General features: G+C 32.4%; 3 protein-coding genes and 2 long non-coding RNA genes across 5 annotated transcripts in view; 4 read left to right on the top strand and 1 right to left on the bottom strand.

Moving 5' to 3' along the window:
• LOC139520574 (uncharacterized) overlaps nucleotides 1-8946 on the top strand; it is a 9352-nt gene extending 406 nt beyond the window's left edge. Inside the window, exons 2-4 of the long non-coding RNA XR_011663922.1 lie at nucleotides 864-923; nucleotides 1484-1543; nucleotides 8833-8946. This is a non-coding gene — a long non-coding RNA (uncharacterized lncRNA). The remainder of the gene's footprint in view (nucleotides 1-863; nucleotides 924-1483; nucleotides 1544-8832) is intronic.
• Nucleotides 8947-15285: 6339 nt separating this feature from the next.
• On the top strand, nucleotides 15286-41626 carry LOC139518528 (uncharacterized). The gene is made up of 4 exons (XM_071310028.1): nucleotides 15286-15343; nucleotides 32039-32125; nucleotides 37313-37487; nucleotides 41540-41626. The coding sequence occupies exons 2-4, from the start codon at nucleotides 32053-32055 to the stop codon at nucleotides 41595-41597; spliced, it is 306 nt and encodes a 101-aa protein (XP_071166129.1). The 5' UTR covers nucleotides 15286-15343; nucleotides 32039-32052; the 3' UTR covers nucleotides 41598-41626.
• LOC139521537 (uncharacterized) lies at nucleotides 27671-29254 on the bottom strand. Its single transcript, XM_071315013.1, has one exon. The coding sequence runs from the start codon at nucleotides 29252-29254 to the stop codon at nucleotides 27671-27673; it is 1584 nt and encodes a 527-aa protein (XP_071171114.1).
• A 10125-nt stretch (nucleotides 41627-51751) lies between the features above and the next one.
• LOC139518527 (uncharacterized) lies at nucleotides 51752-52796 on the top strand. The gene is made up of 2 exons (XR_011663395.1): nucleotides 51752-51914; nucleotides 52710-52796. It is a non-coding gene; the product is annotated as an uncharacterized lncRNA (long non-coding RNA).
• An 8920-nt stretch (nucleotides 52797-61716) lies between these two features.
• LOC139518526 (uncharacterized) lies at nucleotides 61717-64409 on the top strand. The gene is made up of 3 exons (XM_071310027.1): nucleotides 61717-61801; nucleotides 63215-63371; nucleotides 64308-64409. Exons 1-3 carry the CDS (start codon nucleotides 61729-61731, stop codon nucleotides 64369-64371), a joined length of 294 nt encoding a protein of 97 aa, XP_071166128.1. The 5' UTR covers nucleotides 61717-61728; the 3' UTR covers nucleotides 64372-64409.
• The last annotated feature ends 7680 nt before the right edge of the window (nucleotides 64410-72089 follow it).

The raw sequence follows: 72089 nt of genomic DNA, 5'->3' as shown, positions 1-72089 counted from the left end.
CTCAAAACACATCTAACATATGAAACTACTTTCATACTACTGACTTAATAAAGGCAAATTCAACGTATTTCAAACTCAATAGTAACGTATTCCTAAAGTGTATTTTAACTCAAATTTAAATTATGGTACCGTTAATAAGAAAACAGTTGACCATTACAATGTCTGTTCACAGCAAGTTATGTGTTTGTCAAGATAAATTACAGTTATTAAGCATAAAACATTACTCAAGCTTTATCATTATTTGCTATTATAATCTTGAAAACCGTAGATATGACACGGAAAGGCTTTTCTCAGTTATATAGTAAAGCCTCAAGTAAACCAAACTGGTGTCCTCCCACAGTATGGTATGTGTTTATTATAGATAAATTTTATAAACACACAGTTATACGTACCGTTTAACAGCAAGATAAATTAATTAAAACATTACGATCGACTAAAAAAAAAACAAGAGCGACTAATTGCAGTTATTTATATGCCATCTACAGATCTCCGGTAAACTCAAAGGTATATAATGTTTTAATCCTATAAAAAATTCCTCTCGATAGGGTTTCAGAAGACTTTCTCAGTTATACAGTAAAGTCTCAAGTAAACCAAATTAGTAATATGTTTTGCAACATTGATGAGAAATAAAGGAAACCTACTCATGTTTCTGGTATTGTTATTTCCGTCGACCTAAATATTAAATAATAAACCATTAAGTCTTTATTTCAACATTGCATACTGACTATGCGGTATGCTCAATGTTGAAGGCCGTACGGTGACCTATAGTTGTTATTGTTTGTGTAATTTTGGTATTTTGTTGATAGTTGTCTCATTGGCAATCATACCATATCTCCTTTTTTATATACTATTTTATAATTAAGGCACACCTGGAACTGTAGCTGAAGTAAACATAAAACAAATTGATGTCCTCACACAGCATGGTATGTGTTTAATATAGATAACGAATATTAATTAAAAACATGCATAAATGAGCTTTCTTGGCAAATTCTTAATATTAGATAACACTTAGTATATACCATTTTCGCATGATATTTGAGATCTGAACCTTCCCCTAAGACATGTAGCCACTTAACAATCACACAGTAATACGTACCGTTTATCTATTTAAGTGTAGGATGTGTTAACAGTTTAAAAAAGCAATAAGACAAATTAATTAAAACATAAAATCGACATAAAAAATCAGCGACTACTTGTAGGTGTTAACATTCCATCAACAGATCTCTGGGAAACCCAAAGGTATAAAATGTTTTAATCCTATAGAAAACGATACAAAATTCCTCTCGATAGGGTTTCAGAAGACTTTTCTCAGTTATACAGTAAAGCCTCAAGTAGACCAAATTGGAAATATGTTTTGCAACATTAATGAGAAATAAAGAAAAAACTACTCATATTTAAGGTACAACTTTTTACGTCGACCTAAATATTAAATAATAAACCGTTAAGTCTTTGTTTCAACAATGCATACTATTATATAATTTAGACACACCTGGTGCTGTAGATGTAGTTCACCAAAAACAAAATGATGTCCTCCAACAGCATGGTATGTGTTTATTATAGATAAACTATATAAATTAAAAACATTTGTATATGAGCTTTCTTGGCAAATTCTTAATATTAGATATAACTTAGTATATACCACTTCCACTTGATTTTTCAGATCTTAACCTTCCCTTAAGACATGAAGCCAATTAACAAACGGACAGTTATACGTACTATATTTCTAGTATTTAAGTGTAGGCTGCGTTCACAGTTGAAAAATAAGCAAGATAAATTAATTAAAACATTTCTATCGACATGAAAAAACACGAGCGACTTATTGCAGTTATTTACATGCCATCTTCAGACCTCTGGTAAACTCAAAGGAATTTATACAATCATACTTTTCTAGTATCAGTGACTTGAAAAACGACTAACCAAAGACAAATTACGACAACCCAAATGTTAAATCTATATGACTGTATATAAGCACACATGTTCTCTAAATGACAATCAGTAAAAGCTATTGTCTATAGTTATTCCGATCCCTTCTTAACCTCGCATTATATCTAAAGACGACAAAACAACAAACATCATAATATAGCATAGTGGTATATATATTTATTATCTAGACTAATAAAAACAAGCTATACTACTTCCATTATATAATTGCTAAAACTACATGACAACATGTAAAAAATGTAACAATATAATCAATAAATGTATCTATGTTTTGGCTTTCTCGGGGGCTACTCACTTTATAAAAAATCTACTTAATCTAAACAATAATTTGAAACATTATTCTAAAAATAAACTATTAACTATAGGATGCGGTGGATACCTGCAACATTGTTTCGGCTGCGGTGGATACCAGCAGCGGGTTTTTCGGCTGCGGTGGATACCAGCAGCGGGGTTTCGGCTGCGGTGGATACCAGCAGCGGGGTATCGGCTGCGGTGGATACCAGCAGCACGATATGCAAAATAATCCCATGCTTACTTATACAATAATAATTGGAACTGATAATTAAGAATATATACTATACTGATGTATAATTGACTTGGGGGTAAAAAATAATTTCCCCGAAATTAACATGGCCAATAGTAAGTAGCCCCAATATATAATACATATATATGTGAATACACTTTTAAAGAGGTAAAGGTGAGGGCGGGTGGGAAACAAAATTAAAATATGCTACGATGAACTGGCAGCTTAAAACGAGCTTATTAATACTTTACTTATATCTCCTATCTGATTGGCTAACCAATCTTCTAAAATTATCTCAGTTCTCTCAGTAATTTCTAAAAATATCTCGGTTCTCTCATTAATTTCTAAAAATATCTCTCTCTGGTTTCTCAATTTGTATTCTATTAATATCCCACCTGACATAGGCAGGAATTATTTATCGTATAAACTACAATTTAAATCTTTAAATTACCATTTATACAATCATACTTTTCTAGTATCAGTGACTTGAAAAACGACTAACCAAAGACAAATTACGACAACCCAAATGTTAAATCTATATGACTGTATATAAGCACACATGTTCTCTAAATGACAATCAGTAAAAGCTATTGTCTATAGTTATTCCGATCCCTTCTTAACCTCGCATTATATCTAAAGACGACAAAACAACAAACATCATAATATAGCATAGTGGTATATATATTTATTATCTAGACTAATAAAAACAAGCTATACTACTTCCATTATATAATTGCTAAAACTACATGACAACATGTAAAAAATGTAACAATATAATCAATAAATGTATCTATGTTTTGGCTTTCTCGGGGGCTACTCACTTTATAAAAAATCTACTTAATCTAAACAATAATTTGAAACATTATTCTAAAAATAAACTATTAACTATAGGATGCGGTGGATACCTGCAACATTGTTTCGGCTGCGGTGGATACCAGCAGCGGGTTTTTCGGCTGCGGTGGATACCAGCAGCGGGGTTTCGGCTGCGGTGGATACCAGCAGCGGGGTATCGGCTGCGGTGGATACCAGCAGCACGATATGCAAAATAATCCCATGCTTACTTATACAATAATAATTGGAACTGATAATTAAGAATATATACTATACTGATGTATAATTGACTTGGGGGTAAAAAATAATTTCCCCGAAATTAACATGGCCAAATTAAGCGAATTTAATACCATTAAATGAGTGAAAGCCCCCAAGATAGATACATCATTTATTGCGATTTAATATTATTTTTTTTTTATTTTTTTTATTTAGTTATGTAATCTAACCTAAATTTATTAAAATATGGAATTAAAATGGTCTCCATGTTTTTGGTTTTTTTGGGTTTTTTTTTTTTTACCACTCAAATGTCACATAATGTTACAAAAAACAAAAACAAAAATTACATGTGTGTAAAACTACAAAAAAAGAAACAATAATAATCTCTCTGAAGCTTTAAACTACAACAAATGAACTAGTTATGAAAACACATATCTTGCTGAGCTCTTTTCAATACTTTGGCATCAGTTCGTATGTATCGTATGTAACAGTCTGATGACCACCTGCCTAATGTTTGAATTATATGATCCTCGACACCACATGCTGCTGCGGATGTAGCTGCTCCTATACGAAAGGAGTGACCACAAAACTTAACAGTATTATAGCCAAGTATGTCTAATAGTTGTCTCAATGAAGAAATAAATGTTTCCCTGCTTAACGGCGATGATTGAAATTCATCCTCGACAAAAAGTGGAGATTTTGGTAAAGCGCCATTGTTATATCTTATAGACAGATACTTATTCATTGTATCCACTGGTTTAAATGTGTCATTTTCATAAATAGTAATATTCACGCCTTGACGAAAGGGATCACGCTTAGATGATCGCAGGCGAAAAATGAAAAACTGTTTCGTCGGATCCACAGTGATATCTTGCAAAAGTACTGTACATGAATTATCATTATAAGACCGACAGGTAAATTCTCCACACCTAAGAAAACCGAAAAATGCCATTTTAAAAGCACACTGAAACATGAGGTCTAGCACTGGTGAAAATATTCCTTTCGGTAATAAAGCACAAAGCTTATTCAAAATTGATGATGTAATTGGCAATCTTTCTTGAACAACATTGTTCTGAGATTTTTTAATACCCCGAAGAATAACTGGTAATCTGATAGCATTCGCCATAGGATCATATCCTAAAAATCTTATATAATAATGACGTACTCCGGCAAGATAGAGTTTAATAGTCTGGTGTTTCAGATTAAGTGCTTTTTGACAATAAGTTACGAAATAGACTAGAAGATCTTCTTTTACATAAGGAAGATTAACTTCGGAGCACGGTTGACCATTTATGACCAGGAAAGTTCTGAAACATTTAAAAGCGGATTTATATGTCAATCTAGTGCTTTCGCTCAAAGACGCATCCCATAATTCGTCTATCTTTAAATTCAAACCATCATCAGCTCTGAGGGATGCAGACAAGGAGTTGGTATCGCGTTTGCATGTGGTGCCAAGGCTCTGAACTTCATCATCTGGTAACGAGAAAGAGAATCAGCTATACAGTTTTTTATACCAGGAATGTGTTTGGCATGCACTACAAAATTATTAATTGCTGAATGATAAGTGAGCTTTCTCATTAACTTCATCAAGCTTTGAATCTTAGATCTACCCTTTTTAATAATATCAACAGTGGCTAAATTGTCACAATTGAATAATATACGTTTCCTTTTCCATCTATCTCCCCACAGTACGCATGCCATTACAATGGGATACAATTCAAAAAACGCCATAGATGTTTGCTCACAAGACAATAGTTCATAAGGAAAGTCACCTTGAAACCATTCATTTTGATAAAAACCTCCAAACGAGGAAGGTGTAGCATCAGTAAACAAGTGAATGTCCGCAGCATTCGTTATATTATCATTTAAAAAGAAGGAAACACCATTCCAATCTTTTAAAAATTTTGACCACATAACAAGATCAGGTTTACAACTTTTTAAGTGCACATGGTGATGCAACTTTTTAACAGTAGTAGACAGTTTAATTAAGTGTGAAACAAATGATCTACCTGGCACTATAACTCTGCACGCAAAATTTAAATGCCCTAGTAAACTTAATAACTCTCTTTTAGTGCACGAATTGCGCTTACTGAAATATTCTATAATTTCTTGAATTCGTAAAACCTTTTCTAAAGGGAGATAAGCCTCCATATTAATAGTATCTAAAAATATCCCTAAATATTCTAACTTATGACATGGTCCTTCAGTTTTCTTAAATGAAAGTGGCACACCTAATGACTTAAAAATATCTAAAAAAGTATTCATAGTTTGTTGAGCATTGTCTTGTTCTGGTACAATAACTAGAAAATCATCTAACAAGTGTAAAATGTGCTCTATATTGTAATTGTTCTGAGCAATCCAACAAATTGCTTGTGAAAGAGTGTCAAAGATTTTTGGGCTAGACCTGCACCCAAACACCAATTTATTAAAAAAGTAATATCTGTCATCCCATTTGATTCCATGAAACGGCCATAACATTGGCGACAGGGGCATAACCTTGAAGGCGTCGGCTATATCGGTTTTTAAAAGCCAAGATTTAAAACCTAGGCTTTTGATAGTTCTGATAGCATCATCAATTGAAACATATTGCAAAGAAAATTCATCTTTATCGATAAGTTCGTTTAAACTAGGATTTTTTGGATCCTCATGAGGCGCTGACAAGTCTACGATCAAACGCTTCTTTTTATTGTATTTACCTTCTGCCACACCGATAGGGTTAATGCGGTAATGTGTAAATGGAATGAAATCAAATGGTCCTTCTAAATAGCCCTTTTCTACCTCCGTTTCTATTAATTTTAAAACGTGTGTTGGTTGAGATAACGCTGATCTTAAGTTTTTGCACTCAATAGACTTAGATGGTAATGTTGTAATACCTGTGGAAAAACCTTGACTTAACCCAGAAACTAGGTAATTCTTAAATTCCTTATTTGGATGATTTTCTAATTCATGAACTAAATTACTAATCACAATGGGTGTTGATACTCCTAAACTTAGGGAAACTTGATCGTTTACATTCTTCTCTGCATATTGGACCCGATTTTGTTGGGTCCTAGTGCCTCGTTTTTTGAACTCGTACAGACTGTTTTAGGGTGCTCTCCATTACAACTTAGACAAATATGTAAATTTCTACAATGAGGTCTAAAACAACCTGTTTTCCCGTTGAAATTATTACAGATTTCCTTTCCTCCATGGTAAGAACGCTCCCTGCCGTGTATGTCTTGATCTGACCTGTATGACCCTGTCGTATTCCTGTTGCTATTGTTTGACTGATTACAATAACTACTTGAGTGAAAAGTGCTACCGCAAATGCTACATGTGTTAGGTTTAATGTTCGCAAAAATATTGCAAAATAAAGTGTTATTTCTTATAGACCAGTCAACAGGAATATTGTTATGTCTTAAATGAGCTGCCGCATCAGCAGAAAACCGTTTATGGTACTCGTAAAATCCCTTACCCGGATACCTGGTGGCCATATCAACCAAATCACGTTCATAAAGATCCAGCTCGCTCCTACGATGAGGAAATGTTGTACACATAATGTTCTTATAAATACCAAAAGCCTGAATAAATTCGCCCAGAGACAATGATCTTGAACTCCTAGGGTCAGATTTATTGTTTTTGTCTTCACTCAAGCTTAACTCGTGTGTTCCTGAACCAGAATAGTATGGAATCAGTAAAGATGTTAGATTAATGTCCATACCTGATATAATATTCTTTCGTAACTGGGGTGAAATTGTTTCCACAAACGGTAGAGTTTCTGCAGAATAGCCGTGTGCTGTTCTCACCATGTTGCCTGAATTTCCCATATTTAAAAGCTGTTCCTCGCTTCCTGCGGCTGCGTTCGGTGCAGTTCGTGTATTTTGTAATGCATTGTATGCGGACTGTAAATTGAAATTTGACCAAGATTGACCTGAATTTGTAGAAGTATGATTGATGATATTGGATGCACTATCCACCGGAGCGGAGACATTTGCATTTGGTGTTTCTGCGATTCTACTAATACTGGTAGTTTCATTTCTGGCTTGAAGTAATAAATTAACTTTTCCTGTTAAGCCGGAAACATTCTGTTGTAGGGATTGTACAGTCGATGATAATTTTGATACAATTCCAATCAAAACACGATTGTCGTTACTGGGCGTGTTTTCATTATTGTTAGTGTTTGGTGCATCCTGGGATCGCGGATCCCCATCTACACGTGCGTTTTGTTGTGGCAATGCATGATGGTATACCGCACTACCATTTAAGGGTTCCTCACCACGTGTGTGACTGTCTTCGCCTCGTGCTTCCTCTCCACGTGCGTTTGTTGTGTTTGATGTGATACTATCGGAATTTTCGTATCGTTTCAAAATTCGTACCAATGTCAAACGTTTTGCATTTATAGGAAAAGCGATATTCTTTCTTTCTAACTCTGCTTTTAGTCTAGCAATTGTCCAATTTTCAAGTAATGTAGGATTATAGACTGCGTTATTGTTTTTCTTTTTCCTAATCGGACCCATTGCGTCCGTGCATGTGTATATATAAATGTAATGTCAAATGCAATATAGGTGAATAAATAAATAAACAGACCTCAGATCTATGAATAATAAAACTCCAAAACAAATATAAAATTGAGCATATATCGTATGAATGAAGACTTCTCGCCGTACAAACACGTGGATTGTTCAAAGTTTATTCCATGCTCCTTTTCCTGATATATTTTATCACACGGGATAACTTATTTGAGTTCATATAAAGTCTGAATAATCCAACACTTAAAGTTTATGCACAGCAGTTTAAATACTGAAACAACTATTTTGTAATAATAACTTTTTGTAAAAACAAAATTAAAATATGCTACGATGAACTGGCAGCTTAAAACGAGCTTATTAATACTTTACTTATATCTCCTATCTGATTGGCTAACCAATCTTCTAAAATTATCTCAGTTCTCTCAGTAATTTCTAAAAATATCTCGGTTCTCTCATTAATTTCTAAAAATATCTCTCTCTGGTTTCTCAATTTGTATTCTATTAATATCCCACCTGACATAGGCAGGAATTATTTATCGTATAAACTACAATTTAAATCTTTAAATTACCATATAATGTTTTAATCCTATAGAAAATCATACAAAATTCCTCTCGATATGGTTTCAGAAGGCTTTTATCAGTTTACATAGTAAAGCCTAAAGTAAACGATGTTGGAAATATGTTTTGCAACATTAATGAGAAATAAAGGAAAACTACTTTATGTTTAAGGTACAGCTATTTCCGTCGACTTAAATATATAATTATTAACCGTTAAGTCTTTGTTTCAACAATGCTTACTATTATATAATTTAGACACACCTGGTTCTGTAGATGTAGTTCACCAAAAACAAAATGATGTCCTCCAACAGCATGGTATGTGTTTATTATAGATAAACTATATAAATTAAAAAAAAACCATTTGTATATGAGCTTTCTTGGCAAATTCTTAATATTAGATATAACTTAGTATATACCACTTCCACCTGATTTTTCAGATCTTAACCTTCCCTTAAGACATGTAGCCAATTAACAAACGGACAGTGCAGTGCTTATTTATGGCATCTGCAACTCCGCACTACCCATTCTATCTTATACAACAGACTTTCTTTTTTTTTTTACATCTAAACTGTTTGTGCACTATCACATTTGATCTGTAGGGTAGGTTGCAGGGTTATTAGATCACTTTTTTTTGTCATACACAGTATGGAACAATCTGATCAAATAAAAATAGTAATAGTTCAGAGCAAGTTCCAGATTTAGAGATTTGATATTCCGGGATTGACAAGACATTTCAAATTGCGCATTGTATAATCATTAAAACACCCTGGAGAATATACACACTTAATTCTTTCAGAACAATCCATTTCACTCCATCCAAAATATTCATTCAAATTAACACAATCAATCGGCAATAATACTGCACAATCACGGGTTTTTACTAGTATGTAACAAAGAAACATAAAAAGGCATATAAACAAAGCATATAGCCAAAAAAAAAAGACAAGAAAACGAGAATATCATCAACAATATTGTATAAGTACCACAACTATCTTAATTATACATCAATATACTAAATAAATAAATGATTGGGAATACGTTACAGTAATAAAAAGTCAAGAGAATTTCCAGACGCAATTTGGTTTCGAATAATATCTATCACGCTTTGTGCATGCAGACTCCACGCGGCCTTCACGTGATTTTACTAATTTTAGAATAATTGTATAGTAACCAAATGCACTTGATTCAACCTTTACTAATTATGCAACATTTTTTACCTGGCCGAGATAAATGTCCTATATTAGGAACCCATGCAGCTTTCACATGATTCTCTATTTATAGAAAAATGTCAGAGTAACCTGTCCATATGAACTTGATTGATTCTTATCATGTTATTTATATGGAGCGCCTAAATAAATATCTTATTAACAGAATTTGTAGTGTCAGATTTTATATCAATTTATTTATGGCATCTTAAACTGTAAATGCATACTATACGCTATTATACCCCAATATAAAAAATAGAGGCTAATAGGGTGGTAAAGTATAAAGAAATTTAAAGAAAATAATTAAACAAAAATAAAGAATACAGACCAATGACATGATAATGGGAAGAAAACAGGAAATCGGCGACTTCCATCAAAACACTCTTTAAGCAACATTTGCTATTTGCTCATTGGTGAAGGTCGAAAATGCTTCATTTTACAAATTTTGTAAAGCAACTTCTACATATAATGCATTTGGTTTTGCTCATTGTTGAAGGCCGTAAATGCTTTATTTTTCATATTTTTTTTAAAGAAATTCTAAAAAAATATAATGCATTTAGTTTTCCCATTGTTGAAGGCCGTAAATGCTTCACTTTTTGAATTCTGCTGTGTCCATATCAACGGCAGCCATTTTGAAATTTTTAATGTAAAAAGAGATGTCAATAAAAATTTTCTTAAGTCTAATATTCTGTCAGAATATGCTACTTTTACGTCCCCCCCCCAAAGGTTTCACTTTTTTGCTGCATGCAAACACCAAACAGCCTTCACATTTTTTTTTTTAGTATTTTGAGATTGAAGAATTTTGATTCATCCGAGTATTTAAGAACAATCCCGAAACAACCGAACAAACTTTCGTCAGGCTTTATTATATATCAATTATATATCAATATACTAAATAAATAAATGATTGGGAATACGTTACAGTAATAAAAAGTCAAGAGAATTTCCGAACGCAATTTGGTTCCGAATAATATCTATCACGCTTTGTGCATGCAGACTCCACGCGGCCTTCACGTGATTTTACTATTTTTAGAATAATTGCATAGAAACCAAATGCACTTGATTCAACCTTAAATAATTATGCAACATTTTTGACCTGGCCGTTATTAATGTCCTATAATAAGAACCCATGCAGCTTTCACCTGATTCTCTATTTATAGAAAAATGCCAGACTAACCTGTCCATAGAAACTTGATTGATTCTTATCATGTTATTTATATAGATCGAGCGTCTAAAAAATATCTTATTAACAGAATTTGTAGTGTCAGATGTTATATTAATTTATTTATGGCATCTTTAAACTGTAAATGCATACTATACGCTTTTATACTCCAATATAAAAATTAGAGGCTAATAGGGTGGTAAAGTATAATATAAAGAAATTTAAAGAGAATAATTAAACAAAAATAAAGAATACTGACCACTGACATGATAATAGGAAGAGTACGGAAATCGGCGACTTCCATCAAAACACTCTTTAAGCAACATTTGCTATTTGCTCATTGGTGAAGGTCGAAAATGCTTCATTTTACATATTTTTTAAAGCAACTTCTTAATATAATGCATTTGTTTTTTCTCATTGTTGAAGGCTGTAAATGCTTCACTTTTCAAATTTTGCTGTGTCCATATCAACGGCAGCCATTTTGACATTTTTCAAAAGAGATGTCAAAAACATTTCACTTAAGTCTAATATTCTGTCAGGACATGCTACTTTTACGTTGTTCCCCCAAAGGTTTCACTTTTTTTTATGCATGCAAACTCCAAGCAGCCTTCACTTGATTTTCAGTATTTTGAGATTGAAAAATCCCGATGTATCCGAGTATTAAAGAACAATCCCGTAACAACCGAATGAACTTTCGTCAGCGTTTATTATATATCAAATATATGTTCAAATAAAGGGACAGTCATTTCATGTCAAAACTGCTGGCTAGTGCTACAAAATTCAACACCCTTTAATTGCATATGATAAGGTACTGGTTCCCTGAAAGTTTATCATATTTCTTGAACAGGTATACTTCCGATCTGGTTCAAGATCCTTAATTGATTTTCCAAAGGCGGTAATGATAACATTTTCCCCTGTTGCTCAGTCCATATCATTTATTGAATATGTATGATGGCTCATATCGAAGCTGAAACATTTATACATGTCTGGATAAATTTTCGGGCTGGCAAGTAAAAATCTTTTTTCACAAATTGCGGGACCCCGAAAGATGTTGAAAAATGTCACTCTCCTCATGAAATGATTCCAGATAATGATCATGAAATTCAATGAAAAATGTGTCTTTTCTAATAATTTAGTCAAGGTCAAATTGATATAGTTCTCTCTCATCACATCAGCTTCATAAAACAGTTCTTATTGTTCAATTATGTCTATTTATAAAATCACAGCATCCACAATTGTATGGCGGACTAATTTTTTTTTAATTACGTCATCTGACTTCCTCATCTCAAGGCTCATTAGGGATATCTGGGGAGCAGGCAAAATATGCCCTCTTTTTTAAATTTCATAGATTTTTGTTATCAATAATAAACTTTCAACAAGGTCTCAAGTGATCCCATATTTCTTAAGCTTTCATTTGATACATGCGTTAACCAAATATTGTACCTATATATATATATAGATACAGCTATGCATAGGTACTATTTTTTCAAAATATGTACTACTTGCAGGTATGTTCCTTCTGACTGGGCCCTTATAAGTGCACAGTTTTATAGCATAACCCGAATAATCTAGTCACCGTACACTCCTTATCGCCGTAGTTGTCAATGTGTAGTTTAAAATATTATGACTGAATGCTGAGGGGGTATCAATAATAATACATATTCTGTTAACAATTTTTTAAGTTAGTGTTGAATTAACGTTAAATATCTACCCAGTGCATAAAGTTTGTTATAAGCGGAAGTACCTTATTTGGGGATTTATTTTTGGAATACGAGTTATCGCGAATGCGGGAATGGCCGATAACATTTGTAAAGATATCGGGATTCACTGTTTCTTTTATGTGGGAAATCGGGAGGACTCCCCTCACATTCATGTTACTGTAGTAGAAATAATTGTCTCTCAATAATACAGATATCCACCACAAAACAAAACAAAAGAAAATATTTAAAATAATTATCGTGGGCTACATACTGCTGACATAGCACATGCAGATGTATGCAGATAGGGAATCAATTCATGACAAGAAATCAGATCATGAACACGGGGCATATATTTCACATCAACGGAACAGCGGTACGCTTTTATTGTTGTTCTTCATTTCAAAATCACAACAAAGCCTTTAACATAGAGCAAAAAAAATCACACCACTGCAAGTTTAAGATGGTTTTTAGCAAAGGTTTGAGCCGATTTTTCTTTTGGAAAAATGACGTTTACTGATAATCAATCCGTGAAGATATGGCAATAAATGAAAACGGTATAGAAATTATACGTTACTATACCATTACATGTTAAAGAATGTGGGACACGGTTATTTAAAACACTGGTGACTGGGATTTACCATTATAAACCTTACCATTGGACAGCACTATGTGGAACTGGGGGAGACACATTATACATCAAACATCATGAAATTGAATATTTTGTCCAGAACTATACGAATGAAAATTATGATAGATCCGAATTTTATTCAGATTATACTATTAAGAAACCGAAGTTTTTTTCGATTTATTTACATAAACTTAATAAATCAGCTGCAGCATTAATATTATATGTAGACCTACATTGCATAAAACAATGGAAATAACATTGTATATTGATATAAACAATCAAACTTGTAACAATATAAACAAACAATAATATAACAATTAGCTAATAGTTATCAAAGGTACCAGGATTATAATTTAGTACGCTTGACGCGTGTTTCGTCTACATAAGACTCATTAGTAATGTTCATATCAAAATAGTTTTAAACCAAACAAATACAAAGTTGAAGAGCATTGAGGATCCAAAATTCCTAAATGTTGTGACAAATACGGCTAAGGTAATGCACTGGTTGAAATATGGTATCTCAGAAACTCATTATTAACATTATTAACAATATTTTTTTAGCTTCACAATTTATAATACACAAAACCCTAAATATCATTGCAAATATAAATATTGTTTAGCTTCTTGTTGCAAAATCATTGAATATAACTGATGTAAGATAATTTGAAGCAGTAAGGCATATTAGTTTTTGATGGTAACATGAATAGGAATGCAAATTACACCTATTCAAAATAAACTTAAAGATCTTTAATGTGACGAAACAAAACGAAGAAAGATTTACAAAAACAATAGGTAGTAGAAATGCCCTTTTCGCAAACAGTATAAAGGATTTTTTACGAATACAATCTTTATCTTAAGTGTTATATTGCCTATCATTACGGTTTTAAGAGATGCTAGCCAATCAATTAAGAACTGTATTGGCCTATATTTGATAGTACAGAAAGATACAAATGACAGATATTGTTGAGTTTTTTGTCAACTAAAATCGACTTGAGCTACGGGCAAAGCTGGTGTAACAGACATTGTAGGTTCTATGATGTAAAGTTGATGTTGGTACAATGTACCGCAAAGTGATATTCCTGTAGACTCTATAGTTCATCAATCTAAAATCCGTTTGGGCGAACAAACTATTTCTGTTATCAGGGCTTTGGGTTTGATACCAAGAAACCCTTATCAAACGTTAGATAATACAATCGATGCCATATTTCGTTATTTCTATTGTTCTGTTTCTGCATTTGATATTTGACACTGAACGTAAAGCAAACAACCGTCAATCAATCGTCATCTGATGTCAAACTTGCCTGAGGCAGTTGTAACCTTAGGTCCGAGATGTTTTATAAATAAGAATAAAAGCTGATAATTTAATTTAGTAAATTCCAAATTATTGAATACACCTGTTTGTCTAAATTCAGTGAATGTTTAAGCCCTGTTGTAATAGTATGTTGTAATTTTAAGCATTTGGTTATGTCAACGTTATCATGTCAACCACGCTCTTATTTTCAAAATTTTCTCTACTTATTTCCGTTGCAGGAATTGTTTTTTGCAAAATTAAGTCTTTTGTCATGATTAACAAATATTCAAGCTAACATTGAGGATAAAAACGATCGAGAGAAGACACGGGGAATGTATCAAAGAGACAACTATTCAAATAAAGAACAAACAAAAATCATAAAGCCACCAAAAAGGTCTTTAACACAGCGCCCTCAGAAGGGCTCCAACCGGCCATCTAAACACAAATGTGTACTAGTTCAGCGATAATGGACGTCACACTATACTCCGAAACATGTGAAAATAAATCAAGATAAATAAATATTTGAACCTTCGTGTCTGATGTGGTGTGTTGGATGTTTGAAAACAAGAGCATATTTTATGGTGGAACATGAACAAAGAAAAAAAATAATATAGTACATGCTTATAGCCAATGTCGCAATGTGGAACGTCTGTATAATAGTTATCACATTCTTAAGTACAAACGTGCTATAAAGGTTATATCGTTACTTAAAGGTTTGTCATACTATAAAAGGCAAAGCATACGTTCACACTGTCTCACATCACATTCTATTGGAATCAGGTAAGACGTTTTCATAAGTATTTGTCAATGTAGCTAGCCATTACTTCAAATGTATAAAAAAAAACCAGTCGGTCAAATATTCCAATATTTTCAATTTTGCAGAGATCTCTATTAACAAAACCCATTTTTACAGATGCCGTGCTGATATATCCTGACATTGTGCTGGTCGGTCCTGATACCGTGCTTTAGATTTTTCACAAGATGTTAATATTATCATGATTCAAAAGTTGCTAAGTCATATGTTTTTTGTACTGACTACTGTTAAAAATTATTCATGTCACCTTTTTGTTTGACCGTATACATGCCTTTCCATTGTAGTATTAACGTTTGCAAATAATGGCAACCACATAATATTATGCGGGAACTTGGTCCCGTCTTTGTAATTCGTTGTGTAGTCTTTCTTTCATGGTTTTATAAATTCTTTTTGCGGGGAACTGCTGACATTGATGTTACATTATTTTGGAACTGGCTTGGACTCTGCATGACAACAGGACCTTAAAAGAAAATCCTGTCTGCTAACTACATTTTATTCTGATTCACAGTCTAACCAGGTGCGGATCCAGCCATTATAAAAAGGGGAATAGGGTGCCCAACCCAGAGTAAAAGGGAGGGGGGGTTCCAACTATATGCTCCGATTCAAATGCATTGATCGGCCAAAAAAGGGGTTCCAACCCGCCACTGTAATCAATTTACAACAGATGCAATACAGATTACATTTAAACATGAAATAATTCACGATAAAAATCGAACAATAATACAAAACCCGACAATAGTATACGCGCCACCAATCATAAGCCATAAACAGTCGTGTTATCTGTTAATCAAGTATCAAAATAAGAACTAAATTTTCAAAGTTATTTATATGAATAAGTTAAATACCTTTTTCATAAGTTAAGAATCTTTTATTTAAATCATTTACCTTCATTCTATCTCAAACTTTGCCTGCTAATCTGGTATTACTTTGCTTCATAAAAAAGAATGGCCAACGTAGATACAAGTATCTTGTCTTAAGGAGTGATAAATACTGCTTTGTAAAGAATCACTCTGATTCAAACAAAAAAATTCTCTGAAACAGATATTATCAGAATGCTTGATTTCTTGATTGACAACATATTTGTTACGTTCGGAGGACGTGTTTTTCAACAGACTGTCGGCATTCCAATGGGAACAAACTGTGCCCCTCTACTTGCCGACTTGTTACTTTATTATTATGAGGCTGACTTCATGCAGGAACTTCTAAGAAGAAAGATATGAAGTTAGCAATCTACTTTAACTCTACTTTCCGCTATATAGATGATGTTCTTTCACTAAACAACTCAAAATTTAGTGACTATGTGGAACGCAACTATCCCATCGAACTAGATATAAAGGATACTACAGATACAGTTACGTCGGCTTTATATCTTGACTTACATGTAAAAACTGACAATGAGGGTCGGTTGAAAACAAAACTTTACGACAAAAGATATGATTTCAGCTTTCCAATTGTGAACTTTCCATTTCTAAGTAGCAAAATTCCAGCAGCACCTGCATACGGGGTATATATCTCCCAATTGATACGATATTCCCGTGCTTGCATTTCCTATCATGATTTTCTTGATAGAGGGTTGCTGCTTACTAGGAAGCTATTGAACCAAGAGTTCCAAATGGTGAAGTTGAAATCATCCCTTCGTAAATTTTACAGACACCATCAAAGGTTGGTTGACCATTACGGAATAACCGTTTCACAAATGATATCGGATATGTTTCTTAATTACGTCGTTACTACAATCCACTTCCCCTCATATATGTGATCTACCGAATAAGACTATTTACCGAATTTGTAATCACATAAGCAACACGACGGGTGCCACATGTGGAGCAGGATCTGCTTACCCTTCCGGAGCACCCGAGATCACCCCTAGTTTTTGGAGGGGTTCGTGTTGTTTATTTTTTAGTTTTCTATGTTGTGTCATGTGTACTATTATTTTTCTGTTTGTCTTTTTCATTTTTAGCCATGGCGTTGTCAGTTTGTTTTAATTTTATGAGTTTGACTGTCCCTTTGGTATCTTTTGTCCCTCTTCTGCTAACCGACCTTGCGAGGGCTGTATAGCCAGTCAAGGTCGTTAAAAACTTCCATTTGTTGACATCTTCTAAATCTTAAACTCGTTTCTTTCAGGCTGCTAACAACATTTTATTCTGCTTCACAGTTTAATGAACCAAATAGTTTGTTTTGCACGACTTTAAATACTGGCACGACTTTAAATACTGGCAGAACTGGGCTTAATTTGACACGTAAAATTTTGTTACTGAATACAATAGCGTTCTTTGTTCTCATTTTATAAACAATGGACTATATCGGATAAAGGCAGACTTACTTAATCTTTTTGTATTGTTCACGTCTATTAATTTTAAAAGTATATACAATTATCTTTATGTCTTCAAAGCTGACACATTTGTCAATAAGCTGGGGGACATTTTTGAGACAACGTGATCAAATATGATTAAATGACCCTAAACACTTTACATTTATATTTTTTAGGAAATTGTTCTAGAAAAAATGTAAACTTTCTTTAATGTTTTTTATTAACGTCTATTCTTCTGCCATTTTAGTTTACAAATTAAATGATAAATATTCCCTTTAACTTCAGTCTGTGCAATTCTTCCATTATTCACAATGTTTACCAAAGCTTTACTTGTAATTTATTAATAAATGTTATCTTTAAGTATCACACAGTTTTGCATCATTATAATACTACGAACTGTCAAAGAACGGATATAAATGATGATCAGGCTGCACCTAATTTGTAACCGTAAACTTTATGAGAAACCCTTGCTTATAATTTGTGTATCTTTGAAGTTATTTTTGATTAGATTATGTTCTGTACCCTTCTCCGTTTAAGATGAAATCAACTTCATTGCAAAAATTGGACTCTCTGTTGAGGTTTCATTGTCCCGATAGCGGATTTCCGATTTTTTGTTTTGATTGACAGGTATTCGTGTCACGTGGTTAATTATCCTTAGGTTCACCTAAAATATCTATAATACTAAATTTCGAGGTCCAATTTGTCAGCCGTCATCACGTTAAAACGACGAATAAAAAAATTCAACTTTATATATAACTAATATAGTACAAAGGTGTAGATTAAAAATTACACCACTCCAGGCCCTTTTGTTTTCCACGTAATTAATATTGCCAATAATAAGGAAGTTCAGGGTCGAGTCCGATACCGATACCAATAGTATATTCACCTGTTACCTATTACCTTATCTGTACGTTTCACATCTGACAGGTGCACCACCAAACGGTGTATTCATGATTAATATGCTAGAAACACGGGTCATAATCACAAGGTTGACACTACTTAATTGTCAAATTGTTACCTATTGTAGTATTTTAATCAGTGAAACTTTCTAAGATAACAACACAAATACTAAAAATCTGGACAAAAATAAGGCGTAAAGGCACAGTTTTCAATTTGTTAGCGGGCAAGACGTAAAACAGCGAATCAAAGAATTCAACTTTATTTATAACTAATACATATCTTTTGTCGTAAAGTTTTGTTTTCAACCGACCCTCATTGTCAGTTTTTACATGTAAGTCAAGATATAAAGCCGACTTAACTGTATCTGTAGTATCCTTTATATGCTGTTGAAAAATGCTCCATTCCAGGATCTTTTGTTTTCCAAATAATTAATATTACCAATAATTGATAAGTTCCAGTTCGACGGGTTCAAACATAAAATTTGAAATCAGAGAAAAGTGTGTATCTTATAATCGGCATGACTTTATCAGATGTCAATAATAATACTAAAATAAGGCTTGCGCATAGTTATATATTTTAATTCAGTCACAGACCCGCGATATCACGGGTGTGTTCTAGTATTGATGATAAAGCTATGTTAACAAATAAAATACTTTTGCATTTACCATGTGTACCTGAAATAAATGTTTTTACACGGCGATAAACTAATGCTGATTAAAACTAGGACTATCTTAACTAATTTCTTCTTTATTTTAACGTTATTGTCAAAGTGGATTTGAAAGATTAATAGTTTTCTTATTGTTTACACCAAATTATAAAACATACTGATAATTATAGTCAAAACATAACAGTTGAAAATAAAACAAATATAGTGAAAATGCCGGCTTTTTACTTCACAGCCAAGACAACAACGCGTCTAAGGTTAATAGATCATAATTAATCTAAATAAAACAAGAAATGTGCAATAAACCAATGTTGGCAATTTCTGTTTATAACTTATTTCTATCACATAAGTTATTCGGATGTCGGGTCTAATAAATATATAGCCTTAATGTTTTGAAGGTTTCTAAACTTCGTGCTTACATGTACATTTCGATCAGGCAGCAATAGTCGTGAAATGACGTACTTTCGTATTTCTCATTGTGGAACGTATTGTATATATTTTCACGAAGTCATATCACTGGTAATAAAGAGATAATCGTAACTGCAATTACGATTACCCCAATATGGCGACGGCAGATATAGGTGAAATCGTTACAGTCATTTTTCTCACATGTAGTATGTTTTTGTCACTAGTTACTCAACTGCAAAGTTTTTCTATACCATTACATCATATTTGAATCGTAACGGTGCACTGGAATTGTCTAAGCGCTTTGAAAATTGCCGTTGAAAAATTCAGGATGATAATCGTAACTCTATGGAAATTTTCTTGTTTGATAATCGTAATATCTTTATCGGATAATAGTAACTGAAAAATGTTAAATGTAACTTTCAGCATTTCAATGGTATTGTGTGTATTAAAATGCAAATGTACCGTTAATTGATGACATTAACGGAAAATAAAGATAAATGAAGAAACTTACAGGTTAATATCTAAGACAAATTTACTTGTATATCTCTCGATTTATTGGCGTTTTTCTACAAAACCGTGATTTCTTTTCCCAGCCACTTTTAAAAAAAAATGTGTTTGATCTTTACAAGTAATTTTTTGTGCAGTCAGTACATGGAATTATAATTAACATTTTTCAAGCAAAGAAACATACTATTTTTAGAGGGACTAAAAAGCTATAATTGATTCCTGAATGATTCAATAAAACCAAAATGGCATTTCCCTAAACCCCCTATCCAACATTCATGCTCAATGTTTGCAAGAGATATAAACATAAGACAAAAGAAATGATGTTTTAATAACAACAGTTTAATTGTTGACAAAAAAGAGCCCATCACATGGACCACAGTGATACCGTATTTTTGTTTATGTCCACTTCGAAACGATTCAAATCTCCTTCAGTATCTGGTTTTAAGATTATAAAATAAAATCAGTGTGCAGCTTAGTACGTGTTTTGCTGAATATAATCATTTTTGTTACTATTGCAATTTAGAGATTGTGGAGGAAAAAAAACATGTAAATATGTCCACTACAAAACGGTCACCTACGAAACAAGTATTGGAGATTTTTATTTTTTCAATTGTATTCATGCAAAACAAATAACAAGGGTTAGTTTCATGTAATTTTCAGTATGTTATCTATACTATTAAACGAGAAGACCTCATTTTGTGTGTCGCTTCTCCTCCTTCCACAATAAACTAATCATTATGCATCTGTGTTCTAAAGGTACCTTGCATAGTCGCATTTGTCATCTATTCTTATGACTATTCAGTTTGGGTTATTTTGTGTGAAAAACGAAAATAAAGGTGTCCGGATTTTGTTCCCGTCACCAGACTAAATTATAAGTCATATAAGACTTCCGGTTTTAAACTTGCACATAACTTTCAATTAATGGAAACACAAAACATTGATACAAAAAACTGGGTTTTAACAAAATATAGCCGAAGAAAGGGACTGACAATGTGAATTTGATTTTGTCTGGGTTTTTTTTAATAAACAAAATAGTGTTCATGTCTGTATCAACTATCGGTGTTGTTTATAAATAAAACAGAACGAATTTTTTTCACTAGCAATTATTACTCATATAACAATTTTAATGCTCAGTAGATACTACTTTTTTCACTTCCCTTATGATAGTCAACTAGATAGACTCCGATTGGGGAAGGTTGCACACATGCGCATATAAACACCGATCTTTTAACTCGAGTTAACCCGAGTCGGACGAATCGAAGTAGGCCGAGTACTCGGGGACACCAGGGGCGGATCCAGCCATTTTAAAAAGGGGGGGGGGTCCAAACTACATGTCCCCATTCAAATGCATTGATCGTCCAAAAAAGGGGGTTCGGACCTCCACCCCCTACCCCCTGGACACTCACAGGACAATAATTTTCGCGTTGATAGACTCTCTTTAAATATACTTTATTTATAGCATAAAAATAACGGACTTTGGTAAAAAGGGAGAGGGCTAAATAAAATTGTCCTGTCTCCAAATACCTATGAATTTTGATACCTTTTCTGAAATTTTCCAGACACAACAACTTTTGCAAAAATACTCCCTACAGCAACAGTCTGCATACTTTCAAACCAAGCTCTAAATGCCCTCGATTCCAATATATAATATTCCAGTGATCGCCTTGGAGAAGAAACTTGAAATTGATAGTTGATGACATACATTTTATTTATCGTATACGTATGTTCATAGTATACAGAAACGCGAAAATAATGGAATTTAACAGAAAACAAAAAAATAATGGACTTTGGAAAAAAAAGGGAGACTGGGGCATAATAAAATTGTCCTGTCACCAAGTACCTATGAATTTTGACACCTTTTACAATAATTCTCCCTGCAACAGTTTACATACTTTCAACCAATTAAGTTCTTAATGCCCGCGATTTCGCGGGTGTGTTCTAGTCAACATAGAATATGGTTGATGTCAACTACGAAACTTTTTGTCCACTACGATCGAAACGGTTTTGTCCACAACGACACTCATCAAAATGTCCACTATGTAACATAAGTTGTACGTTGAAATATGAAGTACTGTTTAATATTTATCGATAAAAAATGGTTCTCACATTCAGAAACAAATTAGATCTTTCTAGTTTATAAAGTAAAACAAACTGGAATGTCTATAGGAGACATTAAAATGCAATATGTGCGTTTAAAAGCAGTTTCGTGGCGGACAAATATCCCCTACGAAACAGTTCATACATTATGAAAATAATATCATTTCAAAGAGTATTTAAGATTGCACTTTTTATTTACAAACAGGTCTACAATAGAGGTATTCAAAATAACTCTAGAAATAAAAATTTCGACAAGTTGATTTTTCATTTTTTTAGTTCTGAAATTCACACTTTTATTGAAAAATGCCCTTATAACAGACAACAATATGCATAACCTTTTAATATATACATGTACCTGTTCAAAATATTGACAATGACGCAGCTGTCGAGTCAGGTATTGTGGTAAGTAGATTTCTAATTGTTTTCAAAGTTTCAATGTTATGTGCGCGTTTAAGATGTTTTTTTATTGGAGAAAATGGAGGAGGATTAGCAATATCCCATATCCCAAAAGTGCAAAACTTTTGTTCTAAATTTCTCGTCAAACTCTCTGGCGAATACTAAACGTCTTTCCTACTTAATTATGGCATAAAGGGTATGGGCTTGAATTGAACCAGCAGTCGCTTCCCGGGGGAAGAAATAGCACATATAGCCACCTGCATTAAATGATTTCAAACAATATTTACTATATTTACTTTGTTTTTATTCAGGATAAATCAATGTTTTTTAAAAGTCTCAGGGCCAGCTGAAGGACGCCTCCGGGTGCGGGAATTTCTCGCGACATTGAAGACCTGTTAGTGACCTTCTGCTGTTGTTTTTTCTATGGTCGAGTTGTTGTCTCTTTGATACATTCTCAATTTCTCAATTTTATTAATCACAAATCACAGAACGAAAAATGCCAATTTTCCTCAAACCACGAAAATTTATACCCACGAAAATAAATGAATCCACAGTATACGTTTTTAGTGTCAATATCAATAAAACACTATCCAGTTAAGATTATCTTCTAATTTTTTTATAACATAATTACGATTATATTTTTTCCGAGTTCCAATTATCATCCCGAATTTTTCAACGGCAATTTTCAAAGCGCTTACTAGAGGTTTCCAGATTTGCTACGTATCAGGTACGGTTGGTACGTAACACAACCGTTGGTGCTGTTTGGGAGGATAAATTTAATGCATGAGATTATTGTATGTATCATGATGAAAATAGAGAAACAAAATTGCATATCAGTGATAAAAACCTTAATATTTTATTTTATTACGATTTCACTGCTTCTAGAAAACCTTGCACGTGATTTTATACGATAAAATGTATTTGGTGCACAAGAGAATGAATCAAACAGTCCTTACTGGAACTGAGTTGCCTCGACCTTCATATTCTAAATATAGATTTGCGTTTCTGTATGGCTATGTTTTTGTTTTCTGTATATTAAGAAAAGGATTAGAATAAAGAATGTTTTCTAATACTTAAATATAAATTTGAATAATTAGAAATTACTCATTAATAATATCTTACTCGTACCTTACTGGTGTCGTTAATGACTACATAGACGGATCCAGGGGGAGGCAAAAATTTGGTTGATTATATAGGGAATCACTGAAGCATGAATGGAGCCCCTCCTTTTATGAAAAGTTCTGGATGCGTCACTGAACTAGTACACGTGCTAATGGCAAAAATTAGTTCAAAATTGTGTTGACTTCTTATTAAAATTAATTTTTATTAATTAAGCTATCTTTTCGATCAATGGAGCAACATTTTTTCATAAAACGCAACACACATTGTAAAACTATCGATCTTTCTTTTTCCTTATATTTTGTCACTTATTAATTACTCAAAGAATGGATAAATATGTTTAAACTAACTAACGAAAACCATTTTTTAAGACTAAAGTCGAAATATTTATCTTCACGATGTTACTTTGAACATCGTGTTCGCTTATTATTATTATGTCACTAGATATTGTTATTACATTAATATTTGTAAATATTGTCGCGAGTAAAATTGTGTATTTCACGTGCCTGCGAGTAGTATAATATAATCTACGAGGGGTAATGTTAAATCAATATCAATCCTTTAATCCTTTTGTCGTACAGCATTGCCAGAAAACTTCATACAACACAGCGTATTTTGTTGACCGAAAACGGCAATAATTTGACGCTATATTTTCGGATAGTATCTGAAGTGCAATAGACCTCCCGCGACCTGACGGATGAAAGATTTGATTTTATATTAAGTTTGTCATTTTTCTTTTGTTATTAAGGTCAATTTATTTTGTTCAAATTCATTTTATTTGATCATGTTTTCTAAAAACTTACCAAAATAAATACAAAACTTTTACATTTTATAATGATACATAAAGTTATTACAAAAACAAATTATAAAGTTTTAAATTTGTTTTGTAATTTAGCTTCTTTGTATCTATATAGTTTCACGGGGAAATAACTCTTAACTTTTAACCTTCCGTACCGACGGTTACTTGCAACGGTTGCTTGAAAGCATAATCGAGTGCACACACTATTGTTTCCTACGAAAACAAGAAGAAACCACATGAAATTAGTCCCAAATTACAGCTAAAAATTCTCAAAACAGTTCTGCATATGATTCCTAAAACATTTTTTGATATAACGTGTATACATCAATAATTTTCAAAAGTTAAATGACGGCTCCCACTTCTTCTTTAGTTACAGAATACCATTCTGGCGCATGCCTGATTGAGGTTGCTTTTTAAAATTAATTTCAATTTTTCTTTGTTTTCAAGATTTACAATTTTTATTGAACTTTTAATTTTTACATTTTTTTTGAATTTTTTTTTTAATTAATGCGGGGTTCACACATTGCCGATTATTGCTCCCGTTTGAGATCAGACAGCGATACGACACGAAAAGTGAAAAAGTCGGATTAGTATCCTCAATTATCTGGAATGTCCTATTATTGTCTGAACGCAGTCGTTTAAGTTCGTAACAGATTCCTACTGGTCGGGAAGGGTCCGAATAGTTCGGCAAACACCCCGACAGTTAGGTGCGTCCCGTAACATTCGGGGAAACTCAGCCGATTTTGTCTAGACGGATTACAATCGTGCCTATGTCGTGACAGATTCTGCTGTATCGGATCGAATTCCTAACAATGTTCTGTGTATTCGGGACGGTGTCCTGTGGAACGGGAATGATCTGGAGAAGTCCCGACAATAACAGAATACAATACGACTGAGACCAGACAAAGCCGTTTGCAATGCGATAGAGCGGACCGTGATAGGATTACGTTCCGACAGTACCTGATCATCCCGATTATGCCGACAGTTTTCGAACGGATAACTTCCGTCAGCGTCGGTTCACTGTCTTGTCACTATCTGATCTCTGTCGGATTACATTCGGTAGAATCGGGACGCAGTCGTGACAGACTCGGTCGAATTTTACCTGGCGAAAGATACAAATCGAATTTCCATCCACGATTCACAGGATCTTGATCAGACTTTTGACAAATTTTAATCGGGAATGGTCCTGTCAAGGACGGCAGTAAAAATCGTGAATGTGTGACCCCAGCTTCAGATAAAAACAATAGGTACATTTAGTTTAAGTGAGAAAAGGTTTTAAGGAGTACTTCATGGGTAAGTGCATCCTTAAAGTTGTCTGTAGAAGTTTTGTTTGAAATTTCAGGTGGTAGTTTATTCCAGTCTTTGATTGTTTGGCTGAAGAATGAGAATTTAAAACTGTCTTTATTGCATTGGAGCTGTCTGAATGTTAATTGATGAGTAGATCTTGTTTTGGACTGGCTTTTTATCAGAATATCTTGTGATGGTATAGCAATTTCGTTATTTATTACTTTGTGGAACATTTGTAATCTGGTTTTAAGCCTTCGTTCTTGTAGAGTTTGCCATTTCAGATTTTGAAGCATATCAGATACACTGCTGGTGTTGTGAAATCTGTTGCATGTATATCGTGCAGCTCTTCTTTGCACTTGTTCCAGTCTGTATATATTTTCTGATGTGTATGGGTCCCAAACGGTACAACAGTATTCGAGTTTTGGTCTTACTATAGTTTGATATGCTCTTTCCTTCACTAATTTTGAACTAATTTTTAGGTTGCGTCTGACGAAAGATAAAGATTGATTTGCTTTTGCTGCTGATTGTTGTATATGTTTGTTCCATTTGAGATCTGAAGAGATTGTAATGCCTAGATATTTAGCTGATTGTACTTGTTCTAGGATATGACCGTGCATGTTGTAATAGAAGTGTATTTGTTTTTTCTTTGTTGAGACTCTTAAGATGTTACATTTGTCAGGGTGGAATGACATGAGCCAGTCTTGTTCCCATTTAATAGCTGCTTCTATGTCTTCTTGAAGCTTAATACAATCGTTTTGGCAGGTAATAGGCCGGTAGATAATGCTGTCGTCTGCAAAGAGTCTTATTTGGCTGTGTTTAAGGTAGTCAGGTAAATCATTGATGTAGATTAGAAAGAGTATTGGTCCTAGTACAGTGCCCTGAGGAACGCCTGATGTTACTGGAATTTTTTCAGATGTCGTGTTTTCGAGAAGGACTGTTTGAGTTCTGTTAGATAAAAATGATTGGATCCAGTTTATTGCTTGATCAGAGATGCCATAGTGTTTTAATTTGAAAAGTAAGCGTTTGTGTGGCACTTTGTCAAATGCTTTGGCAAAATCCATGATAACTAAGTCAGTTTGTATATTTTTATCGTTGTTTTGAGCTAGTTGGTGTATAAGAGATATTACTTGAGATTCACAAGATCTGTTTGCTCTAAAACCGTGTTGTAGTTCATATAGGATGTTATTTGCTTCAAGATGTTTCATCATATTGCTAGCTAGTATATGTTCAAGTAATTTACATGAGATACAGGTAAGTGAGATTGGTCTATAATTACCAGGATGATGTTTGTCTCCTTTTTTAAATACTGGTGTAACGTTTGCATGGTTCCAGTCTGATGGTACTTTGCCTGTCTCAAGAGATTTGTCAAAAATGATTACAAGTATGTCCGAGGTTATTTCGATGTTTTCCTTCAGTATTTTGCCAGCGATAGTATCTGGTCCTGTAGCTTTATTGATGTTTATGTTTTTTATGAGTTTGTATACACCTTCCCGACTGATGTTAATTAGTTCCATTTTAGGGTGTGTACTAGCTTCTTTCGTTGGTATTTCTGTGTTAGTTTCTGATGTGAAAGCAGATTTAAATTGTTGGTTTAGTATGTTGGCTTTATCAGAGGGGTTTGTATGGAGGGTGCCTTCGCTTCTTAAGGATGCAATGCCGGTGTTTTCTTTTCTTTGGCTTTTTATATAAGAGTACAGCTTTTTTGGTTGTTTGTTGAAGCAATGCTGATCTGGTTCTTTTATGTCGATGTCAAAGATCATATTTTCGATGTATGCCCAGTATGCTATTCTCATCTCTTTTTGGAGTTAGGTCTTTATCTCTTTGTATTTATTTTTGTATTTTGAGTCATGACTTTTCTTTTTATAGAGTTTGTTTTTCTTTCTTATGAGTCTTTTCAGGTCTCTATTTACCCATGGTAATTTTGATTTTTTTCCAATTACTTTAGTTGGTATATTTTTGTTGATGGTCTCTGTTGTTTTTGTTTTAAAGGTGGTCCATAGATCATCGATAGTCATATTTGTCTTGTTTGCTTTTAAATGATCATATATAAGAATAAGGTCTTTCTTTATGTTCTCCCAGTTTGCTTTTTTGTATATTAGTGCTTTATGTGGATGTTGTTTTGGTGTTGGTATAGCAAAGTTGATTTCACAAAAGACAATATCATGGTCGCTTCCACCTATTGGTGGGAGGGTCTCAACTCTGTTGATAAATGATGGGTTTGTCATGCACATTAGATCTAAAGTTCTGTCATTTCTGGTGTTTTTGTCAATTACTTGTGCTAGGTTATTATCATCCAGAATATTCAGCAGTTGTTGGTGTAGTGCTGGATCAGGTTTGTTTGGTAATACCAAGTGTTTTTCCCAGTTTATGTGCCCTAGATTAAAGTCACCACTCAGCCAGATGTTTGCATTTGTTTTCTTGCATGCAGTATTAAGAGAGATACCCATGTTTTCTAATGATTCCCCTTTATCTGAAGGTGGTCTATAGTAAGCACCTAAGTAGAGCGTTTTACTATTTGGTGATGTTATTTTTGCCCAAATTATTTCACAATCTGTGTCAAATTCATTTACTAGTGATGATACGTATTTATTTGATACTGCTAGTAGTACTCCTCCATATCCATCTTTTCTATTTTTGTTGTATACGGTGTACTTTGATGGTGATATATACTCGTATGGTGATATAGTATTTGAGAGCCATGTTTCTGTGCCATAAATTATGTCTGGTTCACAAGATTCAATTATTTGTTCTATTTCAGGCTTTTTATTTTTCATAGACTGAAAATTGATGGTAAGTGTTCTCAGTGGTGTTTTACATGGATTAGGTTTGTTTTTGTTATTTCTGTATTTCCCCTGTTTTTTTGGTAAGGGTGAAGATGTAAAATTTGGTGGCCCGATGTTATCCACACCATTTGGCTCATTACTTATGTCTAATTCTGAATAACTGTTTGATGTCTCAATTGTGGTGTTGAAAGAGGTTGTGGAAAAATTTGGCATGCCACAGTTGACGCATTCCCATGAGATGTTACTGTTTCCTAATATTTCATACATAGAGCGATTAATTTGTTGGCAGTTGATGTGATACCACTGTCTGCAGCTGTCACAGCAGACAGCTTCAGTTTTCCATGTGACTGCACGAGTGCATGTTCCGCAAGGATATTTTGGTGTACGTGGCCCTGGGTTTGGTTCAGGGGCATATGAGTTGGTAAGTAGCAGACTACATAAGTACATAAGTACTAGTTTGTCATATTTTATCAATGATTTCTTTGCCTGTATGTTAAGCATAAGTGAAGAAATGTTTGACTTACTTGGTTCTTGAGATGACAAGGTTACTGACCAATATCGATCTGGAGCTTCACTGTTGAGCTGAACATGTGTGTTGTTTGCCATGTTTACAGTTTTGCAGTAAGTATGCATATCTAAATTTAACGATTTTCCAATGCAAGTCATGAGTAGGACTGTTGCAAGTATAGTTTTAATTGTATTCATGCTGTTTGAGACAGTTGGTAAAAAAGATAGAAAATAGAAGGATGTTAATACAGGTAGACTTACAGTGTTAATCTTCGTTCCTTGGGCGACTCAAGGATGCAAGGTTACTGTCTCTTGGTTTAGCCTGTTTGGTTTTGGATAGAACGTGATAAGTTTGTTTACTTCCGGTTTTACGGTTTTAATGGTCACATGATTTATTTGGCGGTAGCAACTGTCAAATTTGACAGATTTTATGTTTTTTTATTTAAATGTATTTAAGCAGTAAATTTTTGAACAATATGTGTATTAAATGAATTCAAGTTGATTACGATGATCTAGATAATGATAAATATCGTGATTTTAGTGAAAAATTAATATTTTTCGGGAGCCCAAAGTTTGGCCTACTTCCTCTTTCAGACATGCGCAAAACTTCGTACTTCGGTAGTAAATCTGGAAACCTCTACTAGACAATTCCAGTGCACCGTTACGATTCAAATATGATGTAATGGTATAGTATCGTTCTAACTACTTTGATATTTGAAAAAGCTTGCAGCTGAGTAACTAGTGACAAACACATGCTACATTTGAGAAAGATGACTGTAAGATTTTACCTATATCTGCCGTCGCCATATTGGGATAATCGTAATTGCAGTTACGATTATCTCTTTAATACCAGTGAATATAGCGTATCGAAAAAACTCTCGGCTAGTGAAAGTATCGTTCTAACTACTTTGATGTTGAGTATTTTATACTGATTGGTGTAACGATGTCCAGACCCGATAGTATAATAGTTTCAGGCTATGCCTTTAGAATTTAGAATTTTGAGTTACATTTAAAATTAATATTAGACTGACCAATTTTGAGGGATTAAGTAACAAAAAGAATATTTGGTGATTAATAGTATATTCTTCAGAGACCAAAAGACATTATTATAAGTATCATAATAGATAAACTTTATTAGAGTATGCATGGTTTACAAATCAACAACACAACGTCAACTTTTACTGTTCTTTTAAGAATTTTAAACCTACAAACAATTACGAAATAAACAAACAAATAAACAAACAAATAAGTTGAACATGCAATACATAGTCCTCTACCGGTAAAAAATCATTGCACTGGAACAAAATGACTAAACAATAATGAAAACTGATAATATGCAGTCAAAGGAAAAATTTTGTGAAGAATCTCTATTTGCATATATTGGTCAAACACTATAATAAATTTAAGATCAATATCTGTTAACATGGCGAAAAAAGGTCTGGGGAACTTAATATTTGCATGAATTTTTAACTCTGAGGACTATAACTCTGCACATAATCCTCAGATCGGAATAAAATTCATACTTGATCTGTAACTTGCCATGACAAAAATTCTAAACACAATATGAAATAGATTTTTAACCAGCATGACGGAATAAGTATAGACAATTGATTTGCCGGACTGATGGACGGACAGACTTACAAAGACAGACAAAGAGACAGACTGACGGCAAACATAACGTTTTGCCGGTAAGGGACTAACCATAATTCATTTAGACGGGTGTTATACTATCTATCTTTATCAGCGTAGAATCAAAACCATCAACATCAGTCAGCACTTACATACCAGCACAGAACGTTCCCATCGTAAATACCATTAACAATAAATGAAAAAAGGCTTTATATTTTTTCATATGTTAAGCAGTACTGATGCTATAAAAATAGATTCACTTAAACTATCAGATGCAGATGGATGGTGTTGTTGTATTAATGTACCATTTTTAAAATTGTATTTGTGTTAGATGTTCATGTTTGAATAAGGTACTATATCAAGGGATAATACTCAATGCTGCATATTTATCTGTTTTGTTTTTGTCGCGCTACAATATATATCGTAGAATAAAGGTTGGTTTTGGTGAAATTGAATTCCTATTGAAACATTTTAATTGATTTTAGACAAAACCCATATAACCAACAATTAAAAGGAATATGAACAGTTACATATCTATTTATTCTAATCTCTATTAATGACCGCTATATCTCGTGAACCTATGAATTAAGAGTAATTTAAAGTAGATCATAAGTATATGTTTCCTGCAATAAAGTTATTTTATACTTTACCAAAATGAAGATTTTGCTATGCTCTTTTCAAAAATATAATAAAAGGATAGGTCATGGTGCTATTTTCAAGCTATGAGTAGTTGAATATTGCCTAAATATGTCAGAATGGTAATGAAAAAGCACATTTTTGTGCATAAAAAGAAATCTATGAGATAGAATTTTGAAACAAGTTATGAAAAGATAGGTTTCATAATATGTTTTAAGAAAATAAAAAGACAAAATGGTATCATCCAACTTATTTTTTTGCTACAAGTAAAAATTATTCTAAAACACAAATATTTGGTATTTGTTTAAATATTTTAGATAATGCAATAAATCAGCTAGTTTCTTCATATATATAAACATTCTAACAAATAAAATTGCACATCTGTTTACAAATTTACAGCTTTGGGCAAATAACTAGACCAATCGTAGTACTGCAATAGTACTATCAAAGATGGCGGTATACCATGAATCTACCTGTAGATAACTACCTTATCATTAAATAACATTTTAAAATCAGTTCCAATTTGAAAAATATTGACATTTCTAGATTATACACTGTATTTGGTTTTGATTTTAAAGTAGTTTTCGTTTTCATTAAACTATTGTTATCTTCTTTCAGTTAAAAACTTAGAGATGAAACTTGCCTTTGCTATATTGGTGTTAATTGCAGTAGTTTGTTCTGCGCCACAGAAAAGATTCATTTTTGGTAAGTGCTCAAAGGGCAGTGATTTTATCTTCAACATTTGAACTCAATCATACTAATTTGACAATAACATAAATAAATCTTAATTTTATGTTATATTAAGTCATATAATTTTTAATATTAATAACTAGGGAATAAATTCAAGCACGGATTGCAATAAATATAGCTCTTTAGTCTATTCGGTTCTGTCTGTTTAAAGTCATAAGAAACCTCAAATCAAAAAAAATTAATGCATATGATTTTTATAACTCAATGGATAGTTTTCATTATAAAACTTATGTACATATACTTTTTTTCTGAAGAAAATTCTTTAATTTATTCATATTTAGAAGAAGTTTACTTTATTTGAATAGCTTCCTTCCAGCAAGCTATTCCCCCGACATGTTTTCCGTATGCAAGGTGACCTCAGTGTGACCCATCTCGTAAAAATCCGGTGACCACAATACGCATGGATGTCCTTAAAATAAACTATTATCTGAATTTACATGTTAAACACGTTCTCAATTTCCATGTTTTTTTGTTTATTTTTCGTCAATTGTTGACAAACAGGTGACAATCGTTAAACTTCGGCTTCAAAACACGAACTTTAATTACCTGCCATATTTTCACAACAACACTGACCGATTGAGAACAAAAATTGACAATTATACGAAATTTACACGAAAAAAATGATAAATTCGAGCACAGAAGACGAAGTTTAGGATGTTTGTATGCATTAGTTCAAGAATTGGAAGAACATTATTTTTCACCGGTCACTCGTTTCTTATGACTTTAATATCTTTGGCCACTTTTACGTTCATTATTGGCTTACAAATATGAATATTATAAAGAGTTTATACCAATGTGTGCACAATCAATCCAAAATATTCTAACAACAGTTGTGTATATCATTTGTGTACTATTTTAGGATGAAACATGTAAAAGCTTTGTTCTTGTTTTGTTAGTATTACTCATACTCATACTCATAGAAAGTAAAATAAAAAAACCTTCAATGGAAAAAATCTATAAAATTTTAGGTTCATCAGACGAAAGATGTTGACCACTTTTAAAATACTTAAGTGTCTATTTCATTTGATTCCATTAGTTTATGTGAAAGATTTTAACTAATTTTAGTAATTGAAAACGATCCGATTCAAGCCCAAATATAAAAAATCTACCGAATATGCCGAAAAATGTCACTTTTCAGATGGTTTTGTCAAAAATGAAAGTGGTCGCATTCGTGTTCATCCTGAACCTTTATATATGTAATGTATTATCATTAAATACAACTTACATTCCAATATTAAAGATGAACACTAATGTGGCCGCTTTCGTTTTACACGGAAACCGTCTAAAATTTAACCAAAATGCTAGAATTGTGAAGATTTCAAACAAAAAATTCTCTGTAACTGATATTATCAAGATGCTTGATTTCTTGATTGACAACATATTTGTTACGTTCGGAGGACGTGTTTTCAAATGGGAACAGACTGTGCCCCTCTGCTAGCCGACTTACTTCTTTATTACTATGAGGCTGACTTCATGCAGGAACTTCTTAGGAAGAAAGATTTGAAGTTAGCAATATCCTTTAACTCTACTTTCCGCAATATAGATGATGTTCTTTCACTAAATAATTCAAAATTTGGTGACTATGTGGTACGCATCTATCCCATTGAACTAGAGATAAAGGATACTTTAGATACAGTTAAGTCGGCTTCATATCTTGACTTACATCTAGAAATTGACAATGAGGGTCGATTGAAAACAAAACTTTACGACAAAACAGATGGTTTCAGCTTTCCAATTGTGAACTTTCCATTTCTAAGTAGCAATGTTCCAGCAGCACATACGATATTCCCGTGCTTGCATTTCCTATCATGGTTTTCTTGATAGAGGGTTGCTGCTCACAAGGAAGCTATTAAACAAAGAGTTCCAAATGGTGAAGTTTAAATCCTCCCTTCATAAAATTTACAGACCCCATCACGAGTTGGTTGACTGTTATGGAATAACCGTTTCAAAAATGACATCGGATAAGTTCCTTACACGAAACGCGCGTCTGGCGTATAAAATTATAATCCTGGTACTTTTGATAACTATTTACACCACTGGGTCGATGCCACTGCTGGTGGACGTTTCGTCCCCGAGGGTATCACCAGCCCAGTAGTCAGCACTTCGGTGTTGACATGAATATCAATTATATGGTCACATTATAGATTTTCTGTTTATAAAACTTTGAATTTTTCGAAAAACTAAGGATTTTCTTACCAAAGGAGTAGATTACCTTAGCCGTATTTGGCACAACTTTTTGGAATTTTGGGTCATCAATGCTCTTCAACTTTGTATTTGTTTGGCTTTTTAACTATTTTGATCTGAGCGTCACTAATGAGTCTTAAGTAAACGAAACGCGCGTCTGGCGTATAAACTTATAATCCTGGTACTTTTGATAACTATTTACCTCGGAACACGTTAAACACATTTCTTTGTAGAGTGATCTATATACAGCCGAAACAACATTTTTCCAAAAGACCAAAAAAGTGAAAATTTATTTTAAAAAAAAGCATTTGAATAACAGGTGGAACAAATGATGTTCTTAAACCCTGCTGACTGACATTGACGATTGCCAGATAAATTTATCACGAGATGTATAAATAGTAACAGAAAACTCTAAACGTGTGGCAAAGATGATGAACCGCAAACATGAGAGGCTATGTTTTTTTACACCATATCTGGATTTCGACAACCAATAAAGGCAACAGTAGTATACCGCTGTTCAAAATTCATAAATCAATAGAGAAAAAACAAATTCGGGTTACAAACTAAAACTGAGGGAAACGTATCTTATATAAGAGAACTATGACACAAAAGAGACACAACACCGAAATATAACACACACAGAAACGAACTATAATGTACGATGACCATAAAAATGTCTCTTCAGTGATGTTTGGAATCGAAACAGTATTTGAAAAGCAATATAATTTAACTCAATTTAGGATAGACTCTCAAATTTTAAAGAGTCGAAATATGATGAACGGATTATATAAACCTGGTGAAAAAAATATAACACAAGCCCACACGAAATAGTTTTAAACAAGTCTAAATTAAAAAAAACAACGTTCAAACCTGTGATTGCGTTGAATAAAAACCGCAATTTTTATACGTGTGTATGTAAAACCAATTTTGATTTTGTTATCAGAAAATTTGAATTTAACTACGTTTTATTATCATATATATGTATATACAACTCGTCTTAACATCAGCTCAACAATGTTAGATCTGTAAATTTGCTTTTGCAATTTTTTTATAAACCATTCTTAATTGAAAACAACGTTCAACTACGTTTTATTATCATATATATGTATATACAACTCGCCTAAACATCAGTTCAACAATGTTAGATCTGTAAATTTGCTATCGTATTTTTTTTTATAAACCACTCTAAATTGAAAACAACGTTCAAACCTTTGAATGCGTTGGATACAAACCGCACCTTTAATATGTGTGTGTGTTACACAAATTTCTTTGTAGAGGGGGATAAATACAGCACAGATAACATTTACCAAAAGACCAAAAAAGTAAAAAAAGTCTATTTTAACAAAACACATTTGACTAACAGGTGGAACAACTGATGATTTTAAACCCTGCTGACTGCATATATATATATACACAGATTCATAAGTCCACAACTGTATCTTGTCATTGCACATGTTTTTCCTTGACTGTTTATGACGTCTTAAAACTAAATCTATTAAAGGTTTGATGTGTACTGATAGATATTTTAGTATCTCATGCATGATTTTCTTATTAGTTGTTATTTACTTTGAACTAGCTTCGAAAACTCTGAGATCTGTACTTATTCATTTTGTTCTCTTGATGTATAAGTACCGGTCCATGTCCACTCTACGTTTTTGTTAGACGTTAGCTGTATTTATATTTGTAACTTATAAGTTGAGCCTTTTCAAATGATTTTGAAAGTTTGTTATAGTGTTGTACTGTTACACCCTTGTCCCAGGTTGGTGTTTTCAAACGAGTCATGTTTTCTTAAAATATTCTGAAGTAAGTCAGTAACCTGGAAGTTGTTATCAAATATAAAAAAGAAGATATGGTATGATTGCCAATGAGACAACTATCCACAAAAGACCAAAAATGACACAAAAATTAACAACTATAGGTAACCGTACGGCCTTCAACAATGAGCAAAGCCCATACCGCATAGTCAGCTATAAAAGGCCCCGATAAGACAATGTAAAACAATTCATACGAGAAAACTAACGACTAAATAGTCCGTTTCCATGTTTATTTACGTTTGTTTTTCGTTGTAGTAGTGTTTCTATTGGTCCATTCTTTTCCTCTTATAATTCATGTTTTCATCGGTTTTAGTGACAAAAATATTTTTTTCGTTTATTGTTTTATACATGTATTAGACTGTTGATTATGTAGATTTCATTGTTTTACATTAGTCACTTTGGAGCCTTTTACAGCGTACTTTGCGGTATATGATTTGCTTTTCGATGATCGCACTGCCATGAACTGTAGCTGATAATTTCTATCTCTTGTAAAGAGTAGTCTCATGGGCAATCATAGTTTTAGTTTCTGTGCAGTGCTTTAGGACTTGTCATTCCAATGGTTCTCATTTTTGACATGGAATTGTCCGATTTTTCTTCGACATATGAGATTCGAGTGTTCTCCTGGTATCTTCCGAATTGTTTTGTGAACAATGATATAACTAAATGATCATATGCATATCGATCAAAACCTATTTGAAAAGTTTTATGTAGAATAAATTTTTTTAATTCAATTGATTGCACTATATCTGCGATTTCTTTGTATCGGCTCCTTTATTCATATGAGACAGTCTTAAGAATAAGTTATATCTGCTTGAAAGTTTAAGTTTTACTATAAACGCAGTGGAATTCAATGCAAAATCATTTAAATAGGTACATTTAGACTTCTTAAAAATTTGTAATATTTATGAAGAAATAGAAATAATAAGAATGTTTTAGTGAGGAAGCATTCAATAGTAAGAAATGATAGAAAAGAAAATGAAAATGACATTTAAAAGTCATTATGTAGTCTTTTACAAATGGCATATGTCTTAATATTATGACAAGCTTTAAATCGTCCCGTAACTATGACATTTTTAGGTTAATGTTAGTTCACTTTTATTAAAAGCAGATTTTTAAAGTTGTTACATTCTTTTTCATATTTCAGATGCTATTTTTGGTATCAACCAATTTCAAAATTTGGATAATCTTCCAACATTAGTAGACGAGTTAGTAGGTACAGTAGGTACTGATGCAACTGAACAGGCATGTGAAACTAAATGTCACACACTCATCCAAGCAGATCATCTCCTTCAATTCGGATGTCCATTGATTTGTAAAAAGTAATATATATATTGGTTTTAACAATTTCCTTATCATTAATGATGATATGTATACTATCATGGAACATTTGTATAAATAATACATACTTCTGGTCCTTTCAAGCTTGCAGTTCATCTGACGGGTGTGCATTTTTGAAGATTTACAACTATTTTAGTATAACCATTGGTGGCCTGCGGCTGTTGTCCGCCCTTTGTTCGGGTCTCTTTGATACATTCTCCATTTCCATTTTCAATTTTATTTAATACATTTCTCTGTTCTTAAAATATTTGTTAAACTATTCAAAAAATTCAATTCAGTGAATATAGTTATAAGCTATAATTTAGTAAGAAAATATATTGTACGTCGCTTGAAACTTTTCATGCCTTATATATCATGTACTGTAGTACGCCGCTAGATTAAAACTGACGTGGAAAGGTAACACATGCCCACCGAAAGCTCTTTTTTTGAGAGCCCAGGTGGTCGTGTGGTCTAGCGGGACGAATGCAGTGCAGGCGATTTGATTTCACGATATCACAGTAGCATGGGTTCGAATCCCGGCGAGGGAAGAGCCAAACATTTGCGAAAGCAAATTTACTGATTTAACATTGTTGGGTTGATGTTTAGACGAGTTGTATATATATATATATATATATATACATATTTCTGTTTAGTATTAGATTTATATTAAGATCCATTTTGTTACATCTTGTGATCAATTTTATTTGGAAATCGCCAATGGCAGTCAGCAGGGTTAAAGAACATCAGTTGTTTGACCTGTTAGTCAAATGCGTTTTGTTTAAAAAAAATACTTTTTTTCACGTTTTTGGTCTTTTGGAAAATGTTGTTTGTGCTGTTTTTAGACCCTTCTACAACGAAATTTGTTTTACATGCACACGTATAAAAATTGCGGTTTTTATCCAACGCAATCATAGATTTGAACGTAGTTTTCAATTTAGACTCGTTTATATTTTTTGGTTTGGGCTTGTATCATATTTTCCTTCCTGTTTATATGATCCGTTCGTCCTATATTGACTCTTAAAATTCAAGAGTTTGTCTAAAAATGAGGGTACTTTTTATATGGCCTTCCAAATACTGTTCCGATCCCTAACATCACTGAAGAGACATGTATTGTCGAAATCCGGATCTGGTGTACTAAAAAATATTGACACCGTATGTTTGTGGCATAACATCGTGGCCACAAGTTATTTTTTTTCTGTTTAGTATTAAATTTATATTAAGATCCATTTTGTTACATCTTGTGATCAATTTTATTTGGCAATCGCCAATGGCAGTAAGCAGGGTTAAAGAACATCAGTTGTTCGACCTGTTAGTCAAGTGCGTTTTATTTAGATATACTTTTCACTTCTTTGGTCTTTTGAAAAATGTTGTTTGTGTTGTTTTTAGACCCTTCTACAACGAAATTTGTTTTACATGCACACGTATAAAAATTGCGGTTTTTATCAAACGCAATCATAGGTTGGAACGTAGTTTTCAATTTAGACTCGTTTATATATACATATATATAAAATGACTGAATAAATAGTCAACGATCAGTCTTACAGGGCGATGGATCATGTAATATGATTCTGTACACTACAAAATATAATACATAACAAGTCAAAAAGGGTACAACATCACCATTAAATAACTATAAAATATACAAATATTAGATATTTCGGATAACAGATATCCTTCTTCGGTAACAAATGAATCATGTCAATTCAAATTAAGACTCTATCAAAATCTTGATTTATACAATTTAAGCGAACGCTGGAAAATTTTTAAAATTTTCAAACACACCGCAAAGACTACAGAAATATGCCAAAAATAAAAATAGTTATTTACGATGTGAAATGGCACATCTCTAGATTTCCAAAGGTTGTGACAGTTGAGATGTTATAACTGCATTGAGGCAGTCCTCAAACAAAAAAAATCAAAAATGTCCTAACCGATCCAGGATGGTATAAATTAGACAACGGTAGGGCAATTACAACAGAAACTACATATTTAAGCCTCCCAAACGAACCTTTATATAATGAGGTAAAATAATTGAACGTGGCAACGTACTTATACAGCATCCCGAATCAATGGAAACCTGTAATTTAAACTGTTATTTTTTAAAATAATTTCGAACTGTAAAGCCAGTACTAAATCCGGCGTTGTTTAAAACAGGTGGTCACACGGCAATGAGGGACTCGTTCTATGTTTTTTCATTTATGCCCTCTGGGGAGACTGTCCGTAACTTTCTTATCCAAAATCTTTCCCGAGCGACTCTGTCGATCTTCGACCAACCCTCGTTGTGGTCTATAATCGTGATGGTAAGGTTTTGAGATCAATTTGTGTGTGTCCAGGTGATCTCAAATGACGACTTACGGGTAGGTCGGGCTTGCAAGTGTAGTCACTTCGATGACCATATATGCGTTTGTTAAATGGCTGCTCTGTCTCGCCAACATACTGCATGCCACATCGACACTGAAGGAGGTATACAACATTCTGGGTTTTGCAAGTTACATTGCAATATATAGTGTACACAGACCCAGACGAGTGGCAAGTGAATGTTTGAGTATTCATTATTTGTTGACAAGTCAGGCAACGTCTGTTACCACATGACTTGCACCATCCTGCAATTGAAGAGCTTTTATTTGAGGAGACGTCAGCTCTAACAAATACGTCTTTCAGACTTGCTGGTCTCCGAAAAACTAAGACAGGAGGATTGGGAAAGATCTTGGATAATTTAGGGTGTTTGGCAATAGTTTGCCAATTGGCACAGATCAAACGTGTTTGTAAGAACAAACGGGACTATTTTGCTGCGCCTCTTCTGTTTGTACTGTAAGAGGTCATTGCGGCAGTTATTGTTAACGCGCGCTAACCCCTTATCTATGTCCAATTTCTTATAACCTCGTTTTGTCAAAAATCCGCGAAGTTCCTGTAACCGTTTCGTGACAGCCACCTCAGAGGAGCAAATCCACTTGACTCTGAGAGCTTGACTGTACGGGATACTTTTTGTACAGTGTTTGGGGTGAAAGCTTTGGGGAGAAAGGTATTGATGTTTATCTGTGGGTTTACAGTAGAGGTCTGTTGATATGACACCATCCTTTATATATGTGGTTGTGTCTAAGAAAGATATCTTAGAGTCTGAAATTTCATACGTAAATTTAATTAAATGGTGGGCGTTGTTTGCAAGTCTGATGAAATCATCCAGTTTTTGTTGAGATTCAATCCATTTCATGTCAACATCATCAATGAAACGGAACCAAGACAAAGGTTTGGATAAAGATGCTTCAAAAATTTGTTTTTCTAATTTGCCCATGAAAATATTGGCGTAAGACGGTACCATTTTCGTCCCCATCGCCATATATATACAAGTACGTCTGAGTCAGTGACAACTCTACAACAGATGTATCCATCGGATCGCCATCAATGATGGTGATACATGGCTGTGTACATAATGTATATACAACTCGTTTAAACATCAACCCAACAATATTAGATCTGTAAATTTGCTTTCGCAGGCGATTTGGTGTCACGATATCACAGTAGTATGGGTTCGAATCCCGGCGAGGGAAGAACCAAACATTTTTATATATATATATATAGCAAAAGTAAATAAACACGGTCTACAGAATGTATATAAAAAAAAAAAATTTGCAAACTACATTTCACATTAAATAATAACAGTTCGTTAAAATATTGCCACAAGCGCTTTCATGCCTTCTTGCAATCTTCAGGCGACGTTTTAACAATGTCCTTGGCGACACTGCCGTTGGTAACGTTTATTACGTTATTGTAACGTAATGACCGTTACCAACAACAGTGTCGTCAAGGATTCGAACCCATGTTACTGAACCCATGCTACTGAGATATCGTGACACCAAATCGTCTGCATTGTAGCCGTCCCGACTTGTGGCATATTTCCCCTTCGCCTTCGGCGGATATAAACTCTAAGCCGGGAATGTCACAGTATATTCCCTGTTTGATACCTAAATAACATATATTCAATGTATATATATATCTATATATATTTGTGTATCTATATTGTTTATTAAAAGTATCTATTATTGTATATCAACAGTTACCAGACTCTGATTCACCGATTTGGACATGCAACAGATGCACCTACTTCAGTTTAGATACAGAAAATAAATCTACAAAATTACAATATCTTGTTCTTTATGTGTTATTTTACATTTGTTCACCCAGTGTTTTGTAGACTACTAGTATGCGTTTTCCAATCTTTTGTCATGCAACATCTTCCTTAATGCACATGTCTACTTAGTAGTAAAGCAACAACCAATAAATCGACAAAATTTGCTGCACCGTTCTTTTTTGTGAATTATTTTATCTTAAAAAATAGAGATTTTGTATGATATCCAATGAGACAACTATCAACCAATTGTAAACGAAATGAACGCATGCAAGAATAGGCCAGAATAGGCAACCGATCGAACATCAACAAGAAGAAAACCCATAAACTAAGGTGACAATTATTTTAGTAGTTTTCGTTTGTATTGTCAAAAACATTCCATATTTCTGTAGCAGAAACATTCTACTGTCCTATACATAACTAAAAGTTAACATTTTAACAATTTTGTAAAACTGTTATAATTTGGGGCCAAAAAGGGGTCTTACTATACCTACTCCTTTAAAATAACCATACAAGCAGATACAAGATTACCAATGGCCAGATTCTTCTGACAGGATAACAAATGCGACGCGATTGGACACATTTTATAAGATCTCTACCCTCCCTTATATTTCGTTATTTTTCCACTCAATTGAGTATTTGTCTAACTTGTATATTTCGTTTCTCTTCCTTTTGAAGAGACCATTTTCTTTAGTAAAAAAGGTGAAACAAAATGTTTAGCTAATTGTTATGGCATCTTAAGGATATGTTTGGAAAAGAACAACTAAATTATGTCAATGTTTAAGTTCAAAAAACGTTTCATAAACACATGACAATCTGCACTATATTTCTGGTATAGAACTGACAGATTTTTCCCCCAAACTGTTGTCTTCTTTTAATTCTAAAAGAACTTCAAAAAAGGAGATTAATGCTGCCATTTTAGACCTACTTGACAAGGAGATAGGAGTATTATGTAACGGAATTATTCTCTTAACTATGAATTTTATTCAGTGTCAAAATTAAGTACGGTTAAAAGACGTAGCTAAAGTTTTAAATGCTTATATTAAACGAAGATCCACTTGTATTTTTTGTCTATCTGATGAGTTAAGCCTTTTTCAACTGATTTTAATAGTTCGTTCTTAAGTTGTACTGTTATACCACTGTCCCAGGTAAGGGGGAGGGTTGGGATCTCGCTTACATGTTTAACCCCGCCACATTTTTTACGTATGTGACTGTCCCAAGTCAGGAGCCTGTATTTTAAAAGTGGTTGTCGTTTGTTTATGTGTTACATATTTGTTTTTCGTTAATTTTTTTACTTAAATAAGGCCGTTAGTTTTCTCGTTTGAATTGTTTTACTTTGTCTTATCGGGGCTTTTTATAGCTGACTATGCGGTTTGGGCTTTGCTCATTGTTGAAGGCCGTACGGAGACCTATAGTTATTAATGTTTGTGTCATTTTGGTCTTTTGTGGATAGTTGTCATACCACATCTTCTTTTTTATATGATTTTTCGATTATGTTATGCGATACGAGCAAAACAACTAAAATGTATTTTACAACATACAGCAACAAACAACAATTTGCTCAAAAAGTTAACACTTGATGACTAATGATCACTTACGGGGAAAACCAAGAGTCAGTTTAAATCAATTTGTAGCTACTAAGCAAATCCATAATAGATCAATGAGTAAAATTTAAAGAAATAACTGCCAAAATTTGGTCTTTTTGTTAAATCTCAATCAAATGCTTATTTGCCACGACAATATTATGCAATAGTAATTATCTCTTTTAAAATAAAACATACAACACAATTGTGTTCATGCATTGGATAAAATGAATATACGTTATGATATAAAATTCAGAAGATTTGTTATGATTGCCAAGGAGTTAATATTCCCAAAAGACTAAATGACCCATATTATATATCAATATTTATAGGTCATCAATCGACCTGCAAATATGAAGAACACCCATGCTGCAGTATTATATCAGTTGATTTTAGGAGAGGGTCTGTTTACTCCTCCAGAAACCAGCTGATATGAGGCCTCGTTTTAGCTTTGTTTAGGGTTTGGATATGATATAAGCTTTTTAAATTTCAACATCTGTGATTCAACCGGTAACAGTCTTGTCCATCCTTTTCTTATTCCAAATTTCTTTTTCGATGTACGTTTGAGGTAATGAATTTTTTTTACAAATATTAACGATTTTAACGAAACGCTATAAAATAATCAATAATCAATCTACCATTACGTGATTGCTCATCACCTTATGTTTTTTTGTTCATGTTTCTTAGGAGTGCAAGGACTAATGATACAGGGGAAGCAAGATCTGATAACCCTCCCTTAATACCAGGGATCAAACTATTTTTTTAATGGGGATTATTTAAGTCAGTTCTAAGCATTTATGAATTGGTTTATTTGTTTGTTGGTTTTTGTTTTCGTTGTTTTTCGCATTTTTCGTCGGCATTTTCATTTTCTCTTCCAATGGTGTGTTCTGAATGTCCTGGTGTTGACAAAAGATACGCATGACTATTAATTAAATTATAACTGTGGATAAAAGAAATGAGATAATTATGTTTGTTAAATGAATTGATGAATATTTTATTAAAAAAATACATAAATATGATGCAGTAGAATTTTTAATTAACATTACAGAAATTAGTGTACGGCACTTCCTCTGCAATAACGTAAACATGATACAGTGACAAATAAATAACCCAAACTAAATGTTTAATTTGGTCCGAGAAAACTTTAGAATGACGACCAGAGTTGGCAGTCTTTTAAGTTCTACAAATGATAAATATAGAATTCAACAAATAAATAAAAAAAACAAATTCAACCTTGACTCTGTGTTGCTTAAAGTAAATTTATAATTTATTGATTAAGATGTGTAGAATTTTGAATTCAAAGTAAACGAATTCGTCAACATGAAAATAATTCTTTCATGTAAAAAATAACGTTTAATCATTTATAATTTACATAGTGCAAATACTGTCTTAGTTATAACTATGAGCGGGTTGACTTATTAGCCCGTCCAAATTGACTCAGGAGTCGAGAGTCGAAAAAAAAATTAAAAACATAATGAACTCTGAGGAAAATTCAATCATTAATTCCTTAATCGAATGGCTAAATCAAATGACAAAACACATCGAAACGAGTCGTAATATTTATTCAGTTTACTATATGGACAGAGGGTAGGATAAAGGTTACCATTGACAACTACTGGAAATGATTCCGAATCTTCAACTCGTGTTGAAACTTTATCAAGGCAAAGTTTATTTAAAATCAATATGGCCGATATATTTTATTTTATTTTGGATGTTTAGCCCTCGTCTATCGTTTGTTTGACAAAACAAAGTATTTTTCCAGCATTTTGCTCACATTGGGAGTGTTTATTTGTGTTTTTTTTATGCGTGGTTGGTCTATTTCGACGAATCATAGTCTATACACATGGTGAAAGGGATTGCAACACCTTAATTTTTTTTTGATGGAATATGATAAAATATTTGTAAAATAATATTGAAACATAGTTATGATTACATTGGTATTTAAACAAACGAACAAAAAAATGTTAAAAAAAAGATTTATCTAGCCACAATTTTAATAACAAAATGAAATTTTTACAACTTTTACCGTTGTCGAACTTTACAATTTCAGACATTTCAAAATTAATCTTAAGATGATTGTTCCCATCATGGTTGATCGTTATAGAGTTAGTACTTTGCGTGCAGCCTCCATTCAAACGGTTAACCGCCACTTAACGTCTTCTGATTCCTGTCATAAATCTACTAATTTGTTGCTTAGGTAGCAGCAACCATTTCTGATGGAGGGCATTGTTTATTTTACCACGTGTTTGGACTTGGGTGTCCTTTCTCGCACATTACGCCCAATAGTGTCCCAAATATGCTCGATATGGTTCAAATCCGGGCTACGATCAGGCCAAGGAAAATAAACCGAATTCCATTGGAACAATGCATCTTCCTCCACGATTCTTATTTCCGTCTTTGGCGGGCTCTGCACTACATAAGATACAGAAAACTGTTTGTCTGTACGTAAGCAAAGGTCCCCGAAATGATATTATCGTACGATAACCAGTAGCAATAAGTAGATCTCGATCAATTTTTGTTAAAAGGCTCCTGTATGCCTACCACTCAGTTTTTAAGATTGTATTGTATCCAATAGGTTTCCTTCTAACCGAGATTCATTATGCTTGATTTTCCCAAGCAGATGGCATAGGGTTTTTTTTCGATATCGGATAGTCTTTAACATCGTGTATTACCTGATTTTTATTCTCAAAACGACTGATAGTGGGATGATGTTAAACAACAATACGTGCGATTGTCACAGACATCCATGCTTTTCCCATGCTGATTATCTGTCATCTTGCTGCAGTTAAGAGTTATGGAGGACCCATTACAAAGTGTCATTTACGTAACTTTATAAACTTGGTTATTTAAAGTGTTGAAAACAGTGAGGGTAACTGCATGTGCAGATAAGAACTTATCGAGTCGACACACATTGATCAAACTCAAATGATATTTAAATAATGTTTAACTAGTTCTATTTTAACAAATTATATCACAAAAAAATAAAGAGTGTTTTTTTTTATTCAATTTCAATTTGGTGTTGCAATACTTTTTTCCATGTGTATATTAAGTTGCAAAGAAATTTAAATATGCTTACCAAAAGTACTCTTTTAATCATATTTATATGCAATGCAGTTACTAACTTTTTACCACCGTCGTATTAGGTTCGTCGTCATTGTTTTCGTTTTTCTGCTTTCTCAAAACTAATTTAATACTAAGATTAACAATGTAAGAACCTTCGTGTGCATCTATATCAATAACAGTATTTCAGTAATAACATGATATTGCTGCACTTGTGTTGTTAAGAAGCTGTTGAAAGATTTTTACGGGACAGATGTGTATGTCCAATCATTAAGTTACAGTATTTAAATAGTAACTGGTTAGTATATCATTTGCAAAAAATCTATTATGTGTGTGTCATTCCTGATGTCGAGATAAGACACTGGTTAAAATATATAGCACAGAAACTCATTATTAATATTGACTTAAAATTGAGAATGAAAATGGGGAATGTACCAAAGAGACAACAACCTCACCATAGAGCAGACAACAAAAGAAGGTCACCATCAGGTCTTCAATGTAACGAGAAATTCCTGCACCAGGAGGCGTCCTTCAGCTGGCCCCTAAACAAATAAATACTAATTCAGCGATAATGAACGCCATTGTTCACAAGAAACTAAAAGTTACAATAATACAGGACTAACAAAGATCAGAGGCTCCTGATTTGGGACAGGTGCAAAAATACTGTGGAGTTAATCATGTTTTTGAGATCTCAACCCTCACCCTATACATCTAGCAAATGCAGACAAGTAAACGCATAACAATACGCACATTTACATTCAGTTCAAGAGAAGTTCGAGTCTGATGTCAGGAGATTTAACCAAAGAAAATAAAACAAAATGACAATAATACATAAATAAAATCAGACTACTAGCAGTTAACTGATATGCCAGCTTCAGACTTCAATTAAACTGATTGAAAAATTATGTATATTACATGTACAACAGATAACAAGATTTGTTAAAGGTCATCAAATGTACCAGGATTATAATTTTATACGACAGACGCGCGTTTCTGCTACATAAGACTCACCAGTAACGCTCATGTCAAAATATTATAAAGCCAAACAAGAACGGTGTTGAAGAGCATTGAGGGTCCAAAATTCCAAAAAGTTGTGCCAAATACGGCTAATGTAATTGAAGCTTCACAATTTAGTATATACAAAACCTTCAATATCATTTCAAGCATGAATAACCTAAAAACCAACCAGAGCACTTAAAGAATAAAATAAACAGGACACCGTCCCCCTTTTTTTGGTACGCTTAACGTAAAAAAAAAAACGAAAACGTATGGAATTAGGGTAAACAGAAGGTGAAAACAGTCGTTGTGCAGGGGGTACACCTTGTCAAACAGTGGAGACGAACTCTATAATCATTAATACCAGAGACTTAACTTACCATATTTACCTTCTTTTTTTTTTTTTATATATTTACATATTTATTTACATACCATTACAATGAAAGTATATACAATGTTCATCAAATGTCTTTGTATACGCGTTGGCTAACAGTAAACGATGAAAGTGAACACAAAAGTGAATGCTAACTGAGAATCCCGAAAGAGACGTACGTAAAAACTTACAGCTTACCCCTGAACCGTAACAATATGTCTCTTTTCTTAGTTGATGATATTTTACAGATTAAAGAGGTGAACCAAACGCTGCAACTTCAAGGAAAAGTACAATCTTTAATAAAAGAGGGACGAAAGATACCAAAGGGACAGTCAAACTCATACATCTAAAACAAACTGACAACGCCATGGCTAAAAATAAAAAAGACAAACAGAAAAACAATAGTACACATGACACAACATAGAAAACTAAAGAATAAACAACACGAACCCGACAAAAAACTAGGGGTGATCTCAGGTGCTCCGGAAGGGTAAGCAGATCCTGATCCACATGTGGCACCCGTCGTGTTGCTTATGTGATTACAAAGCCGGTAAATAGTCTAATTCGGTTGGTCACATTCATGAAAAAGAAGGGGATTGTATTTACGACGTAAGGAACATATCCGATATCATTTGTGAAACGGTTATTCCATAACGTCAACCAACTCGTGATGTCGTCCGTAAAATTAACGACGGGATGATTTCAACTTCACCATTTGGAACTCTTGGTTCAATAGCTTCATTGTAAGCAGCAACCCTCTATCAAGAAAATCATGATAGTAAATGCAAGCACGGGAATATCGTATCAACTGGGAGATATATACCCCGTATGCAGGTGCTGCTGGAATGTTGCTACTTAGAAATGAAAGTTTACAATTGGAAAGCTGAAATCATCTCTTTTGTCGTAAAGTTTTGTCTTCAACCGACCCTCATTGTCAATTTCTAGATGTAAGTCAAGATATGAAACCGACTTAACTGTATCTGTAGTATCCTTTATCTCCAATTCGATTGGATAGATGCGTTCCACGTAGTCACCAAATTTTGAATTGTTTAGTGAAAGAACGTCATCTATATAGCGGAAAGTAGAATAACAATACACTGAATAATAATACTTTGAATTGTATGAAAACACAACATGAATTGTTTTCTCCATAGACGTTAAAAGCTCAATAAAAAGGTACTTTCCGGTTGATTATTGTTTAAAGTGACAATTTCGCATTTTATATAAAGATAATGACAATAAAAACTCCTTTATAACTTTTGTCTGTTCTTTATACAATGCAGCTTACAAGTACATTAGCTGTAGAGCCCTTTCTTGTTTTGAATACGATTGTCATTCAGGAAAATTAAACGTATTGGTATTTCTTTAAGCTAATATGCTGTTAAAATTAACAAATATGAAAGAAAACTTTTATAAATTCCGGTATAAATGAATGATAAGCAAGCACCAATCAATCAATATATATTTAGAAGGTAAGAATAATACAATTCTTTGATGCTCATATTTGTGTTTGATATCATTTCAATATTACTGCAATATTTCTCTAGTCAATCATCGGAATTAATATGAATAAATTGTTTTATGTTTACAAATTATGAAAGAACTCTCCAGATAATAATTCTCAAGCAACCGATTTCCATCCCTCCATTCTTAGTTTTAAAAGGGTCACCACAGCATACTTTCCTCGTACACGTCTTTAACTGTCGTTTTCTGAGTATGATTTGTTTGATGTTTTTTTTTTAATATTGCCCGACTAATGATGACTATAATTCATAGCTGCTAATGCTATTTACTGCAGTTAATCTGTTTAGTTGGGTATTTTTTTTTTATTCTTTTTTATCCATCTGTTTATAGTTATACGGAAAATATTGTTGATCCATTAGAAAATATATTGTCTTAAAATATTGTCAAATAATTTTAGTCAAAACACAGACAGCCTGCTGTTCCCAACACTTGTTGTATTTAAAAGCGAATGATAACTGTAGCTCGTAAATTTACGAGCTACCGTTATCATTCGCTTTTAAATACAACAAATAATACAACCTAAAATCTTAAGGGTCAATTCAAAGAAACAGAAATCATTGGGTAGTTTTATACTTGGTTTCAATATATCCAATATTGACATTTCAAGATTATACACTGTATTTAGTTTGATATTTAAGAAGTTGCAGTTTAATTAAAGAATTGATATGTATTTTCAGAAAAACAAAACCTTGAAGATGAAACTTGCTTTAGTTTTATTTGTATTGTTATCAGTAGTATTTTCTGCACCACAGAAAAGACTGAATTTTTGTAAGTGCTTACAGGGCAGTGGTTTCTTCTTCCGGAACTCAGGTTTCAGCTTCTTAAGGTAGAGCTGACCTTAGCAAAAAATGGCTCTATGGCATGTCCTGTTGCTCATAAATGTTTTCAACTGTTTCGTTTCTATGCATCTTTGGTCGTTCCTGGCGGATGTTAATACAGTTAAGCGCTTCTGATGAGTGAACTTTATATATATAAAAAAAATAACTTACCGAAGTGGGTAACTTAGTAATTTCTTTTTTGTGTGTACTATTTACGAAAAGGGTAATTACTTTGGTTTTGTTTTGGTAGTATTAAGCCTTGAAAATTGAGTGAGTGTCAGTATTTTAAAACAAAACGTATGACAGTGGATTATAGTTTATGAACTATTGTATAAATTTATTTCAAAGAATTTGAAAGGTATATTGTAGTATTAATAAAATTGAGAATGGAAATGGGGAATGTGTCAAAGAGATAACAACCCAACCAAATAAAAAAACAACAGCAGAAGGTCACCAACAGGTCTTCAATGTAGCGCGAAATTCCTCCACCCGGAGGCGTCCTTCAGCTGGCCCCTAAACAAATATATACTAGTTCAGTGATAATGAACGCCATACTAATTTCCAAATTGTACACAAGAAACTAAAATTAAAATAATACAAGACTAACAAAGGCCAGAGGCTCCTGACTTGGGACAGGCGCAAAAATGCGGCGGGGTTAAACATGTTTGTGAGATCTCAACCCTCCCGCAAAACGCATAACAATACGCACATTAAAATTCAGTTCAAGAGAAGTCCGAGTCTGATGTCAGATGATGTAACCAAAGAAAATAAACAAAATGACAATAATACATAAATAACAACAGACTACTAGCAGTTAACTGACATGCCAGACTTCAATTAAACTGACTGACAGATTATGATTTCATCATATGAACACCAGGCACAGTTTGTTATTTATCTGATATGACTATTCTTCATTTGTTCCACAAATAGTCTTAAACGAAAGATTTGATGTGTCGGATTGCAATGTTATTCAAAGCATATCATTATTCCCTTAGTGTGCTGAAGTGAAATATCATTTAACTGCAATAGGTTTTAAATATCAATACTTATTGTGTACAACTAGATATAATGAGCATAAAATATAACTTAACAAGAAGTTGAAAAGTGTATGGAATGAAGTATAATTTTTATTTTACATGTTCATTTTGACAATTTGTATAGTGCAATCATACGTCATCGTTCTAACAGTTTTTATTTTGGAAATTTTTGAAATATTTGAAATTTAACTCTTCAAGGTTTATTTTTTATTTTAACTATATATCATTTACTTATAAATTTAGTTATATATAGTTTATGAACTTATCGTCTTTTTTGCTTGATTCAAACTTTATTGTAAATATTTAAAAATCGTCGAATGAGCAATCAAGAATTAAACTTTCAAATTTAAAGTAAGGGCTCTACCATTAATGATTTAAATTCCTTGGAAAAAGCCATCTGCTGTCCTTATGAAGGTTTACTGTTACAGTAGATAAATACTATCAAATATAATATTGATAGGAAATTCGGAACATCTTAATGTGGTATGTGTGTCTTTCGCCATCTTTGATTGTCAAAAAAAGAGAATCTAAGGTCAAGATTTTCAATCTAGTTAGCAAAATGTGATATAGAAATACAGACAACAAATGTGATTTGCATGTAGAAGAACAAATTTATAAGATTATAATTTCTAAATATTAATATTTTTACAAGTGTAGATTATTTTTGTTTGATTTTTAATGTTTTCAAATTGACATTTAAGAGGAAGTTACTCTTCAAGAAAGATGTGACAGATTTTTTCTTTCTATTTTAGATACGTTATTCCAAACTGATGAACTGAAAACATTAGTAGACGGGATTGTAGGTACAGTAGGTACTGATGCAACTGAACAGGCATGTGAAACTGAATGTCACACACTCATCCAAGCAGATCATCTCCTTCAATTCGGATGTCCTTTGATTTGTAAAAGGTAAACATATATTGGTTATATTCTTTTTTTAACATTTAAGAGGATTTGTATATTATCATTGAAAGTATGTGTTAGTAATTTGATATATTTCTCGTCACCTCAAGTTTGTAATGCAACTGAGTGTATCGTTTTTGTGAAAAATAAACTAAATTTTGGTGAACTCTTAGACATTTCTCTGTCTTTGTCGTTTGGTATCTAGAATTTGTTAAACTATTCAAAATATTCTGTTCATCGAATGTATTTATAAGACATAATTTAAAGTATTTAATCTAATATACGGCACGTGAAACTGTTTTTGAAACACAAGTTAACCTTCTTAACCAATAGTTGTAATAGAAAATACAAACATTTTGATAACAAAATTTGAAATTCTGACAGAACAATCTAAATATTTTAAGATGAAAATTTGAAAGGTGGATAGCACATATAAAGAATAACATGACCACACAGTATATATGTAGAACAAAATACTAGTACATATAAGCAACACTTAACAACACATTCCTTAATATTGAACAATAAGACTGCATACAGTTTTATAAACAACCATCAAAATATGCTTGCTACTCTTGGACGTTAGCTAAGGTTCCCACAGCTGTTGGTGACTATACTGTCGCTTAAGAATACAAAAAAATATAAAAATAACATTCATGTTCCCTTTTCCTTAAATTCAATATGAATGTTACTTAAGATCAACAGCACTTCAAGGGAACATATTATAATCCAGATATATATGTATACATATTTATTTATTTAAATTATTTATTCAAATTATTTTTTATTTTATACCAACAGTTTCCAGAGTCTGGTTCACCGATTTGGACATGTAACAGTTGCCCCAACTTCTGTTTAGATACAACAAAAATAAATCTTCAAGACTAACATTATCTTGTTCTTTGTATTATCTAACATAAGTTTTGTGGACTACGTGTTGTTTAATCTTTTGTCATGCAACATCTGTCTATATGCCTATGCCTACTTAGTGGTTAAGCAACAACAAAATATCAAAAACATTAATTGCACCGTGCTTTGTTATGAATTACTTTATCTATATAAATAAAGAGATATTGTATGGTTGCCAATAAGTCAACTATCCACCAAAGTTCAAATGAAGTGGACGCATGTCTGAATAGGCTATCGATCGACTATCAACAAAAATGAAACCCAGACAGTATAGATGGCTGCGAATACTTTCTGATCAGTTCACAGAGAAAATCCCACGCCCGGAGACGGGCTCAGCTAGCTCCTAGAAATACATTGGTACTTGTTAATTGAAAATGAACGTAGGACTGAACTCAGAAACATACAAATGAACTGTAATTTGAAAAAAAACATACGAGATTATCAAAGGCCAGAGGCTCATGACTTGGGACAGGATAAAAAATGCAACGGGATTGAACACGTTTTATGAAATCTCTACCCTCCCTTATTCCTCTTTTTATTTCTCCGCTTAATTGATTAATTGTCTAATTTGTTTTTTTAATCCGTTTGAAGAGACCATTTTCTTTAAACAAGGTGAAAAAAAATGTAAGCTAATTGCCATAACATCTTAAAGATATGTTTTAACAAGTAAGAACTGTACATATATATAGGAAGATGTGGTGTTAGTGCCAATGAGACAACTCTCCATCCAAATAACAATTTATAAAAGTAAACCATAATAGGTCAATGAACGGCCTTCAGCACGGAGCCTTGGCTTACACCTAACAACAAGCTATAAAGGGCCCCAAAATTAATAGTGTAAAACCATTCAAACGGGAAAACCAACGGTCTAATTATAACCTGTATGATCAGGAGATAGGAGATTTTTATAACTGAGTTATTCTCTCATCTTTGAATATTATTCAGAATCTTCCTAGATACCAGAGATCAAACTGGTTTTTTTATTGATGGTTATGTTGGCCAGTCTTGGCCCTTTATGAAGTGATTAGCTTTGTTTGTATGTTTTTCGTTGTTTTCGATTTTATCTTCGGTATCTTCATTTCTCTTCCAAAGTTCTGTCCCGTTGTTGACGAAAGAGACAAATGACTATTAATCAAATATTACTAAAGATAAAATCATATGAGATTTTAAGCAGCAAATATAATAAATAACGAATTCAATTAAAGGATATTTGTTTGTTAAATGAATTGATGAATATTAAAAAGAATATGTGGTATGATTGCCAATGAGGAAACTGTCAACAAGAGACCAAAATGACACAGACATTAACAACTATAGGTCACCTTATGGCCTTCAACAATGAGCAAAGCCCATTTCGCATAGTCAGCTTTAAAATGCCCGACAACAACTGATGAAGATTGTTTTCAAACTATAAAATCACTATGATGCAGTAGAAATTTAAATTAACCTTACCGAAATTATTGTACGGCACTTCCTCTACAAATGCAGTTACGTAGCAATGATACATTGTCAAATAAATAACCCAAACTCTATGTTTATACTATATATGTCAAAGTTTATCCGAGTACACTTTAAAATGACGACCCGAGTTGACAGTCTTTTAAGTAACAAAAATGATAAATATTGAATTCAACAAATTCATTTTGAAAAAGACGCTTTCTACCTGGCAATTTGTAAAGTAAATTTTATAACTAATTGACAAAGATGAGTACTAATTTGAATTCACATTAAACGAATTCGGCAACATGTATATAATAATACTGTCATGCAAAATATAACATTTAATCATTTATAATGTACGTTATTACAATACTGTCTTAGTTATAACAACGAATGGTCCGAGTTGACTAATTAGTTGGTCAGATTTGACTCAGAATCAAGAGTCGAAACGAGCTGTCATATATATTCAGTTTACTATATGGACAAAGTAATTGGATAGAGGTCGCCATTGTCACCTACTGGAAATGATTCAAAATCTTCAGCCTGTGTTTAAATTTAATCTAAATCCTCCAGGCAAAGTTTATCTAGGATCAATCTGACCGTCATATTTATTTCATTTACAGTATTCATAAATGGTTACTGGTTGCTATATTATTTGCCAAAAAAATCTACTATGTGTGTGTCATTCCTGGTGTCGAGTTAAAATAGAAATAGCTAAGGCACTGATTGAAATATATAGCACAGAAACTCATTATTAATATTTACTTACTTTTACATGTACAACAGATAACAAGATTTGTTGAAAGTTATCAAAGGTACCCCGATTCATCAGTGACGCTCATGTCAAAATATTTATAAAGCCAAACTAGTACGGATGTGAAGAGCATTGAGGATCCAACATTTCAAAAAAAAGTTGTGCCAAATACGGCTCATGTAATTGAAGCTTCACAATTTATTATATACAAAACTTTCAATATCCTTTCAAGCATAATTTACATAAAAACCCACCAGAGCACTTAAGGGATAAAATAAACAGGACATCGTTCCCCTTTTTTGGTACGCTAAACGTCAATAAAACGGGAACGTCTAAAATAAGGGTAAACAGAAGGTGGGAACAGTCGTTAAGTCAGGGGATCCACCTTTTGCAAACTAGTAAGAAACTCAAGTATAAAAGATGTTCTTATTTAATGTGTTGCATTCAGCTTTGCATCGAGAATAGTTACATTTCATAAAGTATTTTCAAACTGTTTCATTTGTTTTCCAGTATGGAAGATAGTCTTGCCTGCTCTCTGATTCATAGTCTGATAGTTGTTACTATCTATATGAGAAAAACAAAGATTCCATCGCATAAAGAATGGGCTTACTTATGCTCAACAAAAAAATGAAAAAAAAAATGAAAACCACCTTAAAAATTGCATAAGCCAGAAAGTACCTTTATCAACAATGCTCAAAGGCAAAGACGTGCGTATTTGGAAGCCTAGGATGTATAAGAATCGACACAGTTGCTTATCATTGATGACGATGTATTTGGATACGTTTGCAAGCAACTAATCGTCTTTGATATGCGGTTGAAATTAACAAATAGTATGAAATTCAAAACAGTGTAGCTGTGGCCATTGATTGACACATTAAAATCATTCATTGACTGGGACAATTTAGGTGAACGTGTGTATGTAACGACCAATGCTCACTATGTACTTTTTAAAGAAACTTAAACTATGGGGTCACCAAAGGTTCTCAAAACCTAAATAAAGTAATTCGAAAAATTAATTAGAAATAACACGATATTTTGATTTATATCAATTATATAAATCAAAACACAAAGTTTATTCCTGATTAATTTTTCGAATTATTTTATAATTAAAGGCGTTAAGAAACCTTGGTGACCCCACAGTTTAAATGTCTATCGTAGGTACGTCATGAACAGTGGTTGTTACAGACAAACGTTCACGTAAATTGTCCCAGTCAATGGATGATTTTGATGGGTCAATCAATGGCCGCAGCTACACTGTTTTGAATTTCATACTAAAGCGATATTTAGGTCCCCTGTGTGATAAACAACGATCAGTTGACGAATCGTTTATGAAAAGTAGAAATGTTGAATCTCTCATATATGCGTTTACTCGGTCTTGATTATGCCCCAAAAGAACAAAAAAGAACAAAAAGCCCCCATGGTCTCTCATGTGTCTTTCTTTATGCTATCGTGTAGCTTGTGACACAACTATGTGGATTCTGCGTACTGATGTTGTTTTTCATCTTAACAACGTGTTTTATAGTTCTTTCATTTGTCTTTGTTCTATTATTAATATTACTTTTACTGTTTACTGGTTTTATGTGATATTCGTTTGATGTTGCTCCCGAGTGTTGCTCGGTACTTTTATTATATTTCTATTATGAATTACAATATACGTTGAACCACACACGCTAAAATCATTCAATCGTGTAGTGGATTTAACTATTTGTGGATTCTTATAAATTCTATTTATAACTTTTGGACTAGTTAAAAATCTCGGTCTATTTCTGAAAGGAGTTTGTCCGGTAAGACCCCTTTTTGGCCCAAAAATATAGCAGTATTACAAAATTGTTAAAATGTAAACTTTTAGTTATTTATTGGACAGTAGAGAGCTTCTGCTACACAAATATTGGCTGTTTTCTGACAATACAATGCAGATATATCGGATACTAGCACCAATTAGTTATACTAAATCACTGAAATCTTCACAAATCTAGCATTTTAGTTAAATTTTAGACGGTTTTCGTGTAAAACGAAAGTGGCCGCATTCGTGTTCATCCTTAAAATTAAAATGTAAGTTGTATTTGATGATATATATAGGTTGAGGATGAACATGGATGTGGCCACTTTCATTTTTGACAAAAATCATCTGAAAAGTGACATTTTTCGGCATATTTGGTTGATTTGTCATATTTGTGCTTGAATCGGTTAAAATATTTCACGTAAACTAATATCATCAAATAAAATAGACACTTTTAAAGTGTTAAAAAGTTGTCAAAATCTTTCGTCTGATGATCCTGAAATTTGAGACCAAAATCGGTCCTTACCGGACATCCTTTATTCTTACATACTTTTGACTTTTTAACCCTGTATGCTAACATTGCCTTTGTAAATTTTAAAATTGTTTGTATGCACATTGAACGACAAATTTATGTGACGTATAAAATCTTCTGACGTCAGACACTCAAATCAACAAATGTGTTCGTAGATAGTAGATGTTTTTGTGATCTGTTAAATTGTCCCTTTTAAATTGTTGTACGATGATGACTGATGTACCCATATTTTGACTGTTTTATTTATTGTGTTTGTTTATTTAACGCATCAATGTAAATATAACGGAATTTGGTGAGACTGTAATTAAAGTGAGAGGGTTAGCGCGACAGAACCAGGTTTAATCCACCATTTTCTACATTTGAAAATGCCTGTACCAAGTCAGGAATATGACAGTTCTTGTCCTTTCGTTTTTTATGCGCATTGCTATTTGATTTTGCCATGTGATTATGGACTTTCCGAATTGATTTTCCTCTAAGTTTAGTATTTTTGTGATTTACCTTTTTGCTTTCCATTGCTTTTTCTACTTCGCTGTTTTTACTTTTCGAATCACCGATAATTGACAGATAGTTTAACCAGTCTACATTATAAAATAAAAACACACAATTTTATTCAGTAGAACGTTTGCAATACAGATATCTCGACATTATTCGTTACCCAAAAATTATTAGTATCCAGTAATTTTCCTTCTATTATCTAGTCTATATAAACTTGTTACATCATTGCAATACACATTCTTGTATCAAAACAGACGCATCGTTTTCTGATTGGTTGTCTATTCTTTGACAAGTTCGGATTTGACCTCCAGTTATTGACACACAGCTAACCGATGGCTCCAGAATTATATCTAAGGAATAAATTGCCTGTGCGTCTCAATTTACCGGATATTACTGAAGACAATTTATCATTATTGTGCAAGTCATCAAAAGTCTAGTCCTATATCATTGATGCAATATCCTTGAATATGGTTGAGTTTCTTGTTGCAATATCCTTGAACATGGTTCAGTTTCTTGTTACAATATTCTTGAATAAATGATGTTAGATAATATGGAACAGGAGGCAATATTAATTTTCGATTGTAATATGAATAGAGATGCACATTACATATATTAAAACAACTCAAGGATCTTTCATGTGACGAAACAAAACAGAGAAAGAAGTTTAAAAAGAGTGAACATGGAATAAAAGAAATGCCCTTTACGATTGTATTAAAAGAATTCTTCACAATATAACGGATTATACTGTTATAATACTCGTTCATAACTATTTTTGGGGATGCTAGCGAATCAATTTGGAAACTTCATTGGCCTACAGAAGGATTCAAATGACAGATACAGTCGAGTTTGTTGTCAAATCAAAACGAGACAATAAGAACAAATTCAACTTGAGCTACGACAATAGCTGAAGTGAGAAAACATTGAAGGTACCAAGATAGGAAGATGATGTGGGCGCTATGCACCTAGAAATAATTCTTCTGTAGACTCTATGGTTCAGCGATTCGATATTCGTTATTGCAGATATGCTATGTCTTTAGTAGGGGTTCTGACACCTAACACTGATAAATCGTTAGATAATACAATCGATACCGTATAACGTCATTAAGACGTTAAGCAACCAGCAGCTAATCAATCGTCATCTACGGTCAACATTGCTATGAGGCAGTTTTAAAAACCTTAGTTTGATTTTTTTTATCAATGAAATTAAAATGTATATCCTTAGTCAGTGGATGTTGAAGTCATATTGAAAGTCTTTGTTTGATTGAGTATGTTATGATGACAAGCACGCTTTTAAAATTATAGACATAACCGATCGCAGAAAATACTGTTCGTCCAGATTTAATACTTCGTCCTGATTCACCAATATTCAAGTAGAATTGAGAATTAAAACGATGAAGAGTAGAAACGTTGAATGTGTCAAAGAGACAACAATTCGACTAAGGAGCCACAACAAAATACATAAGCTCATCAAAGAGTCTTTAACACAGCAAAAATTCGGCGGGCTTCAACAAGCGTCTAAACCAAAATGTGAACAAGTTAACCGAAAATGGACGTGACACTGTAATCCGAACATACAAATTAAACCAATTTTCTATATGAACCTTCTTTGTCTGATATTTGTTATGTTGGAGGTTTGAAAACAAGAGCATATTTCACAGTGAAAAAAGGGAATAAAACATACACATCAAAATTGTTACATGCGTACAACTTATGTGGCAAAGTAGAATGTCTGTATGATAATAGGTGACCACATTTTAAAGTACGAACATGATATAAAGGTTATCGATACTAAGAGGTTTGAAATACTATAAAAGACAAAGCGTGCGTTTATACTGTCTCACACTACATTTAATTGCAAGCAGGTAAGACTTTTTCCTAAATATTGTACATGTATTCTGTTACACTAAGTTTATTTGTTAGCTTTTTTGATGAGCTGAAATATACTTGACTCATGAATGCATTTTCCATTGAAACAAAAATATCTCAACATTTATTACATTTATTACAACACAATTGCTTTTGATGCTATTTGTCTGTACCAAAAATGAAAAAAAAAACGTTATCAGCTTCTCATATTTTGCATACATTTTACAGTACTTATGTGAATGAACATGGATTATCGTAAACTATCCTATACATGTATCACTACTTTAATATTTTTTCGTTATTTTTGTAACTTAAAAATCTTCCTATACTAAATGCAATAAAACATCATATTTTATTCCCTTGTCTATGTTTTATGTCTTGTGAACGATTATTTCTCTGTTTGTCTTTTTCAATTTTAGTCATAGTGTTGTCAATGTATTTTTATCTATGAATTGTACTATCCCTCTTGTATCTTTCGTCCCTCTTTAAGAAAAAAACTGGAAACAATCAAGGGATGAATTATGCCACTATATATGTTTGAAAAAAAAATTATTCCTCCATTATTTGTTTATTTTCAAATTGTCGTCACACGTCTTCAATTGGTTCAAACTATTTTTTTTACATCTTTACAAAATAGATCGTCATACTTTTTTGTACATATGTACGATCATTTCGATGTCTTTGCACTTAATGATTAATCATTAATAAAATCCGCCCATAGAGGACTATAGTTCCATAATGAAATTCCATGTTACATTCTAGTATATTTTTAAGTATCTTTTACCTTAACCATTTTGTTCAAGCATATCTTGATATCGGAGAAATGAGGTAGGTTTTTGGGGATTTTTATTCCAATCTAAACATTTCAAACCGATTTAAAAATAAACTTTTACAGCCTGCGGTTTCCTTTATTTGCTATATTATTGTTAGCGCTATAGAACCAGGTTTAATTCACCATTTTGTACATTTGAAAATGCCTGTACCAAGTCAGGAATATGACAGTAAGTCTTGTCCATTCGTTTTAGATGCGTTTTGTTATTTGATTTTGCCATGTGATTATGGACTTTCCGAATTAATTTTACTCTAAGTTGAGTATTTTTGTTATTTTACTTTTTGCTATATTAAATCACATTATATATGAATTATGTTTATCGTTATAACTTTTTGCCGAAACATTCTCTCTTGAACATTTGCTATTTAGTGTCTGAACAATGAAACTTCCCATCAAGGCCTAGTTTTGGCCCAAGAAAATAAAATGTTTGATAACCATTTCAAATTGGCAAATAATGTTTAGAAATGCATAGGGTCAAGAAATATAAATTAAAAACAGAAAGATTTTTATCTGCTGACGTCACAATTACGTCATAATATGTATTGTTTTCACAAAAACAATGAAAAATATAGAATTTATGCAATTTTCTATCATTATTTTCTTTGAGGAAACATCCTGCGCAGCCGAGAAACAAAAAAATAATTTATCAGAAGCTTTTTTATAACTATTGGCATAATCTCACCAAATTTAAAGTTGTTTCTTGGGTGAGCACATACTTTTCCAATCTAAAATATACTTAAAATTTGATGAAAAAACAAGGAAAATCACGAAATTTAACAAAATATGCAAATTAGGTCATGATTCGTTGCCATGGTAACTTGTTCGATGTCAAATTTGTTTTGTTTTTCTTAGTACCTTATACCTTAGTCAAGTTTTCAGTAATTTAAAAATATGTATAATAACTTTTAAATTTGCAGTAATTTTTGGGCCAAATAAGGGCCTTATTGCCCCCACTTCTTTGGCTATACTTTTTGGACTTTTTGGATTATAGCTCTTCATCATTTATATATATAAGCTTTGGATTTCAAATATTTTGGCCACGATCATCACTGAAGAGACATGTATTGTCGAAATGCGCATCTGGTGTAGAAAACATTGGTACCGTTAATGTTATTTCAATATAGTACCAAAGTGTCTGGATTATACACTGTATTTGGTTTGATTTTAACGTTTAATTACTTTTGTTATATTCTTTCAGTTACAACCTTGAAGATGAAACTTGCTTTTGCTTTATTGATGTTGTTACCAGTAGTGTTTTCTACACCACAGAAAAGACTTATTTTCGGTAAGTGCTCACATGGCAGTGATTTTCTCTTTAAGACACTGAAGTTTTAACTTCTTCAGTCAAAGGTGATTTAATATTTAGGTCTTTTTTTTATGATAAAGCTCTTCCCTTGGTTTCGGGTCTTGTAAATCATGGGCATTAGAATATTCAGGTGTTAACGTTCCTGAATAATCTACCTGACAATTTCCTGTATTGGATAATTCAGTAACTACTTTATTTGTGTACAACTTAATGACAAAACAGGAAACAACTGTGTTGTTTTTAATTGTTGTCACTAAAATGTAGAGTAAGTGGTAGTGTTTGGAAGAAAAAGTGACAATGAATTATAATTCTTAAGCTATAAAGCAAGCACATTTCGAAGATTTTAAAAGAAATTTTGTAGCCTGAGATGACTTTTTTTTTTATCTCATCTGACTTACTTTGTTTAAAACAATAATCATATGTTTTAGACACATGATTTAGAAAAATGTGATGCGCTGGATTGAAATGTAATTCAAAGTATATGATTCTCCTCCAAATGTGTCAACCTTATAATTAGGTGAAATATCATTTAAATTCAACATTTCTAAAATGTTTGATACTTATTGAGCAAAATACAACTCGGAGTATTAAATCCAACATTGTTTTTTGTTTTCTTACTCTCAAAATGTTGAAATTTGTAGTGAATGAAACGAAGTATGACAGTTTTAACTGATTTTATTTTTCATTTTGACAATATTTTTGATTCATGTTAATGTGACTGTTCTGACAGTTTTTATCTTGACCAATAGTGTAAACATGTACACTGTTTGTATTAAAAAATATCTTATGAAATATTTGGTTAGATATTGATGAAATTGTGAAAATCATGAACTTAACGTCTTTTTTTTTGCTGGATTATTCCCTTATCTTCTTTTATTCCAAATTTATCGTAAATAAAAACAAGTTAAATCAACTCATCGTGAATAAAGCTATAGTCGTGTTAAATTTGTTTTTATTTCATTTTTTGGGGTTTGAATGTTCTGTCGGCATACACCGACAGTTTTTGTATGTCAACACACATTTTGAAGACCAAATCGACAAAGTTCGAAACTTTTATATAGAATCAAAATTTCAAATTCAATCAAGTGCATATAATCTGTTAAATGTGTTTAACGGCTGCTGTACATATATAAATAGAAATATCGGGACGTCATATGAGGTTTAAATATAATTTTTATGAGTAAAAGACATAATGAGTTTATATCAGTGAGAAAACAACCCAAAATAAAAACAAGAAGATGGCATCTGAAAGTCAACATACAGTCTTCAAGCTTTAAATCAGAGCAAGTATATGTAATGGGTTCTTGCAATGAATATGCTTGGTTCTCCTGTTGATTTAGGATATAAATATATATTAAACAGAATTGTGACAGATTTATTTTCTCATTTTAGATACGCTATTCCAAACTGATGAACTGAAAACATTAGTAGACGGGATTGTAGGTACAGTAGGTACTGATGCAACTGAACAGGCATGTGAAACTGAATGTCACACACTCATCCAAGCAGATCATCTCCTTCAATTCGGATGTCCATTGATTTGTAAAAGGTAAACATAATACAGGAAAGATGTTTAGTAGCATGCTAAAGATGTATGAATGTTGTATATTGCATGTCAACTCAAGCTTTTTATGCTTCTGATTAGTATGTATGTCCTGGAGATTTAAAAACAAAATTTGAGTACACTCTATCACATTTTTGATAAAATAATTTTTTAATGAATTAAAACATTCTGTTGATTTGATATTTTATACGACATAATTGAAAGTTAAAAAAAATTAGATCGTACAGTGCATGAAACACCATTAGACTAATAATTGCGAATAGAAAATACATGCAACTCATAATAAATCTGTCAGACCCGGAACAGTCACAATATTTTAAGTCCAACCTGTCTAATTCATAATAAGGTTCTATTCCTTTATCAATGTGCTTACAATTTTTGGTTCACCAATATTGAGATTGTCATAAAAATTTATCAAAGATACCAAGATTTTGCAATGAAATTAATTATAATATGAAAGGTTTACTGAACTAGTCAGGTACGAACATCTGAGACGTTTGTAACACATAAAAAGGATAAATTGACCAGACAATATCGATAAATACATATAAACAATAACAAACAATACGTTGTTTCCCTCGGTTTTGGTGTGTTACCCCGATTTTGTTTTTTGTCCATGGTTTTATGAGTTTGAACAGCGGTTAACTATACTGTTGTCTTTATTTGTAAAGTTAGACTGACTGGTACATGCAATATGAAGTTGTGCTCTCTACTACTTGACGCTAGCTAAAACAAAAACACAGCTGTTTGTTGAATAATGCCGCTCAAGAAAAAAAAACAAATATGTGAATAAATTGTATTAATTTTTTCTAAAATTCAATATAAGATTTAACATTGAGAAGCAACATTGATTCAAGGAAATATGCTATATCTAATAAATACATATTATTTATCAAAGTATCTTTTATTTTATATTAACAGTTTCCAGACTCTGGTTAATCGCTTTGGACATTCAACATCAGCTCCTCTGCCAACGTCTATCTAATTGTAAATCAACAAAATAAATCAACAAGATTAACTGTACCATGCTTTTTCATGACTTAGTATATACTATAAAATAATGTAAAGATGTGGTATGATTTCAAACGAGACAACAACTGCCACAGTTCAAGGAACGGATGCAAGAAATTACAGACAACAAAATGGGTTTCGACAATGGGAAAACACCTTACCGTATTGTCGGTTATTGAAGAAAGACAATGAAAAGGGGAAACGTTACAGCTTTGTCTTAAGAAAACAGATACATTGAACTCTGACACAGTGTTAATCACACGTAACTCCTTTTTCTAAATGTGATAAATGTTAAAACTAAATTAATATGACACAGAAAGAATAAAAAGTTGTGTAAATTCACGAAATTGCTTCTAATAAAATCATTTTACAGTGAAGTCTATGGCTAAGTAAGGTTTATGAGTTAGATTTTTAGGCTTTGCACGAGTGCTTAATTCCTTTACTAATTATTAGCTATGACTTTTGAAACGTCAAAAATTGATATTGAAGCAGTTTTTTTCGCGGCATTTTTGGGAAAACCTTATAAATCTATTTATTGCATATTCAATGAATGCAATGATCATAATACTACGATTCGCCTCCTTCGTCAATATAATATAAACAACTAACAATTAGAAATTGACACTTTATTCAATATGGCATTAATTTTAAACAAGTGTGGACACCGATCAATGTGGATAGTATGTTTGGATGTTCGACAGTGTTTTCTGGTCAATAAATGTCTGACTGTTCCACATAAGGTTCTTTGAAATTTTCGAGCGCACCTTTTGCTCCAAGGACACGAAGTGACTCGAGAGAAAGAAAAAGTGTATAACAAGTGCAAACTGAAGAGTTTGATACAGAAAACGATATAGATGACATAAACATTGATCATTGTAAGGTGGGAAACAAAAAGTTTTTACATACAAAATCAAAATAAAGTAAAAAATGGCAACTCAAAATGATAAACAAACTGAACACAAAGACAACGACAAAATGGCGTCCTATGCCGAGGCCGTGAGGACCGAGACACAAAGTAAAAAAGTTGAAGATCCAGTAGGGCTATCATCGAACTTTCAATCACAAAAGCCAGTATTTATTCTAGAAGAAGAGTGGTTTGCCGGTAAATCCATAGAGAAGAAATACTGGAACTTTTCCAACACAGAAATGTTCTATAACCTGTCTCAAGTAGTGAAAAAGCATGCAATACGAGGATTGCAACGCGTCAAAGGTCTATGGCGAATATATTTAGATAGAGAAAGTGATAGAGAAACACTCATATCCAAAGGACTTTCTATTAGAGGTCAGAGCATGACAATCTATACCAGAAATCCTCGCTTCACAGAATATGATAAAGAAGAAACTATTAGAGTCAGAGTTAAAGATATACGCCTATCCGCAGACGACGGAGAGATACTATATGTTTTTGAAAGATATAACATCAAAATACTTTCACACTACAGAGAACGGTTAAGGTACAAAGATCTGAATACAAACTGTCAGACAGGAGACCGTATAATCATTTGCCTGAAATTTGAAAACCCTCTTCCAAGATTTCTAAAAATAGGAAAGTATGCTGCAAATATCATACATTATGGACAGCCAGGAAACAACCAGAAAATAATCTGTAGAAAGTGTCTTGAAGAAGGACACATAGCTGGTGAATGTACAAACGACTGGAAATGTAAAGGGTGTGGGAAGTCTGGTCACAAACAAGACGCGTGCACAGAAGGTTTGTTCACAGAGGATGAACAAGACAATACAGAAAGCTCAGAATCTGAGGAAGAGAAAGAGAACGAAACATCAAGCGCACAAACAGGAGATGTAGAAGGAAATGAAACTGATGGTAAATCAACAGAATCCAAGGAAAAGCAAAATAATAGAGAAAACCAGAAAGCGACACAAAACCTAAGTGACACAGAATTTGTAAATCCATATCAGTCAATTCCACAGGAAACCCAAAAGACCCCAAAAGACAATATCGGTAGAAATGACGAACGACGTAAAAAAAAGAAAGCAAAAAAACAGAATCAAACACAAAGTAATATGTCAGACTATGTACATGTTGTTAAAACATCAAATACAACTAGTGAAACAGTACCAAAAACACCAAAGTCAACAAATGTGAAGTGCCTTTTGAACGTATTTGAAAAGTCGCCAGTAACACCTCCAGAAGAATTACATCAAAGAGAAAATTGTTCAAAAAAGCAGAAAAAGTAACTGCAAGAAAAGTAATATGACACAATAACACATTAAATAAACAATGTATTTTTTAAATTGTAAATATCTCATTGTATTAACAATGTTCTTATGTTTATACAAAAAAAATATACAAAAATATTTAGTCTGCATGTGGTTTAATGAAACCAATGCGACAAAAAGATGTCACATTATTTGTATTGTATGCAAAAATAAGTTAGTAAACAAGTGTATACATTTAAATTTAAATGCTGCTAAGTTGCATGCAAGTATGAAAAATATTGTTACAAGATACATACTGGTTATGGTATTTAAACACGGGGAAAATCAGAACTTAAGTAAAACCCCCATTACAATAAACAAACTTGAATCAACTAACATAGAAAACACATGGTATTGTTTTTATTTACAAACGTCACATGATAGCAATATCACGTGGTATTGTTTATATGTACATTCATCACGTGACTGTGTCAATACACACTTGCGATATTATGAAGTCCAACAAACTAGGTCATTTAAATTAAGCACAGAGTTAACAATAATTGAAAGGTACGTTAGCGGAAAAAATATAAACAGAAAGAACAAACAAATAATGAAGGAAAATAAACAAAATAAACAAACTTAACTTTTCACACAAATGGCTCCTAAACCACTTCACATATGTTCTGTAAACACTCAAGGTTTACTGCAATCTGAAAAAAGAAAAAGATTATTTGAGTGGTGCAAACAGCAAAAATGTCAAATTTTAATGATGCAAGAAACACATTTTACCAGAAGTATGAATGACAATTTAAATAATGACTTACCTGGAGAAATCTTTCATAGTTGGGGTAGTAGCGCATCAAGGGGTGTAGCAATTTGGTTCACAAAACAAACAAAATATAACATTATAAATGAATTTAAAGATCAGGAGGGACGTTATCTATTAATTAATGTTGAACTAGGAGATAATATCTATTCTCTTATAAATATATATGCACCAAATATAGCAAAAAAAAGAAATGCTTTCTTTAAAAAAGTAAAAGACTGGACTCAAGAACATAGCTTAGGCCAAATTATAATGGGAAGAGATTTTAATGACATTCTAAAAATTAATGATACAAAAAATAAAAAAAACAAAAAAAAAATTTGACAAACCAGTTCACGGGCTTAAAACGCTCATAAAATATTTCAAATTTATAGATATATGGAGAGATAAAAACCCAACACAAATTCAATATACATGGCGTAGAAAATCAGGATTAGAAGCAACTCGAATCGACTTCTTCCTTGTAAGTAAGGAATGTAAAGCACAAATAGTCAAAGCAGATATAAGGCCTATTATATTAAAATCAACAGACCATAACGGTATTTCATTAAAAATCAGAACTCAAAAAGTAAACAGAGGAACAGGATACTGGAAATTAAACTCATCAATACTGAACGATAGAGACTACTGTTGTAATATAGAAAAACTAATAAAATATTACGAAAACAAGGAAAAAACGACAGAAAATATAGGTATACTGTGGGATAACTTTAAATCTGAAGTAAGGGACATTAGTCTAGATTTGTGCAAAAGAAAAGCAAAACAAAAAAGAGATAAAATTCAAACTTTTGAAAACGACCTTAATAAGCTAAATATTGATTAGACCAAAGTGAAAGTACTAATAATTCTGTATTAATTTCGCAGATAAATAATATATCTGAACAATTAGATCAATTATACCTTGAAAAAACTAAAGGAGCTCAAATAAGGTCAAGAGCAAAATGGATAGAAGAAGGTGAAAAAAATACTGCTTTTTTCTTGAATTTAGAAAAATCAAGACAAATAAATAAAAGTATAATAGAATTATATGACGATAAAGGCAATACTATAACAGACCAAACAGAAATTTTAAAAGAGGAAGTAAAATATTATGAAAAACTATATAAATCATCAAATCCAGATAAATTACATACTAAAGAGTATATTCAAAATACTAAAATAGAAAAAAAACTCTCAGATAAAGACAGTTATAGCTTAGAAGGGCTTGTGACATCAGAAAAAATTACAGAAGCAGTGTTTAAAATGAAACTTAATAAAGCACCAGGTTTAGATGGACTTAATGTAGAATTCTATAGAAAATTTTGGACCCAAATTCAAAAGATATTAACCAAAGTATATAATGAGTCATATAAAAAGAAAAGTTTAACAAATTCGGAAAAAAAGGGGGCAATTTCATTGATCTTTAAAAAGAATGATCCAAAATCTCTGGATAACTATAGGCCAATAACTTTACTAAATGTAGATGTTAAAATTCTTGCTTATGCACTTGCACAAAGACTAAAAAAAGTTTTACCCAATATTATTAATGCAGACCAGAAAGGCTATGTAAAAAGTAAAAACACAAAAATACCGAACTCCGAGGAAAATTCAAAAAGGAAAATCAAAAATCAAAAGGCAAAATCAAAAGTCCAAACACATCAAACGAATGGGTAACAACTGTCATATTCCTGACTTGGTACAGGCATTTTCTAATGTAGAAAATGGTGGATTGAACCTGGTTTTATAGCTAGCTAAACCTCTCACTTATATGACAGTCGCATCAAATTCCATTAAATTGTCAACGATGCATGAACAAAACAAACATACTCAAAGAGTAAAAATGTCAAAAATAGGGGTACAACAGTCAATATTGTGTTATCATCTTAATATCTCTACATAAACAACAAATGTAACAAAGAAGCACAAAAAGGCATACATTAATTTAACATTCTCATTTTGCTTTTCTTATACGGCTGAATTTATCTATGTAAAGTCTACCCATAATGATAGAAGGTTTCATTACTGGTTTAAAAATGCGCGTTTGAAATTCGCACAGGTAGACATAAAAATAATTTTGTCGTATGACGGCATACATAAATGAAGACTTACGTAAAGTTGATATAACAAAAACAGACTTAACAGTAAAAGTAATAATAATAAATAAAATAATTAAAAAATAGATACATTGGTTTTAATATGAGACAAATACAAGATGTTATTGACTATGCTGAAAACTTCAATGTTGAAGGAGCAATTTTATTTCTAGATTTTTCAAAAGCTTTTGATTCAATTGAATGGTTTTTTATGATACAAACATTAAAAAAATTTGGATTTAAAAAAGATTTTATACACTGGGTTGAGACTATATACAATGGTATATCAGGGTGCATTGTAAATAATGGGTGGATATCAAACCCCTTTCAGATCTGTCGCGGAATTCGACAAGGATGTCCGTTGTCCGCTTTGATTTTTGTACTAGCGGTGGAGGTATTAGCATGCAGAATTAGATCTGAGAAAAATATCAAAGGGTTCCAAATTAAATTAAATGGAAAAGACTGTAGTATAAAAATATGTCAACTGGCTGACGACACAACCTTATTTTTAAAATCCAAAAAGGAAATATCTTTAGTCATGAACTTAATAGAAACATTTGGCTCATTCTCAGGATTAAAATTAAATAGAACTAAAACAGAAGGAATTTGGCTAGGCAGACTTAAACATACTAAAGATAAATTCGAAAGAATCAATTGGACGAAAGAACCTATAAAAAGTTTGGGCATTTATTTTGGCTATAATAAAGAAAACTGCAAAAAACTTAATTGTCAAAAACAAGCTGATAAAATTGAAAAAATTATAAACATGTGGTCAAAAAGAAAGCTAAGTATGCTAGGAAGAATAACTGTAGTCAAGTCTCTAATACTGCCAAATATAACATATATAGCAAGCAACATGATATTACCAAAAGATTTTATACAAAACATCAAAACTATGATATATAACTATATATGGAATGGGAAAAGAGATATGATTAAAAGAGATAATTTGTCGCAAAATTATACGGAAGGGGGATTAAAAATGATTTGTATAGATACCTATATTTCAACAATTCAACTAAAATGGATAAAACAATTATTGTTTGAAGAAAATGATGAGCAACATTGGAAGATAATTCCAAAATATTTTTTGAATAAGTTAGGAGATAATTTTTTAATATTCAAGATGAATATAGCCAATATAAATATTATTGAAAAAAATATTATAAAACAAATCCCAGAGTTTTATATGCAGTTAATAAAGACCTGGATAAAAGTAAAAGAAAAAACTATACAAAAGCCTACATTGTTTTGGGAAATAAGGAAACAAATAATATGGGGCAATAAATATATTAACATCAACAATAAATGTTTACTGTTTAAAAACTGGATACAAAGCAACATTCTGGTTATAAATGACCTATTAGATAAAGATGGAAATATATCCTCAGATATCATACTAAGTAAACTAAAAAATAAGGAAAACTGTATAGCTGAGCTCACAAAACTGAAGAAAGCTATTCCAAAACAGTGGACCAATATCATCAAAAATTCACCTTCTAAACATACACAAGTCAATATAAATATAAAAGAAAATCTGAACATCATAAACAAAAAGCCTATTCAAACCCTAAATAACCATGATATTTATAACTTCTTACTAGAAACAAAGGAAATGCAAACACCTATTGGCTTTTTAAAATGGAAATCATACTTTACACTAGAAAATACTAATCTAGCATATGAAACATTAAAATTTATCTTTACATTTTTAGATGATAATAGATATAAAATATTTAGATGGAAACTACTTCATCATATACTTCCCTGTAATCAACTATTAAAACAATGGCAGATAGTAGAAACAGACACCTGCTTACACTGTAAACAAATAGAGAATTATGAACACTTCTTCCTCAAATGTTCATATTTTGAATTATTCTGGGAAAAAGTACAACAAATTCTTAAGAAACTAAATATTGGAAGACATGTTATCAATCTAAAAAGCATAGCTTTTGGATATAAAATACATGATAAAGAGTACTATAGACTCAATTTACTTTTAACTATTATTAGTTACACAATATATAAAGTATACTATATGTCTGACAAAAAAATAAAAGTTATACAACCACTCAAAATATTAAGACAAGAGATCAGAACTTTTATTGAAATAAGAAACTTTTTAGGATATAAAATTGACAGACTTTTAAAGCAATTTAATGAACTGAATGTCTGACTTATTCACCCAAATACAGAGATTATACTGTAATTTTCTTCAAACATGGCAAAGGTATAATTACCTGTTTATGTTTATGTATATACATGTAAATATTTGATTTGAAATATTGAGATTATACTGTAATTTTTCTTCAAGCACAGCACACGTATAACTACCTGGTTATGTATGTGCATGCAAATTATAGTGTTTATAAATTGTGAGTTTAGATTTGACTGTATTTTCATACAACAGTCAGCTGTTGTTTTTATATGTATTTGTTATGTTTTCATGGTTATTACTTGTACTATATATTATTCGTCTCTTTTTGTTGTTGTCCACTCATATTTTTTCCCCCACCAGTTTAACGTTATCCAAGACATAACGTTACAATCTATAATCTGACATTTATAAATGACAATTACCTTCAATTGATAAAATAGCATCCGATTTTACTGTAGTCATATTTGGCA

This window comes from Mytilus edulis, chromosome 4 (genome assembly GCF_963676685.1).
Source record: "Mytilus edulis chromosome 4, xbMytEdul2.2, whole genome shotgun sequence".
Classification (NCBI taxonomy): Eukaryota; Metazoa; Mollusca; class Bivalvia; order Mytilida; family Mytilidae; genus Mytilus; species Mytilus edulis.
Note: the sequence above shows the minus strand (reverse complement) of the source record. Positions and strands in the feature narration are given on the sequence as shown.

Excerpts from the sequence above, each read along its gene's own strand:
- LOC139521537 (XM_071315013.1), bottom strand. The coding sequence starts at position 29,254 with ATGGCAAACAACACACATGTTCAGCTCAACAGTGAAGCTCCAGATCGA.
- LOC139518528 (XM_071310028.1), top strand. The coding sequence starts at position 32,053 with ATGAAACTTGCCTTTGCTATATTGGTGTTAATTGCAGTAGTTTGTTCT. Across the intron at positions 32,126-37,312 it reads ACAGAAAAGATTCATTTTTG|ATGCTATTTTTGGTATCAAC; the intron begins GTAAGTGCTCAA and ends TTCATATTTCAG. Across the intron at positions 37,488-41,539 it reads TGTCCATTGATTTGTAAAAA|TTACCAGACTCTGATTCACC; the intron begins GTAATATATATA and ends GTATATCAACAG.
- LOC139518526 (XM_071310027.1), top strand. The coding sequence starts at position 61,729 with ATGAAACTTGCTTTTGCTTTATTGATGTTGTTACCAGTAGTGTTTTCT. Across the intron at positions 61,802-63,214 it reads ACAGAAAAGACTTATTTTCG|ATACGCTATTCCAAACTGAT; the intron begins GTAAGTGCTCAC and ends TTCTCATTTTAG. Across the intron at positions 63,372-64,307 it reads TGTCCATTGATTTGTAAAAG|TTTCCAGACTCTGGTTAATC; the intron begins GTAAACATAATA and ends TTATATTAACAG.